The sequence below is a fragment of the Acinonyx jubatus genome, chromosome D1 (assembly GCF_027475565.1).
Source record: "Acinonyx jubatus isolate Ajub_Pintada_27869175 chromosome D1, VMU_Ajub_asm_v1.0, whole genome shotgun sequence".
Classification (NCBI taxonomy): domain Eukaryota; kingdom Metazoa; phylum Chordata; class Mammalia; order Carnivora; family Felidae; genus Acinonyx; species Acinonyx jubatus.
The window spans coordinates 67,547,744-67,619,832 of NC_069390.1; the positions used below are offsets into that span (position 1 = coordinate 67,547,744).

General features: G+C 36.9%; 1 protein-coding gene and 1 pseudogene across 3 annotated transcripts; one reads left to right on the forward strand and one right to left on the reverse strand.

Annotated features, from left to right (window-relative positions):
* The first annotated feature begins 8,136 nt into the window (after positions 1-8,136).
* On the forward strand, positions 8,137-50,492 carry HIKESHI (heat shock protein nuclear import factor hikeshi). Of its 3 annotated transcripts, XR_008290531.1 has the most exons (6): positions 8,137-8,366; positions 12,629-12,866; positions 41,299-41,450; positions 42,536-42,617; positions 49,356-49,474; positions 50,413-50,492. XR_008290531.1 is itself a non-coding variant. In XM_053203759.1 (5 exons), exons 1-5 carry the CDS (start codon positions 8,337-8,339, stop codon positions 50,013-50,015), a joined length of 615 nt encoding a protein of 204 aa, XP_053059734.1. In that variant the 5' UTR covers positions 8,138-8,336; the 3' UTR covers positions 50,016-50,492. The 3 variants fall into 3 exon arrangements, 2 of the variants coding, with proteins under 2 accessions (XP_053059734.1, XP_014930388.1); XM_053203759.1 differs by lacking the exon at positions 42,536-42,617 and having other exon boundaries at positions 8,138-8,366; positions 49,940-50,492; XM_015074902.3 differs by lacking the exon at positions 42,536-42,617 and having other exon boundaries at positions 8,139-8,366.
* A 19,667-nt stretch (positions 50,493-70,159) lies between these two features.
* Positions 70,160-72,089, reverse strand: part of LOC106977373 (G patch domain-containing protein 1-like) — a 3,252-nt pseudogene continuing 1,322 nt past the window's right edge.

Consider the following 72,089-nt stretch of genomic DNA (forward strand, 5'->3'; position numbering starts at 1 on the left):
CCTTTGAAATTCTCTTTATCATTCCCCTTAGTTGAATATCCTGTACGCTGAATCTCATGTCTTTCTTTCTCTTTGTTGGTTTTTATTGGAAGGAGCACATCCATTAACTTCCTGAGAATAAGGTACACAGGAGGTAATTTTTTTTGAGATTTGGCACATCTGAAAATATCTGTTGTATCCTTTACCTCATTGGAATTTTGACTGGATATTGAGTTTGAGACAGGAAATAACTTATGCTCAGAATTTTGAAGGCACTTTTCCTTTGTCTTCTCGCTTTCACTATTGCTACACAGAGGTCAATTTACTTTGTATGTAACTTTCAATTACTGTATGTAACTTTCTCTCTCTTTTAGCTTTATGGAACCTATTTAGTTTCAGGAGTCTGAAAATTCATGAGGATGAGCCTTGGTGTGGGTCTTGATTTGTACTACTGGGCATTCAATGAGCCTCTTTTTTTCTGGAGATCCGTGTCCTTCAGTTCAGGATATATATACATATATATATGTATATATATATATATATATATATATATATATATATATATATATATAGTTTGTTTGTTTGTTTGTTTATTGATTTATTTAGTGATCAAAACACCCAACCTAGGGCTCAAACTCAGGACCCCGAGATCAAGTGTCACATGCTCTTCTGACTGAGCCAGCCAGGCGCCCCAGGAATTTTTTTAAGTAGTACTTTTTTGGTAATTTACTGTCCAGTGTTTTCTTAATTTTCCTAGAAATTCCCATACTGACCCTCCTGGACTGATCTTCTAATTTTATTCTCTCCTGATTTCCACTTCTTTCTTTGCTTTCTTTCTGGGATAGTTCTTTGATTTTATCTTACAACCAAACCAGAAAGTGTCTCTTGATTTCTTATACTTTTAAGTTTCATGGGTTCTTTCTTCTTTGATTTTCCACTTTTATAGAATTCTATTTTTATTTTAATTCTACAATCTCTCTCTCTCTCTCTCTGGATAATACCATAGGGTTTTATTAATTTTTTTTTCCTGTTCTCTATTGTTTTTGTTTCTACTGAATTTCCCCACCTCACCCTCATTCATTTACTTTGGTCACTCTTTTTCATGATAGTGGCTTTACTCAAATGTCTGGTGATCCCTAGTGGCATATTCTATTTATAAGCAAAAAATAGGGGGAGACCTGTTAATTGGAATGTTTCACTGTACTAGGATTAGGCAGATAATCAGTTTTGTCACCAAAGATTTCAAGACCACTAACTGTATCTCTGGCCTGTTTGTTTTCTCCTGAGAAGGATCTTCCAGTCTCCTGCCTGGGGAATGTGAGCCATGAAGGCAGTATTGTGGAGCTAGGAGGAGGAAAACTTCCATATAATTCCTCTGTCCCAATCCAGGATGGCCCATTTGCTCATAGGCACTTTTGCATAATTTTTTTGATGCTATTTTAAATGGTACTGATTTTAAAAAACAGTTTTGTTGAAATATAATTCACGTACCATACAATTTACCTACTCAAAATGTATAATTCAATGATTTTTAGCATATTCAATATATAATAGCAACCATTACAATCAATTTTAGATCATCTCCTTCACCTCAAGAAGTCTAAGGAGAGGGGAATAGGAAAATTTTAACAGCCATAGAGTTTCAGTTTTGCAAGATAAAAAAAAATTCTAGAGATCCGTTGCGACAAGATGCATATAGATAATGCTACTGTCATGTATACTTAAAAAATGGTTAGGATGGAAAAAAAAGAAACACTGTATCCTTTAGCTATCTATCATCTCTATGTCCACATCCCAACATACCCCAGTTCTAAAAAATTACTAATCTACTTTGAGTCTCTATATATTTCTCTATCCCAAATATTTCATATGAATGGATCATATAATACATGGTCTGTTGTGGCTTTTTTCACTTCATATAATGCTTTCAAGGTATATCCATATTGTAGCATATATCAGTACTTCACTTTTTTATGGCCGAATAGTATTTTATTGTATGCATATACCACATTTGTTTCTCCATTCATCCATTAATGGACATTTCACTGTTTCTACATTTTGGCTATAATGAATACTGCTGCTATAAACATTTATGTACATGTTTTTGTATGAACATTTCTGTTGCTTTAAGCCACTCAGTTGTTGGCAATTTGTTATGGCAGCTCCAGGAAACTAATAAAGATCCTTTGCCCAATAAAAAATTTCTTTTTAAATTTTTGAGGTGTAAGAATCCTTTATGTACTTTGGCTATGGCTCCCTTAACAGATATATAATTTGCAAATATTTTCTCCCATTCTGTCAGTTGTCCTTTAATTTTGTTTAATGGTTTCTTTTGAAACAGTAAAGTTTCTAATTTTCATGAAGTTCAGTTGATCCTTTTTTTGTTTTATTTTATTTTTTGTTTTTGCTCATGCTTTTAGTGTCATATCTAAGACTCCTTTGCCAAATCCAAGGTCAGGAAAGAGTTTTCCTCAAAGGGTTTTATAAGTTTTGGTTCTTACATTTAGATCCATTTTGAATTAATTTTTGTATACAGCATGAGGTAAAAGTCCAACTTTATTCTTTTGCATATGGCTATAAAGTTGTCCCAGCATCTTTGTTGAAAAGACATTTCTTTCCCCCATTGAATGGTCTTGGTGCCCTTGTCAAAAATCAGTTGACCATAAATATATAGTTTATTTCTGGACTCTGAATTCTATTCCATTGATCTACATGTCTATCCTTGTGCCAAAACCACACGGTCTTGATTGTCATTACTTTGCAGTAAGTTTTGGAAGTGGGAAGCGTTAATCCTCCTAGTTCTTTTTTTCCAAGATGTTTTGGCTATTCTGGGTCTCTTGTAATTCATTATACATTTTATCTCATTTTTAATTTTTTTCAAATTTTTGTTTAAATTCTAGTTAGTTAACATATACTGTACCGTTATAAATTTTAGAATCAAGGGGTGCCTGGGTGTCTCAGTTGGTTAAATGTCCGACCCTTGGCTTCAGCTCAGGTTATGATCTCACAGTTGATGGGTTTGAGCCCCACATCTGGTTCTGTGCTGACAATGCGGAGCCTGCTTGGGATTCTCTCTCTCTCTCTCTCTGTCCCTCCCTGGCTCACATGTGCTCCCTCTCTGTCAAAGTAAATAAACTTAAAAAAATAAAATAAATTTTAGAACCAAGATATCAATTTCTGCAAAAAGTCAACCAGGATTCTGATTGAGATTGCATTGAATCTTTAGACCAATTTGGGGAATATTGCCATTTTAACAATATTAAGTCTGCTGACCCGTGAACATGGGATGCTTTTTTATTTATGTAGATCTTTAATTTCTTACAATAATGTTTTGTAGTTTTCAGAATACAAGTATTACAATTTTTAGTCAGATTTGTTCCTAGGTATTTTATCCTTTTTGATGCTATTGTAAATGAAATTGTCATCAGAATTTCATTTTTTGATTGATCATTGCAAGTGTTTAGAAATACAGCTGGATTTTGTATGTTGATCTCATATCCTCTAACCTTGCTGAATTTATTAGTTCTAATTGTATGTGTGTGTGTGTGGGTGTGGGTGTGTGTGTGTGTATTCCTTAGGACTTTCTATATACCAAGTTATGTCACAATAGAGATAGTTTCACTTTTTGATTTACAATCTGATGCCATTTATTTATTTATCTACTGATCTATCTATCTTGCCTATTTGCTTTGGCTAGAACCTGCAGTACAATGTTGAATGGAAGTGGCTAGAGCAAATATCTTTGTCTTGTTCCTGATCTCAGGAGAAAACATCTAGTCTCCCACCATTAAGTATGATTTAGCTGTGGGATTTTTGTAGATTCTGTTTATCAGGTTGAGGAAATTCCCTTCTATTCTTTGTTTGTTGAATGTTTTGTTTTTTTTTTTTTTTTTAATCATGAAAGGGTGTTGGATTTTTACATGAATTCTTAAAACATGCTCCTTCTCCCCTATGGGTGAATTAGTAAAAGATACCCCTCCCTGCCTGAATGATATAGAAAAAGTCATCCCCCATCCTCCAAGTGGATGTTTTAGAAAAAGCCATTGTCCCTCTGGGTGGACTTAGTCTCACACTGGTGTGTTTGACTTGGTGAGCCAAATGCTCATCTCTTACCTGGGTGTCCTTATTCAAGAAGTAATCTATATATGGTGGACTCGCCCCATAATCACTTTCTTCAGTAGCTACTTTCCTAATGCCTAGGGCCTCTTTGATTCTTTTTTTTTTTTAAAGAGAGTTTATGCCGGGGCGCCTGGGTGGCTCAGTTGGTTAAGCGTCTGACTTTCAGCTCAGGTCATGATCTCGTGGTTCGAGAGTTCAAGCCCTGCGTCAGTCTCTGTGCTGACAGCTCGGAGCCTGGAGCCTGCTTTGGATTCTGTGTCTCCCTCTCTCTCTGCCCCTCCCCTACCCATGCTCTGTTTCTCTCTGTCTCAAAAGTAAATTAAAAACATTAAAAAAAATAAAATAAAATAGAGTTTATGCCAATCGAAGATGTATAGATGAGAACCAGATATAAAATCTTGCATCAGTTTTAAGTAGTGTACCTGTTTCAGTCTACTGACTTACCCCTGCCTTCTGTGGTCCCTAGCAACTCCAATTCCTGAGCTTCTCTGGAATTTATTATCTTTCTCTGTAGGTACCTGAATTTGACCTTCCTCTGTTCTGCTAAGTCATTTGTCTTTCTTCACCCACTTTTGATAGGTATCTTTTTTTTCTTTCTTTCTTTCTTTCTTTCTTTCTTTCTTTCTTTCTTTCTGTTGGTATCTTTTTGACTTGGAGTTACAGATATCTTCTAGTTCAAAGAAGATGGAGTTTGTGCTTCTATTTCTTATTCTCCTTGCTGTGGAAAAGAAAATTTTTCTTAAAAAAAGAGAAAAAATATTTTTGCTCTCTTTAAGTCAGAATTCAATGCTCTCATTCTGGAAGTGTGTAAACCTAATGCCCCCAAAAAATGAAACAAATCACCTCATTCCTAGGCTAGTTAATGAAAGAGCTAAAACTAGAATTCAGAATTCCTGATTCCCTGGCCCAAACTTAACAATGAATTTATTGTTTATCCATAGAAGCATACAAGTGAGCGCTGATAGGTAACTTTGAGGTCCTAGGGCAATTTCATGAAGTTTTCCACGAAACTCATTAATAATATAACATAAATGGATTTCAGCATTGGTTCAAATGTTGGTGTGAATAGGAGAATTCACTGTCCCATGTCTGTCTATTCTTATTTCAGAAAGCTCTGATTATTAGAAAAAAAATTTCCCCTAAAATGTTTTTCTTCATTTCCATTATCCTATTCTGCTGTCTTTAGTTACAAAGAGCTATTGTATGTAAAAATAATATAGCTTGGTGAATAAAAGGCTGGTTGTTATAATTTGGAGAAAGGATACTAAAATCACTGCTTCTAATTCTTTGCCCAATGTTAGATCTGGATTATTCACCAGCAAAATGGAGAAAAGCCTGAAATTCCACATAACAAAGATTGGGATAATTAATCAACAGCAACTTTAGTTTATAAAAATAATTTCTAAGTTAGCTAGCTCTCAAACCATTAAATAAAACTTCTGTGTAAGAAAATGAATGACTAATTATCAAGGGATAAGATTCCTGAAGAAAATATTTGAGTCAAGTGGGAGGTTGTATATGAAATTGCCAAGTAAGTATTATAGGCACATAACATAAGTTGTGTAAGCACAGAAAGATTGGAAAGTGTGAATTGCTCAGAGAATCAAATGTATGGTAAGGGTATAGAAAGGAAAAAATCTGGTCTTTCCTCTGGGTTTCTCTTCACTCTCATACTACTACCATACTCACAACACTTCGGACACCAAAGGTGTGGATTTTTTTTTCCCCATACCAAATAATTCTGTTACACCAGCTGGGTGTCCTACAATTTAACCCAATCCTGACACTACTTGGAGATAGCATCAGATCACACAGGTTAAGAACTCAATCCCACAAGACTGTCCCTCACTTAAAAAATTTTTTTTAATGTTTATTTTTGAGAGAGAGAATGATAAAGCATGAGTGGGGGAGGGGCAGAGAGAGAGACACAGAATCCAAAGCAGGCTCCATTCTTTGAGCTGACAGCACAGAGCTTGATGTGGGGCTCGAACCCATGAACCCTGAGATCATGACCTGAGCCTCAGTAAGATGCTTAACCAACTGAGCCACCCCAGGCACCCTAACTGTCCCCCACTTTAGATGCCAATTACAAGTAATAGGTCTGGGTTACCCACAACTTTTGTCCAACATAGCCACAAATTGGAGGTTCCCATGATTTCCTCCCTCTTAGATTCTACTATTTACTAGAAGAGCTCACAGAAGTTGGGGAAACACTTATGTTTACCTGTTTGTTAAAAGATACGATAAAGAATAAGCAGCCAGATGAAGAGATACATAGGACAAGGTCTGGGAGGGTCCCAAGTGTAGGAGATTATATTCTCTTGGAAATGGGGTGTGGTGTGTCACCCTCCACACTATTGGGGTTTTATGGAGGTTTCCTCACATAGGCAAGATCAATTAATAACTCCATTTCCAATCCTTCTTCCTTCTCTGGAGAATGGGGCATGGGGCTGAAAATTCCAGGCTTCTAATCATGGCTTGGTCTTTCTGGGGACCCACCCGCATTCAGGAGTCTACCCAGAATCACCTCATTCGAATAAAAGATGCTCTGTAGTGCTCTTATCACTTAGGCACTTAGGAATTTACAAGCATTTTAGTGTCCTATGTCAGGAACTAGGGGTGGAGACCAACATATTTATTTTTTATTATTTCACAGAGTACATGGTGGTTATGAAGACATAGAAAATCTGTCAGGAAAGATAATAATGCTAAATGCTAACATTTTATTAAGCTATATTCTGGCTATATTTAGTACTTTTAATGCAAGAACCTTCATAACAATCTTATGATGCAGATACTATTATTATCCCATTTTATAGATGCAGAAAAGGAGGAATGAGAGTGTTAGGTTAACTAACCTAAGGTTATACAGTTAATAAATGATAAAGAAGGACTTCGAACCCAGGCAGTGTACCTACCCCTCAAGAAGTGATCTTATCACAAATGGTCTTTCTATTTTGAAGGTTCTAGGACTTTTTAGGTAGGAAGTTGGAGACATTGATAGAAACATCCTCTTCTCTCTCTTCACCTTTGGCCTGGCTATCTAAAAGGAATATCTGAAATAAGATAAGTGGTTGCAGTTTTTGGAACCAAAGCGGAGGCCAGAGGATTGTTACAAACTCTCTGATCCTCCATATGTAACCTGGGTTTGGGAGGACAGACCTGCTGATGACTGGTATTTCAAGTAGGGTAGAGACCCTTGCGAGGGGATACCCTACCTTCCTATATAAGAAGAAAGATAATTAAGCTGTGAAAGGAGAATGCGAATTGGTGTCAATCAGTACTTGATGCCAGTTCTTTTGGCTATTGTTTTTCACTTCCTATGAATCTTTTCTGCAAATGCACATAGAAAAAAATAAGACATTTAAAAACCCCATAAATTAAGCGCTGCCACCTACTGTTTTTATACATACTAACTCATTTAATCCTCTCAGCAATCCTATAAGACAGGTACAATTATTATTCTTATTTTACAAATGGGGACATAAAAGCGCTAAGTTACAAAGTTATATAGTATCTTGCTTACAGTCTTACAGAAAATAAATGGGGGAGCTAAGTGAAGCTGAAACGAACAATAAAGCTGCCAATAAGTACTAAACAGCTGATTAAAAATTAGTATTTTTGAGATACCGTGTAGCAGAAAGAGCTGATTTGGATGAGGACTTGGATTCAAGCTCCAACATTTAGTGCTGTGTAAAGATTAGGGGCTAGCTGGTCACCCTGGGCAATTTCCTGGCATACCAAAAGGGAGACAGTAATACCTACTTCATAAGGTTTTTGCCAGGATCTAGTGAAGTGATTATTGTAAAGCGCAGTGTAATCTCTAAATGTCACACAACACTGAGAAACAACTACCCGCCCGCAGTTCGGGAATTTGGGATCTGGACAATCCTGAAAAACATGCCCTAGAGACGCTCCTCCCGGAAACCGGAAACCGACGCAGGGCCCTCTGGGATTTGTAGTCTTGAACAGGCTCTGGCATGATTTTCTCCCTTAGTTGGGGAGGCTGGTTGTAAGCCCCGGAAGTACTCGTCGCCCGAGGGGCGTGCTGGCTAGGAAGTGGGGTCAGAGGCCGAGCGGGGCAGAAGGCGTTCCTGCCACTGGCCTAGTCGCTATGTAGTGGAGGGGCAGGCGTCGTCCCGCATGTTCTGGAACGTTCTTGGGCTCGACTAGGGCAGGAGCCCCAGGACTTCTAGTTGCCGGCTTCGGGTCCCTGCCGGCTGAGCGGAGTCGCCGCCATGTTTGGCTGCTTGGTGGCAGGGAGGCTGGTGAGGATGGGGCCGGGTGGTATCAGGAAGGGGGCAGGACACCCGAGGGCGAAACCCCGGGAAGGGGAGGGTGCTCCGGTGCAAGAGATGCGGGGAAACCCCCTAAGTGTTCTTTCCAGCTACATATTAGGGTGGAGAGTGGGTGTTGGGGTGTTCGTTCTTTGCCCTCAGCTCTGTTTAGTCATTTAAATAGTAGCCACGTTAGCTACCATTTATCGAGTGTGGATTATCTATATGCTTGGCAATGCACGCCTTTTGTCCCTTTCTCATAATTTCAGCCTTCTAGGTAGCGCTAATTTGGCACTTCACATTTAACCCTCGTAACTCGTGAGATAGTTATCATAATTTCTGTTTTGCAGTTGAGGAACTTAAGCTCAATCGGCAGTTTATTTAAAAAAAAATTTTTTTTTAAACGTTTAACAGGGAGAGACAGAGCATGAATGGGGGATGGTCAGAGAGAGAGGGAGACACAGAATCTGAAACAGATTCCAGGCTCTGAGCTGTCAGCACAGACCCCGACGCGGGGCTCGAACTCACGGACCGAGAGATCATGACCTGAGCTGTAGTCGGATGCCTAACCGACTGAACCGCCCAAGCGCCCCTCAATAGGCAGTTTAAATACACGCCTGAGCTCATAAAATAAGTTAGAGAAAAACCTGGCGTTTGAATCTAGTCTGTAACATACTGTTTCTCAAAGATTAAGGTACCGGGGCAGTGTATATACCTTTTCGGGCCTTTTGGAAGGACCCCAGTAAAAATATGCTTACGGTAATTGGAAGTTGGCTGATAGAAACACCTAAAACTTAAGTGTGAGTCATAGCTGAGGTACCCCAGAAGGGTATGAGCTTCGAAAATCCTTACTGGTCCAAAGAGATAATAACCTGCCTTGCCAGATGATTAGCGTTAAATGAGATCAGCACCTAGAATTGTTCAGGAATAATCTGAGAATAATCAAGAGAATGAACCTTGCTTCCCTTAGAAACCACCCAGAAATCCACTTCAGACTCGACTCCTTTCACCCAGAGTTCTTTTTCTTTCTTTTTTTCTCCCTGCTTAGTTAAATTTTGCAGCCCCTTTGTTGAATTAAAATTTTTACCAACTTTTGATAATTTGTTCTGTACATTAAGAAACCACAAAGATAAATTGGAGATGACTAGCCACAGAAAGTTTATTGTCAGTCTCTTGAATGACTGGGAGTCCACTTTTGGTGATGGTGGTAATTGGTAATATTGGTGAGATAACTTTGGATTGCTCCCTGCTGTTGGCAGGGAAAATGAAAGGACCAGCCTGGGGTGAGTGTGGGACTTGTATGAATGAGTGTCCTTAATGAATGGTATTTAAAATGTGTGTATGTGTTTTGTTTTTATTTATTTTTAAGTAACCTCTCTGTCCAACGTGGGTTTAACTCATGACCCCGAGATGAAGAGTCACATGCTTTAGCAACTAAGCCACGGAGGTGCCCCTGTGTGTGTGTGTGTGTGTGTGTGTGTGTGTGTTTTAAAGAAAAGCACATAGATCCATGTATCTCTCACGTTGTCAACTGATTGAGAAGGACATTTAATTATAGCAATACCTGTGTCTACTTAACCTAACACCTAACCTCTGTAATGGAAATACAGTAGAGGTTTCTTTCTTTCTTAACGTTTATTATTGTTATTATTATTATTTTTTTTTTTTTGAGAGAGAGAAACAGTGGGGGATGGGCAGAGACAGGGAGACAGAATCTGAAACAGGCTCCTGCCTCTGAGCTGTCAGCACAGAGCCAGATATGGGGCTCGAACTCATAAACTTGATCATGACCTGAGCTGAAGTCGGAGGCTTAACTGACTGAGCCACCCAGGTGCCCCTCCAGTAGGGGTTTTTTAAAGATAAGCTTTTTGGGAGGTGTTTGACTCTTAGTTAATCAAAGAACATGTTAATCACAATGAAGGGCAAATAGACCTAGAGACATCCAAAATTTAACTTCATTATTCTCTAACCAGAAACACCCACTTAACCTAAAATTATGAACTCAGTTTCATTCCTTGAAAATTTTTTCTTAACTAAAAGAGTTCTCTTTCCCCTAAGGTCAAGGATTAGTGTGTCATAATACAGATTTACAGAATGGTGCTTGTTAGAGTTGACATTTAACAAATACTTGTTTTGCCTGATGGCTATTTCATGCTTTGTAAATACCATAATTTCATATGTTTTTTTAAGATTATGTGCATGCCAAAAACTGGTGAAATTGAATTTAATACTAATACAGGCAGTTTGTCTTTATATTTATGTTTTTCCTTTGTTTTGTTCTCTGTGTTTAAACTCGACAGTTTTTAATAGGGTTGGAAAACTTCAGAAGAGGAAATCGGAACTTGATTTTAAGAACATTCATGCTTAAAAAAACAAAAACAAAAACAAAATAAAACCAAAACAACAAAAGAACATTCATCCTTCATCTCTTGGGACTAAATTTAGGACAATTCATATTAGATTATTGATAACATGTAACTAAAAATTTTTAAAGTTTCTTTGTAGGAGTAGCTAGGATATTGTAAAAGAAAAAAAGTAGTGGCACCTGAGTGGCTCAGTCGGTTAAGTGTCAGACTTTGGCTCAGGTCATGATCTGGTGGTTTGTGGGTTCGAGCCCTCTCAGGCTTTGTGCTGACAGCTCAGAGCCTAGAGCCTGCTGCAGGTTCTGTGTCTCCTCTCTCTCTCTCTGCCCCTCCAGCCCCCCCCCCCCCAAATAAGTTAACATCTTAAAAAATTAAAAGAAAAAATAAGCATTTTTGTAACAGCAAATACTAGCAAAGGAAAAGAAGTTACATTCTGGGTAATAAGAATTGACCATTAAGAGTCTTAAAAATACTGGTAGTGATTCAGATTTGGTGTTTTGGTCAATAGAGTCAATGGCCATAGCAATTAAAAAGAAAACGAAAAAACGTTGTATCATGTTAACTCTTGACGCCTATCGACCTGAGTGCCCTAGAATTACTACTTTTTGCTGATGGATGTGATATGGCAATTACCAATAATTTTTTTGAAGTCGATAAAAGAATTTTCTCTGTGGAAGTAGATTTCTCAAACTTCAAAATAAGATAAGATCTCATTCTAGAAACTGACATTCAATTCTAGAACAGAAAGTTAGATTATGAAATGAGTCAAGAGGAAACTTTTACAGGTTCCCACTTAGCACATTCGAGGTAGAATTTTTGCATTTTATGTACAGTTGATTTTCGTTGTTCACAATAATTAGGTTCTGTGAAGTCATTGTGAACATTGATTTGGTAAATAATGAATTGTTTCCCCTAGGGGAAATACAGGGTTAGGTTTCTTTGAGCCTCTGATGACAGTTTTTATCAACTTATCATTACATAACTTTGTTTTTTGTATGTTTCTGTTTAAAGGCATGTTATTTAATATGTGTTGTTGATTCATTAACATTGAACTTAACAGCCAGTAACACCATAACTCATTTCTGAATGAAACTTATGTAACATATTTTCTAAATAAGGCACATAACAACCTTTTTGGACTTAGGAATACCAGCCAGCATTTCAGTGTGGCCATTTTAAATATCAGAATCACCAACAAAAAGCAGAAAATACAAACATGGCAGTAAATTGATTGTGAAAAGGACACTCGTTTACAGTATGAGAGCTGAAACAAGAAGGCACAGCTAACTTTTTTCCACTTCAGCTGGGAACATGTGCATTAGGCAACTCAGAATTTTTGCTGCTCTGCCCATTAACATGTCCATGAATGACCACCATAGGGTGATGAATATTGGTTTTGTGCTTGGAAATAAATTTTAGTGAGTAGACAAATTCGCAAATATGGAATCTGCAAATAATGAGGATTAACTAATTCCTTCTGGATTGCTTACCCATTTTAATTTCCTGAAGTTCTTTACCTTTATACTAGAGGATAAGGCTTTGGTGGTGTGGTATTTTGAACAGCCTTTCATTTCTGTAACATACTGAAGCTATAGTAATTTACTTGTGTAAGTAAATTCCTTTCAGGGCACTTCAGAAAGAATTTAGTTATGTTTTTTAAAGGTTACACTCATTACATGATCATTTTAAGGCTGAATATGTATATATTTGGATTTTCTTTTTAAATTTAACACTTTGGTATATTTGGAAATTCCGTATAGACTATCAGATTAACCTGAGGTTATACTGGGTATAATGTCTATAATTCCTTGTACTTGGTAACAAGCAATACTGTAAGTGTTCTAGAAACTCCTCAAACTATTGAACTAAGATGAGTTTCTTATTTTCTAGGTGCAAACAGCTGCACAGCAAGTGGCAGAGGATAAATTTGTTTTTGACTTGCCTGATTATGAAAGTATCAACCATGTTGTGGTTTTTATGCTGGGAACAATCCCGTTTCCTGAGGGAATGGGAGGATCTGTCTACTTTTCCTACCCTGATTCAAATGGGATGCCTGTATGGCAACTCCTAGGATTTGTCACAAATGGGAAACCAAGTGCCATCTTCAAAATTTCAGGTCTTAAATCTGGTAAGAATAATATTAAAATAATTTCGTAATTAAGCTGTTTTCTTAATAGCATGACATAGGATATGGCTCTTTTTTTTTTTTTTTCATTATGTTTTTCTGGTTGCTAAAGTGGTATATTATTTTTAAAAATTCAGATGATACCCAGAACATTTGGAAAGTAAAAAGCAAAGGACCTCTTTCTTGGCTCTTCACATTTCCATCCTCTGTCCCAGGAGAGAACAACTCACTGTTGTTACCTTTGTATGGTATATACTTTTGTAAAGGGATTTTATTGGGTGTTTTAATAAATAATGACAAGGCATCTCAGAATTTGTGATATGCATCTGTGTTTTAAATAGACAAAGCAAGTAGACGTGTTTATGAAATAAAATGAGAGTTCTCTTTTTTTTAAATGAAGATTTTTGAACTTTTAGATTTGATTACCCTCCAGTGTTTTTCTCTTGGTTGTACTGACATTGCAGGTGTCAGAACTTACAGGGGCATAATCCTTGCTTTGATGCTTTGAAGTATTTTGGAGAAATGTGAGAACAAAACTAGATTAGGTGCTATTTACTGCCACTGAATCTCCGGTTCCCTTGAAAATCTAGATGAAAACAGACATGAAAATTCTTAGTACATTCTTCTGTCTATTGAGTCCAAGGAAAAATTATATTTAGGCAATATATTTATATATTTAACAAACATTTGGGTATATACTATTAAGATTTAAAGATAATGATTAAGTTCTTGGTGGAGATGACTCATATTCTTATAAAGGAAGATAGTTTTGTAGACCAGTAATTAGAAGGGTGCAGTGTAATAGTGGATGTTTTTACAACGTGCTGAGAGAGAATATACAGGGGAGCAATTAACTCTCAAGTGGATTGGGGAAGGTTTCCAGGAGGAGGTGATATTGGGACTCTTGGGAGGAGAAGAAGTTTGTTAGGCCTGTGGGAGGCCTATTGGACATTCTCTTCTAGGTGGAGATAATGTGTGTATAATGGAGAAATTTTGAAAGCGTGGTGTGCACAAAATGGTACAAGGGTAGGATAGGCAGGCATGGATCAAGAAAAGCTTTATGTATCATACTGACTCATTTGAATTTAATAGATTAGCAATTTTAAATGGACTTAGAACACAGGCCTATTTGGTAGTATTAAAAAAATATGTGTGACATAATGTAAATACTCAAAAGTTTACATGTACTCTGAAGCCTATCCATTTTCCCTCCCCATAAAGAACTGCTCCAGGGACGCCTGGGTGTCTCAGTCAGCGTCTGACTCTTGATTTTGGCTTAGGTCATGATCCCAGGGTCGTGGGATTGAGCCCCATGTTGGGCTCCATACTGAGAGTGGAGCCTGCTTAAGATATTCTCTCTCTTTCTCTCTCTTTCTCTTTCTTCCTCCCTCCTCCCTTCTTCCCCTCCACCCTGCTTGCTCTTATCTCTCTCTAAGGTAAAATGGGGGGAAAAAAAAAAGACCTGCTCCTATAGATATAGAGGAGCCGGTAAACAATTTTGGGTAGGAGAGGTGATATGATCAGGTTTTGTTTTTAGCCTGGGGGCTGTGTAAAGAATGAACTGGAGCAGGTCTGGACAGATAATGGACAGTTAAGTGCTGTTATTTTATGTAGTTGGAATTCTACAAGAAGCAGTGGGAGAAAGAGAAAGAAACAGAAGGTAACAATATTTAAAGCTAAATTCTGTTTAGAATTAATGATAAATACTTATCTCTAGATTTAAGAAGCAGGACAAAATCCCTACAGTCCTTCTCAACTGGGGTTCCATGAGATAATTATGCTAAATCCTAAGACAGTGGTTCTTAAAGCATGATTACCTGACCAGCAGAATCAGCATTAGCATTAGCATCACCTGGGAGCTTGTTAGAAATGCAGATTCATGGCAGGACCCCAGACCTACTGTGTCAGAAACTGTGGGTGAAGTCCAGTAGTTTATAGTTAAATAAGTTCCCCAGGTGTTTTGTATGCTACAGTTTGAGAACACTAATGTCTCATACATTTAGTATGGATTTAGTTCTGAATAGTCTTAGGGAGAATTAAGAAAATAGTCATTCTCAAATCACTTTTTCTCTTTTATGTGACTGTGCCTAAAAATAAATGAACAATCTGTAAGTAGAAGGAATATGAATGGACAATTCAGTACATCCTCATGAAATTTCTGGGCCTTTACTGGAAAGAGAAAGTAATAAAGGCACCAGAGAGAAAAGATAAGTTATTTGTAACTGGATGGCAGTTAGTTTAGCAGACTTATCATGAGTGAATAGAGGCCAAAACTAATAGATTAATATCTTTGAAGTGCCAAGGAAACATAAACTAATTCTCAAAACTTTAAAGTAATGAAGAAATAAATATATTGAGTTGGAAGTGGAGAGTTTACTACTCATAAACTATTACTGAAAGAACTATTGAAGTACTTGTACTTTATAGGAGAAAATTGAACCCACAATGTAGAAGAGCATGCAAGAGGCAAAGTTAAAGATTGGTAAACATGTAGACTAATCTGGCAATGTGATTGTATAAAACAACACAATAAATAACTTAAATGCACAAGAATTAAATACCGTACTAGAAAATAATGCATAAGACGGGAAGGGTAGTAATCTGAGTTAAAGCTTTCTGAGTTCTTACTGTTTAGAAGGGATAATAGTATTGATTCTACTTTCAGATAATCCTGTTAAAATTTAAGGAAAAGTTAAAAAGTAAAAGCGTACTATATTAAAAACAAAATAAGATGGATGAAAATAATTTCAATTATGTCAATTATCAAAACAAATGTAAACAGGGGCGCCTGGGTGGCTTGTCGGTTAAGTGTCAGACTTCTGCTGAGGTCATGATCTCACAGTTCGTGGGTTCGGGCCCCGCATTGGGCTCTGTGCTGACAGCTCAGAGCCTGGAGCCTGCTTCAGATTCTGTGTCTCCCTCTCTCTCTGCCCTTCCCCACTCACACTCTGTCTCTCTCTCCCTCTCAAAAGTAAATAAAACATTAAAAAAATTAAAAAAAAAAAAGAAATGTAAACAGAATACACTTGCCAGAGAAAACATGGAGGCTCCAGGATGGAATTTTTTTTTTTTTAATTTATTTTTTAAATTTACATCCAAGTTAGTTAGCATATAATTCAACAATGATTTCAGGAGTAGATTCATTAATGCCCCTTACCTATTTAGCCCATCCCCCCTCCTACAACACCTCTAGTAACCCTCTGTTTGTTCTCCATATTTAAGAGTCTCTTATGTTTTGTCCCCTTCCCTGTTTTTATATTATTTTTGCTTCCAGGATGGGATTTTTTTAAAAAAGCTGCAAACAAGTAATTATGTTGCTGCTTATGAGGAATGGATCTAAAACACCTTAACACAAGGAACCAAAAAAAAAAAGTCACAATTATATTAATTTTAAGAAAAATTAGACTAAGACAAAAGCATTATCAGGGTTTAGAAGAAGATTCATTAAGAATGAGAGACTTCATTAGGAAAACTAAAATATTTTTAGGAAAAGATAAGTCATGTATTTGTATATGTAACTTCAATATATATTTTAAAATTGACATTTATTTATTTACTTATTTTTTAAGTTTACGATTATTTTTAGTAATCTCTACACCCAATGTGGGGCCCAACTCACAACCCAGAGATCAAGAGTTGCATGCTCTTGGGCACCTGGGTGGCTCAGTTGGTTGATTGGCTGACTTCAGCTCAGGTCATGATCTTGCGGTCTGTGAGTCGAGCCCCACGTTGGGCTCTGTGCTGTCAGTTCAGAGCCTGGAGCCTGCTTCAGATTCTGTGTCTCCCTCTCTTTCTGCTCCTGCCCCACTTGTGCTGTATCTCTGTCTCTCAAAAAATGAATAAACGTTAAAAAAAAAAAAAAAAAAAGAAAAAAGAGTTGCATGCTCTTCTGACTGAGCCAACCAGGTGCCCCTAAGAAATTGACATTTAGAATGATAAATGGTATTAATATTTTATTTAACCTCTCGATAATTAATACATCAAGTAAATAAAATATTAGTAAAATGGAGGATTTGAATAAAAGATTAACAAGCTTGAGCAAATGACATTTATAGAACCCTGTACCTAATAATTAGATTATACACTTAAAAAATTTTTTTTAAGTGTTTATTAATTTTGGAGAGAGACAGAGACAGAATGCAAGTGAAGTAGGGTACAGAGAGAGAGGGAGACACAGAATCTGAGGCAGGCTCCAGGTCTGAACTGTCAGCCCATAGCTCGACCTCAGGACCTCAGGAACCATGAGATCGTGACCTGAGCCAAAGTTGGACACTTAACTGACTGAGCCACCCAGGCACCCCAGATCATGTACATTTTTAAGTACAGAGAACATTTATGACATTTGACTACATACCAAGTCATGAAGCAAGATGCAATAAATGGCAGATAATCGGTATGTAGCCTATAATGCAACGTAATTATAAATCAAAGGATAAAACATTGTTAGGTTTTGAAATCTTCCCTTTTGCATGTAGCTGTCAAGGCCCAGATGGTTTTACAAAGTTCAGTTAAACCATTATGAAACAAATTGTTCATCTTATATAAGCTTTCAGAGAATAGAAAGAGATGGTCACCCAGGTTGTATACATATTTTATTAATGTTTATTTATTTTGAGAGAAAGCAAGCTGGAGAGAGAGATTGTGAGGGAGGGGCAGAGAGAGAGGGAGGAAGAATCCTAAACAGACTACGCTGTCAGCACATAGCCCCACCCGGGGCTCGATCCCACAAACTGTGAGGTCATGACCTGAGCTGAAATCAAGAGTTGGATGCTTAACTGAGCCACCCAGGCACCCACCCAGCTTATATTTTTAAGCTGGTACAATCTTAATACCAAAAAGGACAAGGACAGTATGAAAGAGGAAATTTGGCCTCTGTCAATTTTATTTATTTAGGATTTTTATATCAATGTATATAAAATAGTTACAAAATGAATTCAACAAGATATCTTTTCTTACTTTTCATGGTAGAATATTAAAGTGTATACAAAAGTAGACCAGATGGAACACTGAACCTCTCTGTACTCATCACTCAATTTCAAAAATGACCAATTCATGGACATTGTTATTTCTTTTATATTCCCACTCACTTCTCCCTTGTATTATTTGGAAGCAGATTCCAGAATCGTAACATGTAGTCCATAAATATATTTGTATGTGTCTTTAAAAGAGGTCTTTCGGGGCGCCTGGGTGGCGCAGTCGGTTAAGCGTCCGACTTCAGCCAGGTCACGATCTCGCGGTCCGTGAGTTCGAGCCCCGCGTCAGGCTCTGGGCTGATGGCCCAGAGCCTGGAGCCTGTTTCCAATTCTGTGTCTCCCTCTCTCTCTGCCCCTCCCCCGTTCATGCTCTGTCTCTCTCTGTCCCAAAAAAAATAAATAAACGTTGAAAAAAAAAATTAAAACAAAAAAAGAGGTCTTTCTTTCTCTTGCTTTTTAAAACAGAACCATAATGTTGCTATCATGTCTAAAAACAAAGGATAATTCCTTAATATGGAATTCAGTGTCTAGTGTTAAGATTTTCAGTGATTTCAGAAGCTTTTTGTTCATATATTTTAAAGTTGTAAATACTTTCAATCAACCTTGTATATTGCAACTGGTTGATCTCTCAAGTATCTTTTATAAAAATTACAGGTTCAGTGTATTTTCTGTTCTCGATTTCCCGTAAATTAGTTGGATTTAGAGATTTGATCAGACTTCATTTGAGATTATTTAAAAAAAATTGTTGGTAGGATTATTACAGGTGATAGTATGTTCTTTGATCAGGAAGCAAGTAAAACTTTGGATTGCAAGTAACTTTTTCTATGAGTGTTCTGCAAGATGAGCAAACATTTCTAATAAATTTTAACTGAATAAAGGAGCAATGTTTTGGAATATGAGTAGTACATGATGCCGAACATCACGTGATCACAACTGAGCCAATAGTTCTTGAAATTCTCTTTGATATACAAGTGCTTTGGATTACAAGCATGTTTCCAACGAATTATCTTCACAAACCAAGGTTTTATTATACATGGTTATCTCTTTTTGTAAAATTAACATCCATAAATATGCAGTGCCTACATTTGTTAATTCAGTGGGGGTTCAAAATCATCATATTCTAATTCTGTTACTTCATTTATTAGCTATAAAGAGACTCTTGAATATCTACTGTTTGGTTACCCAGAGGTAGAGTCATTATAGGAAGGGCATAATAAATGCTTGCCTTTCCTTTTCATATATTAGTGTTCAAAAAATGAGTTGATTTCCTAACATCCTCCAAAAGTAGTAAGCTTTTTTTTAAAGATTGTAAAATCATGGAGATATGTGGTATATATTTATTTATATTGTATGTGTTCTAACCATTGGCATACCTCAGGATCCACTGAACCTAATTTTAATTTTTCTTTAAAGATTTTATTTTTTAAAAATAATCTCTACTCCCAACATGGGGCTCAAATTTGAAACCCTAAGATCAAGCATTGCATGCTCCATTGACTGAGCCACCTAAGTACCCACTAATTTTAATTTTTCATTTTCTTTTTTAGGCAGTTACTGATCTTTCATGATTTTTACCCTTTCTTAAGAAATCTTCCAAAGAAAAGGGGCACCTGCGTGGCTTAGTTGGTTAAGCGTCTGACTCTTTGGCTCAGGTCACGATCTCATGGTTCATAAGATTGAGCCCCATGTCAAGTTCTGTGCTGATAGCGCAGAGTCTGCTTGGGATTCTCTCTTTCTCTTTCTGCCCATCCCCTGCTTGCGCTCTCCCTTTCTCTCTCTAAATAAATAAATAAACATTTGAAATAAAAAATACAAACTCTGGGGCGCCTGGGTGGTTCAGTCGTTTAAGCGTCTGACTTCGGCTCAGGTCATGATCTCATGGCTTGTGACTTCGAGCCTGGCCTCGGACTCTGTGCTGACAGCTCAGAGCCTGGAGCCTCTTCAGATTCTGTGTCTTTCTCTCTCTGTCTCTCTGCCCCTCCCCTGCTCACACTCTGTCTCTCTCTGTCTCTCAAAAATAAACATTAAAAAAAAAATCTTCCCAAGAACAAAAAACTTACTTTTTATTAATAATTTTAATAATTTGTTGAGATATAATTGACATACAATAAATTGCACATTTTTAAAGGGTGCATTTTGATAAATTTTGAAGTATGTATATATACTTGTGAAACACCACACTCAAGATAATAAGCATATCACCCCCAGAAGTTACCTAGTGCTCCTTTGTAATCCCTCCTTTTATTTTGTCTCCTAGCCTAGGCAACTACTGATCTTTGTTTCACTATAAAATAGTTTGCATTTTCTAGAGTTTTATATGAATGAAAGCATACAATATGTATGCTTTTTTGCCTGGCTTCTTTGACTTATCTGAGTTATTTTTAGAACCATCCATGTTGTAGTATGTATCAACTCATTTCTTTTTATTTCTAGGTTGTATTCCATTGTATGGATGTATGACTATTTGTTCATCCTTTTACCTGTTGATGGATATTTGGATTGTTTAGGGGTTTTGACTCAAAAAATAAAACATATAAACATTTGTATACAAGGTTTTTGTATGCACACATGCTCTCCTTTCTTTTGGGTAAATATCTAGGAGAGGAATGGCTGGATTGTATGGTATTTGTATGTTTAACTTTTTGAGAATTTGCCAAACTTGGGGCACCTGGGTGTCTCAGTTGGTTAAGCATCCAACTTTGGCTCAGGTCATGATCTCAGGGTTTGTAGGTTTGAGCCTCACTTCAGGCTTTGTGCTGACAGCTCAGAGCCAGGAGCCTGCTTCAGATTCTTTGTCTTCTCTCTCTGCCTCTCCCCCCTTGCACTCTTACTTTCTCTCAAAAATAAGTAAACATTAAAAAAAATTTTTTTTTAAACTGCCAAACTATTTTCCAACATGGTTGTTCCATTTTACATTCAACCAGCAGTGTATGAAAGTTCTAGTTTCTCTACATCCTTGTCAATGTTTGGTTCGGTTCACCTATTCTAATCCGTGTGGAGTGGTATACATTGTGATTGATTGATTGATTGATTGATTAGAGAGAAGGTGAGCAGGGCAGAGGGAGATAGAGAATCTCAAGCATGTGGGACACAATCCCATGACCCTGGCATCGTGATCTGAGCCAAAATCAAGAGTTGGCCACTCAACTGACTGAGCCATCCTGGTGCCCATATTGTGTTTTATTTTTTGTTTTTATTAAAAAAATTTTTTTTAATGTTTATTTTTGAGAGAGAGAGACAGAGTGCAAGCAGGAGAGAGGCAGAGAGAGACAGGGAGACACGGAATCTGAAGCAGGCTTTGTGCTCCAAGCTATCAATCAGCACAGACCCCAACATGGGGCTTGAACTCATGGACCATGAGATCATGTCCACATTGTGTTTTAAATTTGCATTTCCCTCATGACTAATGATGCTGACATTTTTTCATATGCTTATTTGCATGTCTTTGTATGTTCCTTGTTGAAGTGTCTATTTTATTAGGTTGTTTTATTAATGAGTTTTGAGAGGTCTATATGTATTCTTGATGCAAGTTCTTTATAAGATATGTGATTTGAAAATGTTTTTTCCCAGTCTTTGGCTTGTCTTTTCTCTTAACAGTGCCTTTCATAGAGCAGAAGTTTTTAATTTTGATAAAATCAGTTTTTCAGTTTGTTCTTATATGGATTGTGCTTTTAGTATTGAACCTAAGAAATCTTTTCCTAACCTTTTTCCTAACCCAGGGCTACCAAGGTTTTCTCCTTGTTTTTTAGTTTTAGATTTTATATTTATATCTGGGATCAAATTTGAATTAATTTTGTGTTTAGGGCAAGGTATAGATTGAAGTCCATTATATATTTTTTCAGATGGATAGCCAAGTGTTCCAGCACCACTTTGTAAAAAAGACAAAGTAATGGCACATTTTTCTGCATCCATTATCAAGTATGTTCACTTTGATATTTACTTGGGAACTCCCAGAGTGCTCCATTTTAAAGTAAACTATAGACATACATAAATGATTATTTATTTATTTATTTATTTATTTATTTATTTATTTATTTATTTATTTAGAGGGAGGGCACAAGTGAGCGAGCAGCAGAGAGAGAATACCACATGTGGCAGAGAGAGAGAGACAGACAAGTGGGGCTCACCCAGGGCTCATGTTTTACCCGAAGTGGGGCTCATGCTCACTCGGAGCGTGGCTTGTGCTCATGTGAAGTGGGACATGAGTTCTCCCAAAGTGGGTCTCGAGCTTACCCAATATGGGACTCAAACTCAGGAACTGTGAGATCATGACCTGAGCTGAAGTCAGATACTTAACAACTGAGCTACCCAGGCACCCCATAAATAAATATTTGTATATTGATTTTAAAAGACAAGAGGGGTGCCTGGGTGGCTCAGTCAGTTAAATGTCCAACCCTTGATCTCAGCTCAGGTCATGATCTCCCAGTTTGTGAGCTCGAGCCCCATTAGTTTGAGCCCTCCTTTGGCCTACATGCTGACAGCATGGAGGCTGCTTGGGATTCTTTCTCCCTCTCTCTTTGCCCTTCCCCTGCTCGTGCATGCATGCTCTCACTCTCTCAAAATAAATAAACTTTAAAAAAACTAAAGAAAAAGACAAGAAATTAAATAGATACTATTACAGTTTTTCAATTTATTTTATTTTAAATGGTTATTTATTTTGAGAGAAAGCATGCATATAGAGCAGAGGAGGGACAGAGAGAGAGGGAGAGAATCCCAAGCAGGCTCTGCACAGTCAGCACAGAGCCTGACACGGAGCTCAATCTCATGAACCATGAGATCATGACCTGAGGCAAAATCAAGAGTTGGCTGCTTAGCCAACTGAGCCACCCAGGTGCTTCATATTAGAGTTAAAAAAAAAAAAAAAATTGCTAGTTTTAAACATGCTAGAAGATGAGATGGATACTGGTAAATATTTATAGTAATAAGCAGTATAAGAAGAGAAATAGCTAATTGGGGGAAAGAGTGATGATGTTTTTGGTTTGGGTTTGAGGAGCCTGTGTGACACAATAGCAGTGCCTCAAATATAAAATGGTAAGTTTTGTATAGGAATAGGCTAGTAGCCAGCTAACTGCTAACCTTTTGCATAGTTGGAAAGTGCAGGCTTATATTATATGCAGAATTGTATGCATTAAGGTGAATTTTAGCCACCAGCCAGTAGACGAGGACCCATTGTTTGTTTTTGGAGACATACACATTATATTGTCAATTTAATGCATACCTTTATCTCTCTTCTTTTTGCCTCAGCTTTGCCAGCATTTTGTGTTTCTTTTTCATTTTTGATCATCACTTATTCCTTGCAGGACATGCCTTGGGGAATAGTGAAAAATGTTTTTTGTCTATCCCTTTCTCATTGCTTTTGGCTCTCTTTTCCCTTTTCTCTTGTGATCCCCGACAGGTTGAAGGTTGGTGCGCTGGTGGCATTTTGGGGTAATAATAACCTAGACATTTTCTTATTGTGTTATTTAATCGAATTTGGAGAATATTCAGCAATTAGAAATGTGTTAATTCAATTGCTATACTTGGAACAATAATAATAAGTTAGATATATTTTCTGTTGTGGAGTTAGGTAAAATAGTCCTAAAACCTAATCCCAGAGTAAAACCTGATTCAGTAAGGGAAAATGGATTTATTTCCATTATGATAATAGGAGTAGTTCTTTTTTTCTCCTGCCTTTTTAAAAGTAAATGGTTTGTCATTATTTCCATTTTAACATGTATTGATAATTTTATCCATTAAAACAAATTTTCAAAGCAGTATTTATGATGGACAAAGCACAATATTTTATTAAAAATAAAGCAGCTTAAAATGTTTAAAAACTTAGTGCATATCAACATGAAGCAAATGATAAAATGCTGTTAAAATGTTTTGGGTTTTTTTACTAGTAAGTTGTTTGGAAAAGCATTTTTTGGATGTTTAAAGTATTAGAGTTCTTTTTACATAAAAATAAGATGTTATTCATAGTAGGGAATGGTGTATTCTTAAAATAAAAGAATAGGTTGACTTTTTTTTTTTGAAGTTTATTTATTTTGAGAGAGAGAATGAATCCCAAGCAGGCTTCCATGCTGTCAGCACAGAGCCCAATGTGGGGCTTGATTCCACAAACCATGAGATCATGACCTGAGCCGAAATCAAGAATTGGACGCTTAAATGATTGAGCCACGTACCCCAAGAATAGGTGGATTTTTAATAGATCTATATTGTTGAACCTTTGAGATGCCCTATATTCAAGGGTATAGGTTTTATTACATTGGGCATTCTTAGCTAAGTAGCATGGCAGGGTGGGAAAGAGACGTGTTGAAGTACCTCCAGGCAGTTGTGATTGAACTGAAAAGTTATGAAGCTGAATTTGTATGAAAAAAATTTCATTAAAAAAAATGTTTATTTATTTTGAGAGAGAGAAGAGCACGAGCTGGGGGTTGGTGCTGGGGGATGGGTGCAGAGAGAGAGGGAAAGAGAATCCTAAGCAGCCTCTGCACTGTCAGCACAGAGCTTGATGTGGAGCTCAAACTCATGAACTGTTAGATCATGACCTGAGCCAAAATCAAGAGTCGGAGGCTTAACTGATTGATCCACACAGGTGCCCCTCAAAAAATTTCATTTTAAGAAACTTTGGCACTGTGCAGTTTTCTGCTAGATAATGAAAGATTTCTTAACTTTTCACTGAACAGTCCTTGTTGGGGCAGGTTAAGAGAGCTCTGTTGGGAGAATTGCAGTTGATAGGGAGTCTTGAAGCCAGTTACTGTGAGTTTTATTTTGATTGAGAAAAGATTCTTTGTGACTCTTGGGGTCTGAAAGGAGTTATATGGTGAATACATTTTTCTGGAACAATCTGGGGGTGATGGTTAACAAGTAGGATAGGGCTAAACTTGAAAATACATAATGAAGGGTTTGATATTAAGAAACAGAAATAGGGGCGCCTGGGTGGCTCAGTCGGTTAAGCAACTGACTTCGGCTCAGGTCATGATCTCACGGTCTGTGAGTTCGAGCCCCGCGTCGGGCTCTGTGCTGACAGCTCAGAGCCTGGAGCCTGTTTCAGATTCTGTGTCTCCCTCTCTCTGACCCTCCCCCGTTCATGCTCTGTCTCTCTCTGTCTCAAAAATAAATAAACGTTAAAAAAAAAAATTAAAAAAAAAAGAAACAAAAATAATCTTCCCTTCCTCCCTTCATCCCCACCTACGTGGGATATAGAAATCCTAAAAAAAAAAAAAAAAAAAGGCACAAACTTAGGAGATATGATTTGGTGGTTAGAGAATTGGAGAATATGGGAAGTTTCTTTACATGAGTCTCTTGTAATTTTGTCTTTAGATGCTGTCCTTGGTCTTTATAATGTGAAAGAGATATTTAACCAAAAAATTAGTAAAAATTTTGAAATACTGAGAGTTCTATATAAAGAGATTCTTCCCTCTATAAAGAGATTCTTCTCTTTAGTAGAAGTGTATACTAACTTAAATTGGCACATACAAAGGAATATTAACAAAATTAAAACTTGTTTTATGGAACTTATATTAAAAGTATCTATAGGTACTATGGGTCTTTGGCTATACCATGATTTTCTTTTCCTATCTTCATATATTGCTTTGAGGTTCCAGTGACTATTGGCTGTATAATGTGTGATGTAAACTCAAAAGCATTTCCTAGTGTTTTTTCTTCTATTGCTCTTTTTTGGCACCTCCTTCTGTGTCTTTAATCATGCCCCTTATCCCCATTAGCAACTCTGACTGAACAAAATATTTCAGGTTGTAAACAGAAGGCCCCTGGTTAGCAGAAACCAAACACTATAAATCAAACCAAAGCAGAACATCAAATGAAGTAGACGCTGACTTATCTAGGCTGTTCACTCATGTTAGGGGTTGATTCAATATTTACTCCTTTCCCCTTCAAGCTATGTAGATGTCCAGGCTTGAGAGAGCTGCTGCTTTTTTTGATTCCCATTTCACACTGTGCCTCTAACTTCCTTTTTCAGGGACTGTCTTGTATTCTTTTTTTTTTTTATTGAATATTGTACTAATTTTAGGTGTATAAATATTGATTTGAGAGTACTACACAATACTCAGTGCTCACCAAGGTAAGTACAGTTACCATCTGTTAACCATAAAATGTTGCTACATTACTGACTATATTCCCTATGCTATACTTTTCATCTGGAAGCTTCATATGCCAGTAACCCATGTGTCCATCAGTAGATAAATGTATAAAGATGTGTATGTGTACACACACACAGCAGAATAATCAGCTATAAAAAAGAATGAGATCTTGCCATTTGCAATAATATGGATGGACCTAGAGGATGTTATGCTTAGAGAAATAAGGCTGAGAAAGACAAATACCATATGATTTCACTTATATGTGGAATCTTAAAAAAACACACAACTGAACACACACAACAGATTCTTTTTTTCTTAAAATTTTTAAATGTTTATTAATTTTTGAGAGAGAGAGACAGACAGACAGCATGAGTGGGGGAGGGGCAGAGAGAGAGGAAGACACAGAATCTGATGCAGCTCCAGGCTCTGAGCTATCAGCACAGAGCCCAACATGGGGCTTGAACTCATGAACTGTGAGATCATGACTTGAGCTGAAGTCAGGTGCTTAACCGACTGAGCCACCCAGGTGCCCCAACAGATTCTTAAACATAGAGAACAAACTGGTGGTTACAAGACGGGGGGTGGGTGGAGGGATGGACAAAATGGATAAAGGGGATTAAGAGGTACAAACTTCCAGTTATACAATAGGTCATGGAGATGAAAAGTACAGCATAAGGAATCTATTAGTCATTAATTCTATACCATTATTTTCAAGTTGTCTATTTACATTGTGAAAGCTTGGGAAATATACCAGGAATTACTTTAAGTATTTAATACTAAATTATTAATTTATTATTAATTATAATAATTATAGTTGTTTATATACTTGTTTAAATAAAAAAGTTCCTGCTTACGTAATTTAGACTTTGTTGTATTGCTCAACTAATTACTGAAAATCTTCATTCTTAGCATGTATGCGTCAAGTGATGACTGTTTTCAGTTAGGATCTGAGTGTGTGTGTGTGCATGTGTGTGTGTGTGTGTGTGTGTGTGTGTGTGTGTGTGTGAATATTAAAATCACTCCAAGACAGTTTTCAGAGGAAACAAATTAGTAAGCTGAGATAATTTAAAATGGCTTTGTGGAAGATGAGACTGAGTATGTATTTGAAGTATGAATAGGTTTGGATAGGGTGGCAGTAGGAGGATGAGAATTGCATTTGGAAATGATCAAAGTCATAAAGGTAGTAATATGCACTGCACATTCAAATGTCAGTTAGGTGGCAGACTTTGAAGCGTGTCATAATAGGCTCCTATCTGAGAAGCGTCATTGGGGTAAGGTTTTAAAGGTAAAATGGAGCTGTTGTGTGATGGTGTAGCTATATGGGGTTTCAATTTTTTTCTGGTTAGCAAGTGTTTTTAGCAAGAAAGTGATATTTTATATTTTATTGAGTTTTACTTTTACTGTTTACTTTTTTAAATGTTTATTTTTGAAAGAGAGAGCGAGCGAGAACATGAGCAGTGGAGAGGCAAAAAGGGAGGGAGACGGAGGATCTGAAGCAGGTTCTGTGCTATTAGTGGGGGTTGAACCCATGAACCATGAGATGATGACCTGAGCCGAAGTTTGACACTTAACCGACTGAGCCATCCAGGCCCCCTGGATGCACACAAGTGGGGAGACGGGCAGAGAGAGGGAGAATTTTAAGCATGCTCCACACTCAGCGTGGAGCCCAATAGGCCTCTATCTCACAACCCTGAGATCATGACCTGAGCCGAAATCAAGAGTCAGATGCTTAACTGACTGAGGCACCCAGGTGCCCTGAGATTGATACTTTTTTAAATGATGTTTTTGGAAAGTTATTGTCTGAAATGGCTTGGAAAATCTGTTGTGATTAGAGCAAGAGAAACCAGTTAGGAAGATTTTATAATGATTGAAGGATGAAGGAAAGGTAACATATATTGAATATCTGTTTGTATAGTGCATTGAGCTAGGCTTTCACGTGTATTAATTATTTAATCTTTAACAGGAGTCCCTAGAAGGAGGTATTATTAGTGTCTGGTTTTTAAGAGGCTGGATTTCAGAGAAGTTACAATATTTTGCTCAAAGAAGAGAGTCTGTTAATTTTGGGGTATTATGTATAGATCTACCTCTTCGAAACTGTTGAATGTTATATGGCAATAAATACCCTAATTTAATTAAACAATTCCCATTGATGGAAATTTGGGTTGTTTCCAGTGTTTTAAATTGTTTTACTACCAATGCTACAATAAATATTCTTACACATATCTTTGTACATATTTTCTAGCACTGTATTTCTGTAGAAGAAACTCCTAGAAGTTGGAACTGAATTCCTGGATTAAAAAGGCCTTTAAAACAAATGGTGTAGGAAGCCCGGAGAAAGGGTACTGAATGTGGATAATGGATCATGATTTTCATGGCAGTTTTTAGAAAGTCGTAATAAAGGTACAGTGTACTTGGTACTACATAAAAAAAACTAATAGAGCATATCCTTGCCAAGTATAATAACAGAGTAAGCCATGGGGTATTAGACTGACAGGCCTAAAAATAATTTAATCCACTCCTTAATTTTCCTGATGAGAATCTTGAGATTTAGAAAGATTGATTCTCATCAATCTCAGATCTCATCAAAGATGAGTTTTTTAATATTTATTTAAAGGGATGAGGGGAGCCTGGGTGGCTCAGCTGGTTCAGTGTCAACTCTTGATCTCAGCTCTGGTCTTGATCTCAGGGTTGTAAGTTAAACCTCAACTGGGGTTCTGGCCTGGTGTGAAGCCTCCTTAAAAAAATTAAAAAAAAAAGAAGAAATAAAGGGATAAGATGATGACGTGAGTTAAAAGGCTTTCAGAAACATTGATGTAGAGGATATGGTTCCTTATTTTCTACCTGTTTTAAATGATAGTATAGTATTACATTTTGTTGATAAATTATGGTTTGATTTACCTATTTCTTATTAGACATTTTGGCTTTTTTTTTTCTTAAGTCTGAACATCCTTTACATTTCAGTTGTTTTATTGCTATGTATGGAAGTACAACTGATTTTTTTTTTAAGACTTTATTCTTTTTAGAGCAGTTTTAGGTTTACAACAAAATTGAGAGAAGGTACACAGATTTCCCATATATCCTTGTCCCCACACAGACATAGCCTTCCCCATTATCAACATCATTCACCAGAATGATTGTTTTGTTTTGTTTTGACCAAGGATAAACCTCCACTGATACATCATAACCACTCAAAGTCCAGTTTATCTTAGGGTTCACTCTTGTTGTACATTCTATGTATATGGATAAATGTTTAATGATGTATATCTGTAGTTAAAATATTACACAGTATTTTCAGTGTCCTAAAAATCTACCTATTATTCATCTCGCCCATCTCACATTTCCCCTAACCCTGAGTCCTGGGCAACCACTGACTTTTTATTGTCTCTCTGATTTTGCCTTTTCCAGAATGTCATGTATTTGACATCGTACAGTATGTAGCCTTTTCAGATTGATTTTTTTCACTCGATAGCTCATTTCTTTTTAGTGTTGAAAAAGATTCCATTGTCTGGATGTACCACAGTTTATCCATTTACCTAATCAATTATGAATAAAGCTGCTCTAAACATCCATGTGTAGGTTTTTGTCTGCATAGAAATTTCCGTCTCCTGTGGGTAAATACCAAGAAGCGTGATTGCTGGGACTTAGGGTAAGAGTATGTCTAGTTTTATAAGAATCTGTCAAACTGTCTTCCAAAGTGGCTGTGTGTGTTTCCATTCCCACCAGCAAGGAATGAGAGTTTCTGTTGCTCCTCACTGAATAGCATTTCGTTATCACACAACTGATTTTTGTATATTGACTTTGTACCCTAAAGAATGAAGGAAAGAGTAGCATATATTGACCATCTTGTTAAACACCCTTATTCTAGTAGCTACCTACGATGTTTTATGTAGATGATTGTAATGTCTTTGAAAAAGTCTTTTTACATCTTTCTTTCCAAATTGGATGCTTTTTATTTCTTTTTATTGCCTTAGTGCATTGCCCCGGCCTTTGAGTACCATGTTGGATACAGGTAGTAAAGAGAGCGGTGAGGCAAGAAAAATAAAATGCATAACAGTTGTTCTCTCTTTCTGTTTTATGAATGTATAAGATTGATGAATTGTCCCTTTCATTTATATGAAATGCCCTTTATCTCTGGTAATGCTCCTGTCTGAAGTCAGCTTTGTCTAAAATTTATATAGCTTTGTTGGCTTTCTTATGGTTAGTGTTCACGTGCTATATTTTTTCTGCATTTTTACTTTTTTTTTTTTTCTTTTATTGAAGGGAGGCGTGGGGCAGAGGGAGAGAGAATCTTAAGCAGGCTCCATTCTCAGTGCGGAGCCTGACTTGGGTCTGGATCCCCTGACCCTGGGATCACGAACTGAGCTGAAATCAAGAGTTGGATATTCAACCAACTGAGCCACCCAGGCGCCTCTTTCTTGTGAACAGTATTTAGTTAAGTGCTGCTTTTTGAAAACTTGTTCTTCCAATCTCTGCCTTTTAAATGAAATGCTTAGTCCATTAATATTTAACATTATAGATATGCTAGGTTTAAATTTTTACCTTGTTCTTTGGGGTTTTTATGGCCACCTTTTGGATTATTTTAAATCCATATTTCTTTTATTGTTTTTGGTTTTTTGTTTTTTGTTTTCTTTGCAAAGGTGTATTAGATTTTTAGTGTTTCCTCTAGGGATTATAATATGCACTGTTAACTTTTCACAGTGTACTATAAATTAATATTAACAATAAACATTCTGTATTTGACAACTACAAAACTGGATCTTGTCATTTTATAAGGCCTCATCTCTAGTATTACTTTCTACGTCAGCCTACTCAGTGAAATTCTGAATATAATGATAAAAACCATGTGGCAAAAATCACATTTTGTGACTTATTTTGAATTAAAAATATTTATCTCCTATTTTTATCTTCTTCATAACACAATTCAACATTGCAGCTCTGTTTTATTTTATTTTAATTTAATTTTGTCTTACTTTTTTGAGAGAGAGAGAGCATGCAAATGGGGGAGAGGGTCAGAGGAAGAGAGACAGAGAGAAAGGGAGAGAGAATTCACGCTGAGCGTGGAGCCCGATGTGGGGCTTGCTCCCATGACCCTGTGATCATGACCCGTGTCAAAATCAAGAGTCAGATGCGCAACTGACTGAGCCATGCGGGCACCTCAGTATTGCAGGTTTTAAATAGCATGTGAGAGAGAGTCAGATCTGGATAATTGAAGCCTAAAGGTCTGTTGTAAATACTCTGCACATTTTCCTCATTCCTCAGAGTTCAGAATTTTCATAGCTTTCAGAGTTGAATACCAGAGACAAAAGGATTATTTACTCACCTTTGCTTTGGCCGAAGAAGCATTTCATGATCAAGTCCAGGTTGTACTGGGAATTTTTCAGTGGGCTGCATCTTTAATTTTTTTGAATTCTTTTGGGAGATAGGTGGTTTTTCTTTTTCTTTTTTTTTGATGTGTGTATCCTTTCATTAACATAGAAAGTATCTGTAATTTGAAATCCATTTTCCACACATACTTATTTCTTTCTAGTTTCGTATTAATATTGTCTGATCTCACAGTGCTTTTTGAGTTTTTTTTTCAATTATCTTACCTGAATTCTGTAAGTATTGTCTAGTATCATTAAACTGTAAGATGATTAAGAAAACTCAGCATTCATATAGTAGGTCAACTAAGTGCAAGTGTCCCATTTATAATAACTTAAACATCTGTTAAAACCTGTAACAACTGTGAATAATGAGGTGCTATGTAGTGTTCACTTTAAGAAGGTTTGGTTCATCATCTGTAAGGAGCATGAGTACAATATCTTTTAAATAAATGTTTAAAATTTTGATTCTAAATTTGGAAGGTGGAAGCAGTTTCTCTTACTGAAAATATAGAACTGAATATATATTATGTACATTTATGCATACTTAATATGCATATATCTGTCAAAGGTAAATCTTTGTAGAGTTCATATACTATTTGAAGAGTTTGTTTAAACCACATCCACATACTCTTTCATACACACAGAGTTCAACTTAAAACCTTCCTTTTCTCTGTAGGTTAACTATTTGTAAAGTGTTTCACGAGACAATGAGGAAATGGTTCAATGCCTCAGTCAGGGAGAATTCCAGTGACATCTGCAGTGGAGAATTATGTGGAGGATGGGAAACAGAAGAGGCCAAGATTGGAAGAGCAGGTGGGGGAGTAGGACATTAGGTCAGATGTAATAAAAATATACGTGGAACTTTACAAATATTTTTTTTTTGTTTGTAGCACTTTAACATGTGATTGTAATTAATAGAAGAATAAGAAATAGTTGTTTAAATCACCTGTGGTGTAAAGAAGAGGGATCATTTGTTTATCTGAATTAAATAATGGAGTAGAGCTTTGTAGAATGCTCTTATTATGAGAAAAGGTGATATTTTAATATTTTAGACCTTCAGGGTAAATTGGGCACCTTGTAGTGGGATTTTACCTACCTACCTACCTTTCTGTCTTTCTACCCTGGCCTTATTGTATTAGTTTGAAATGAAATTCCAAAAGTATCTGTTCCGATACTTAAAAATTCTTTTTTGCATTAGGGATTTAAAACAAATACTTAAAAATTCTTTTTTGCATTAGGGATTTAAAACAACTTTATTTTGAAATAATTTTAAAATTAGAGAAAAATGACAAGAATAGTACAAAGAATTTCTTACATTCTTCTCCCAACATTTATCAGTTTTGCTACATTTTATCATATAGATCTGGAGATCTATATACATGTGTGTGTGTATTTTCTTTTTTCTTGAAACTTTTGAGAATAAGTTGTAGATATTATGCCCCTTTACTCCTAAATACATCAGAATACAAAAGTATTCTCTTATGTAATCATAGTATAACTATCAAATTCAGAAAATTTAAGATTAATACAATACTCTTGTGTAACATACAGTATACATTAAAGTTTTAACCAATTTTCTTAATAATGCCTTTAGTAACAGGCATTATTGCCTTCATCTAGGATCCAGTTAGGATCATACATTGCATTTAATTGTCTTTAGTCTTCAAACTGGAACAGTTGCTCAGCCTTTCTTTTTCATGACCATGACATTAAAAATAACTGTGAAGAAAGGCTTAGTACCCAAGAGGAATTTTTAAGAAATGTTTTTAAAGTTTATTATAAATCATCATTTGAATTTCTTCTTTATAATTCTGTTCTTTTTGGGCTTGCCATATTTTAATGTCCTCACTTTGGCTTTCTCTGCACATGACCTATGTGGTCTCCTCTAATTTCATTTAGGTCAGTTGCCGGAAAGAAACTTTTAAACTTATTCTAGTTTTTGTTTTAAAATTGGGTTGAGCTTGTCAAGGGGATTAAAAAGGACAACACGAGTTCAAGATGATACTGTTAGTCTATTGATATGAAATAGAGCTTGTGAGCCAAAATGGGAGGGAACCTTTTACTTCCTAACATTTCTTGACTTGCTTTCTTGAATGGCTTATTGTGAAGTAAGAAATGAGTAAAAATCAGTGAAGAGTTCATGTCATGGATTGGTATAAGCAGGTGGGATAATGAACTAGAATGAGTATCAACTTTAGAGTTTGATAGACCTGTTTTGAACCCAATTACTAGCTGTGTAATCTTGACCAAGTTATTTAACTTCAGAGGGGATTTCAGGTAAAGTGGATATCATAATAGCTACAGTGCAAGTGTTTTTGTGAGCATTAAAGATAACAAATGCAAAATGCATATAGTACCTGTCATATAGTTGGTACTCAAGAAATGGTTATTACCTTTTTATAAAATCTTTCTTTTTATAGAAAGATCTAGGAAATATCTTAAAAATCGCCCAGAAAATGAAGCCTATTCAGAAAGATTAAGTATCTGTTACTGCTCCCATTAGATTGTAAGCTCCATTTGTATCTTTTACTGTATGTGCTTTAGAATGTATACAGCACAATGATGGACTTTATTAAATACTGGAATATTTACTAAGTGATGAACTTGGTAAATATTGCTTGTTTAACTACATTTCAGACATGCAAATTCTAGATGTATTATAATGTCAGATACATTATCATGTTTATCTGGTTAAAATATTTATTGTTGATAAACCTTTGATAGTCACATTGCTTTTGAATTATGCATGAGTGAAAAATGTAATTTCAGGCTTGTGAGGCTATCGATGGAAATGAAGCATAGAGGTTTTAGAAATAGATTACTGATTTCTAAATATTTACATCCAGTATCAACAAGGCTTTTATGCAGGCATAATTATGCCATTTTATGTAGTTTTTTTGCATATGTCATATTCAAATGCCACTTTACAGTGAATTACTTATTTTTAGCATAAGTGCTTTCTTTAGTCATCTCTTTGTCGCCATGCACAGCTTTCATATCTTCACCAATGGACTCATTTTTACTTTTTTAGTTTCCTTTTTAGGGTATTTAGAACTCTTAGACTGATATTTCATGAGTTTTATTCTTTTGTAGAGGTCTTCTAAAGAATAGTACATTTGCTTATATATTTTTAAAAGTCATTGTATCTTGCAATTACCATATGGATCTACCGGACCATTTTACAAATTTAAAATGAATTTGGTGTTATTAGTAACCTTATTTTTCCTCCATCATGACACAGTTTGCTCTTTCATCCAAGGAATTATTCATTACTTGTCAGTTACTCTCAACTATGCAAAAAAAAAAAAAGAAGAAGAAGAAAATGGATGATGGAATGAGTGCAGATTTTAGCAAACATTTTTGTAAAGAATAAGATAGTATATATTTTAAGCTTTGTGGGTCACATATGGTCTTTGTAGCATATTAGCTTTTAAAAATGTTTATTTATTTATTTTGAGAGAATGTGTGCGTGGGTGAGCAGGGGTGGGGCATAGAGAGGGGGAGAGAGAATCCCAAGCAGGCTCCATGCTCAGTGTGGGGCTCTGTCTCATGACTACAAGATCACACTCTGAACTGATATCAAGAGTTCGATACTTAACCGACTGAGCCACCCAGGCACCCTTGTAGCATATTCTTCTTTAAACAACCCTTTAAAAGGGTAAAAACTATTCTTAGCTCACAGGTCATATGAAAATAGGTTGTGGCCCAAATTTGGCCTGTGTACCTTAGTTGCCATTGTGTTATCCTACCGTTTTCATATTGCATCATCCAAAAGATTATTTTATCTTTCGAGAAGTGTAAAAGGAGACTGGAGACACCATCTTTATGGTCTGCTCTTTGCTTATATTGAACAGAATTAGGAATTCATATTTTGTTATATTTTGTTTATAATTGCAAAGAGAAGAAAATTGACAGGAACAAGTTTCATAATTATTGTATGAATCAGAAAATGAATATAAAGAGGCAAATAGCCACAGTCTAAACTCTAATTATGATGGTGAAGTTGATCATAAAAGGAAAGTCTCAGACTGATTCTTTGGATGATGTTGTCTTAGGTGAATTTTCTCACACTAAAAAACTGATGATTGAACAGTTTATTTCTAAGGACAAAAGAAAATATGGTACTCCTACCCATTTAGTTATTTAACAAGGAGGAGTAAATACAGTATTTGGTGACAAAATCTTGAAGATGTAGTAAAATGCTGGTATTCTTTCCTGTTATTCTTTTAAAATTGAGACACTTCAGAAGTGGACATTGCTGAAAGTGGGTGTGTATACAGGTAATTAGAAGGCAGTAGGTGTAGAAATGAAACAAATTAATTGGATTGATTATTCTAAATAATTTTATAAATCTAAAAATGACAGTGTTTTGCAAATTGTGGATCAAAGAAGATGCCCATCCTTTCTTCAACAAATTATGAGCCATTAAATATTTCAGAATTTTAAGATTTAAAGCATTGCATTTTGACAATGCAATTGTTAGAAGAAATAATGATAAGTTAGAACCTATTAGAAGATGTGTTTAAAATCAGGAGTTATTAGATTTATAAGATGGATATGTCTCACATTTACTCATGATAGTGAACAATTCAGAGAATGTGGCTCATTTTGGTTATATATAAACTTAAAAAACTGGTTAGTGGGGGATGAATATTTGGACTTGTTATATTTCAGTACTTATTAAAAATTTGAATAAAGTTGTTTTTCACTATTTTCCTGTGAAATTTTTGTAAGATGACTTTTAAAATATATATATTTAAAGACTCCATTAGACACAGATAGTAAGTGATGATTACTGCTTCTCCTTGTATACTAACAGTAAAAGTCTAGTTTCTCATAGAATTTCTTCTTCTGAGTTGTGCTTTGTGTTAGGCTCTTGACTTGCGGTGAAGAGGGACACTTTGAGAAACACCTTTGAAAGATTTTCTGCTGCTTTTACTATTAGAATGTTGAGGAATTTATCTAATTTTTTTCTTCAAGACCAGGCTGGATGTTTTACCTTCTCTGTTTTTGTGTAACTGTTTGACACTAAGACTCAGTATAATTGGTCATGTTTTTCTTTTCACTCTTGCTGTCATGAATTCAGATCCAAAATTAAACACTAAGTTTGTATATTATGTTTCAGTGTTTCTTCCCAGTATTTTATGGTTTACAAACAAGAACCTATGTACTTAACGGTTATCAACCACTGTGTCAAGCCCATTTTGAGAATAAGAGTAAATAAAAGAATGAGTTCATTGCACAGTGGATCTCTTTGAAAATATAAAGATTGCCAAAGACTTTTGGTTTTGTTTTTTTCTCTCTTAAGTTGTTTTAGTCCCAGAGAGCTTTAAATGAAGTCAGAATATTTCCTTAGTCCCCATCTCTTACAATGGATCTCAAGCCAGTTTTACTTAGTAGTTTGCCAGTAGCTTGCATGCAATAAAAGAGGAGGTTAGAGGGGCGCCTGGGTGGCGTAGTCAGTTAAGCGTCCGACTTCAGCCAGGGCACGATCTCGCAGTCCGTGAGTTCGAGCCCCGCATCAGGCTCTGGGTTGATGGCTCAGAGCCTGGAGCCTGTTTCCGATTCTGTGTCTCCCTCTCTCTCTGCCCCTCCCCCGTTCATGCTCTGTCTCTCTCTGTCCCAAAAATAAATAAATGTTGAAAAAAAAAAAAAGGAGGTTAGAGATTACAAGGCTTTCTGCTTGGGCAGATCGTCCCTGAGTAGTTAAAACTAAGGCAGTATAAGGTTTCCTTGATTGAGGTCTTTGGAACCTGTTATGCAGACAAATAACAGTACATCTTCTCAACTTAGCATAATTCTAGGTTTAAAACAGTTAAAACTTCAAAGAAACTTCAAGAGTCCATCTCTCCATAAAACCAGCAACAGCAACCAAAATTGTCAAAAACTGTCAGAATCTTTTTCAGGACTCTGGAAAAGTAACCAAAAGTTTGTAGTAACCAGGGGAGCATTAATCAAGAAAATCACTGCATCTAGGTAAGAACAGCAAGCTTTGTGGCATTTTAACTTACCCTGTACCCATCCCATGTTCCTCAGCTCAGTGGTAGCCTTGAAAATAATAGCCGTTGTTCTTGGTACTGGTACCAGAGAGAGCCAAATAGACCTCATTCACAACACATTATAATTACAGTTGACCCTTGAACATCATGGGGGTTGGGGCATGTACCTCCTGTGCAGTTGAAAATCCATGTATAACTTTTGACTCCCCAAAAATATAACTGCTAATAGACTATTGTTGACTGGAAGCCTTACTCATAAAAGTTGAGTAACATGTATTTTGTATGTTATATGTGTTACATAATACTGTATATATAAGTTAGGGAAAAAGTAAGAGAAAAGAAAATATTAAGAAAGTCATAAGGAAAGTACATTTACAATTTGTACTATAAAAAATCTATGTACAAGTGGACTCACAGTTCAAACCTGTGTTGCTCAAGGGTTGACTGTAATTTTTTTGATTTGTCTGGTGGTTCCCTTAAGATTAATTGAAAAGACCTTCCTTTATCTCACTGAAGTGACAACCTTGGGAGTGTTTGTCAAAAATATATACTTTGTTACTGCTGCCTGAGGCACTGACAACAATTGGAGCAAAAATAGACTGACTAAAAAGCTTGAGAGGAAAGGCTGGGAATAAGATACTTTGAGGAAGAAGGGCTTTGAGGACTTGGACTTGGAAATTTTTAGAAATCTCAAAGACTATTTACAGTCATGGCTGTGCACATACATGTTCAGGCTGTGCACAAGCTCAGGCTTAGGACCTTAAGAAGGTTGTAAGTTTGTTCTGGCTGACTTTGGGGCTCTGTGTAGTCTGGAAGTGAGGGCTAAGGCAGAGTTGTAAGCTGCCTGGTTAGTATTAAAGGGATGTCCCAACACACAGAGCCCATCTTCAAAGACTGGGAGAATTTTTGGGTTCTAGGCTTTTAAGGAAATGTCTGTTCAATCACTGGTTGACCACTAAGCTAATAGAACAGAGATGTCAGTGATCACACACGACAAAAAATACTTAATAGTATTGGTTCAGAAAAGTCATTAACGAAAAAGTATATATTAACAGTAAATCCTAAGGAGGGGAAACATCTGATTTCTAGATTTGCGACATTGTAATATTCAACATCCAGTTTTCCATAAAAAGTTTTATGAAGCATGCAAAGAAAGTAAGACCCTTTCAGAGAAGAAATGAACAGAAACTGTCCCTAGGAAGCATTATGACCTTGAACTTACTGAAAATTAAACAACCAGGAGAATGATGCTCCATCAAATATCAATAGAGAAGTTATCAAAAGGAGCTAAACATAAATGATGGAGCTGAAAAGTAACAGTAGGAAATGAAGAGTTCACTAGACGGTTTCAGTAGATTTGAGTAGGCCAAAGGAAGAGTCAATGAACTCAAAGAAAGGTCAGTTGAAATACCTAGTTGGAAGAGCTGAAAGAAGAAAAATGAACAGTCTTTGAGACCAATGAGATGCCATCAAGTATACCAACATATGCATAATAGGAGTTGGAGAAGGAGGAGAGAGGAGGGGAGGAAAGAATATTTGAAGAAATAATGCCCTGATAAAACTTTGTAAATTTGATGAAAAACGTAACACGCTTAAGAAGTTCAATAAACTCCAAGTGGGGTAAACTCTATACCACAGCCTATCATAATCAAACTGTCAAAGACAAAGAGAATTTTGAAAGTGGCAAGAGAATCAGCTCCTCAAATAACACCGATTCTTAGATTAACAGCTGGTTTCTTATCAGAAACAATGGAATCCAAAGGCATTGGGATGACAAAGCACTGAAAGAAAAACTGTAAATAATTCTCTATCAAAACTATCTATCCGAAATGAAGGAGAGATGACATTCTCAGGTAAAACAGAGAGTCATTGCTTAAAGACTTAGCCTACAAGAAGTACTAAAGAGAGTCCTTCAGGCTGAAAAGAGAGGGCATGAGACAGTAATTTGCATTCACATGAAAGAAAAAACACAGGTAAATGTAACTACGTAGGTAATTATAAAAGTAGTGTACATTTTGTTTGTAACTCCTTTTCCCCCTATTTGATATAAAAGACAACTGCATAAAGAAGAAACTATAAACCCATGTTTATGGGCATGCTATTTATAAAGATGTAATTTATGACAACACATAGAGAAATTATATAGGAGCAAAGTTTTTGTGTACTACTGAAATTAAATTGGTCTTAATCTAGACTGGGTTGTTATAAATGAAGATGTGCAACGACTAAGGAAATAGCAAAAATATATAGTAAAATAAATGATAAGAGAATTAATATGGTACACTAGCAAAATTAAATTTTTCAGTTAAAAGGCAGAGGTTTTCAGAATGGATAAAAAAAAATCCATCTGTTGATTCAGACACAATCATTGGTTGAAAGGAAAGGATGAAAAATGCATCAGTAACTAAACATGCAAATAGTAACTAAAAGAGCTTGAGTGGCTGGACTAAAATCAGACTAAATAAATGTATGAAAAAAATTGTTATAAGAGATAAAGAAGGACATTATATAGTGATAAAGGGGTCAATCTATCGGAAAGGTAATAACAATTATAAACTTTTTGTACCTAACAACAGAATTTCAAAATACATGAAGCAAAATGTGGCAGGATTGAAGGGAGAATATGGTTCAACAATTATAGTTGGAAACTTAACCCTACTTTCAGTAATGGGTAGAATGACTAGACAGAGGATCATCAAGGAAATAGAAAGTGTGAACACTATAAACCTCCTACACCTAACCGTCTTACAAAGAACATTCTTCCCAACAACAGCAGAATGCACATTCTTAAGTGCACATGGAGCAGTTTTTTGGATAGGCCATATATTAGGCCACAAAACAAATCTTGATATATTTAAAAGCAAATCATACAAAGTATGTTCTCTGACCACAAATATAGAAACAAATCTGGAAAATTCATAAATATATGGAAGTTTGATAAAACAGTTAATTTAAAACTACTGAAACTATCTTAAACTAGTCATATTTAGTGAGAAGTGTGTGTGTGTGTGTGTGTGTGTATTTTTAAATCACAGAAAAATACATTATAACTTTTTATTCATATGCTTGAAAATTTAAGGAGAGTTTTGGTATTTGTAATGAATGTTCTAGTTATTAGGACTGTGTGTTGTCCCAGGTTTTTGTCCTTCAGTATTTGATTAAACATTTTATAGTCCTATGAAAACAGCAGATAATCCAAAAATCTATTGTATGATTTTTTTTCCTTCAGACTCACTTTTCTGATTATGTCATATGTGGATTAAAAAAATTGGCCTATATTTTCCACATATAAGTTAGATAGCACTTACAGGCTCAGAAGTATACTTAATGATACATTGATTTATAAAGGGAAAGAGTTATTGGTTATTTTCCATTAATAAGCTTCTTTACTGCTTGTTTGATAACATTATCAGGTGTTAAGTGGGAGTGATACATGACATTTAATAAAATATACCATGTCATTTCTCAATGGTAATTTAAGATCTTTATTTAGTGGAGTGATGAGAAAATGTTAAAACTAACTTAAAAAACCTTTTTTTTAATATGAAATTTATTGTCAAATTGGTTTCCATACAACACCCAGTGCTCATCCCAACAAGGTGCCCTCCTCAATGCCCATCACCCACTTTCCCCTCCCTCCCACCCCCCCATCAACCCTCAGTAAACTAACTTAAAAAAATCTTAAAAAATATTGTTCCCTTTGAGTTAGCATTGAGAATTTTTTAATGTAATTCATGCTTATTCATTTATTTTTCTCATTGTGTTGTTACTTTTCATTTTTAGCTGCAGTAGTTTTAATAAGCTTTAAAGAAGAAGTAACATCTTTTTTCTGGTGGGGAAAATTTCAGTTTTCTTTGTTAGTTTGGTAAAAACTAGCCTTTTACATTTATGTGAAAAAAGACCAACTTTAATCGAAACTTTTTAGTGCATGTAGATCAGAGGTTTTTCACATATTTACAAAGGAATTTGGCTACAAGTTAAACTTGAAATTTGCGGTACATGTTAATTTCTTTCAGGAGAAGGAAGCCAACACCCTTTTGGAGCCATGAATATTGTCCGAACTCCATCTGTTGCTCAGATCGGAATTTCAGTGGAATTATTGGACAGTTTGGCTCAGCAGACTCCAGTAGGCAGTGCTGCTGTATCCTCAGTTGACTCATTCACTCAGGTAATGCAATGCATATTTCATTATTTTCTAAATTTTAAAATCAAATTCTGTACTTTAAAAATTACCTTCATGGTAGAAAACCTGTAAAAATGAAGGTAAATATGTATGGCATAAGTTATTGGCTTCTGTGGATAATTTAACCTTGTCTACTTCTATAGGTACTCTAAAATTGGTAAATGTTTTGATGAGACTTGTTTTTATAGTGATGAAATAGCTCAAAGCAATTTAAAAATGGGATTAAATATTAACATTTTTTCCCCTCCCACAGTATACTAGGTTGTAGGTGTATAGTTGTGAATTTTATAAGCAAGATTCTCATCCTCAAGGAGCTTAAACTGACATAATTCCATGATGATTGGCTTAAGCAAAAAATGTTTATTTTTGAGACAGCACATGTCGGGGAGGTACAGAGAGAGAGAGGGACAGAGGATCTGAAGCATACTCCTCCCTGACAGCAGCAAGCTTGATGGAGAGCTCAAACTTATGAATCAGGAGATCGTGACCTGAGCTGAGGTTGCACGCTCAACCAACTGAGTCAGCCAGACACCCGAATGATGATTGACTTTTAACCTCTGTATGACGAAAGGCTGAAGGGGAGAATGATGTAGGCAAAGGTGTAGCTAATACAAAGGCCCTGAGGTAGAAAAATAATTTTGTTGTTTGGAAAATAATATGAAGGTCTTTGTGGCTGGAGTAGAGCGAGCAAGGGTGAGAGATGGGAGATGAGATGAGAGTAATTGGGGAGGTGGACGCAGGATAAAATCATGGTACCTCACTGGCTTTTATAAGGACTTTAGCTTATATTCTATTTGGAAAAGAAGACATAAGAGAGTTTTGAGAAGAGTAAGAGGATCTAAGTTACATTTTAAAAGGATCATTTTGCATTTTTGGAGAGACACTGTAGTGGGAAGGAGGAAGATTAATTAGGAGGCTCTTATGAAAATCTAGATGAGAGATTATAATGACTTGAACTGGTGAAGTCCTGGGAGGTGGATATGAAGGTAATTAAAAGTACTGGCATATCTTGTTTTATTGCACTTCACTATATTGTACCTCACAGGTACTGTTTTTTTTATATATTGAAGGTTTGTGGCAACCCTGAATGGAGCAAATCTGTCAGCAGCATTTTTCCAACAGCATTTGCTCACTTCATGTCTCTTTGAACATGTTGGTAATTCTTGCAATATCTTAAACTTTTTTGTTATTTTATTTGTTATGGTAATCCGTGATCAATAACCTTTGATGTTACTATTATAATTGTTTTGGGGCACCATGAACTGTGCCCATATGAGATGGAGAACTTAATTGCTAAGTGTTGTGTGTTTTCTGACTCCTCCACTTACCAACTATTCCCTGATCTTTCTCTCCTCAGGCCTCCCTATTCCCTGAGACACAACAGTATTGAAATTAGGCCAGTTAATAACCCTACAATGGCCTTTAAGGGTTCAAGTGAAAAAAGAGTCAATCTATGAGGCAAACTTCATTGTTGTTTTATGTTAAGAATTTGCCACAGCCACCCCAACCTTCAGAAACCACCACCCTTGATCAGTCAGCAGCCATCAACATTGAGGCAAGACCCTCCACCAACAAAAAGATTATGACTCGCTGAAAGCTCAGATGATGTTTAGCATTTTCTAGCAATAAAGTATTTTTTTAATGAAGGTATGTACATTTTTTCAGACATAATGCTAGTGCATACTTAACAGACTATAGTGTAGTGTAAACAAAATTTTTATATGCACTAGAAAACCAAAGCATTGACTTGACTCACTTTACTGTAGTGTCTGGAACTAAATGGCAGTATGTCTGAGGCATGCCTATAGTTGATTTCTAGAGATAATTTGAAGATGGAGCCTGTAGTGTTTCATGGTGTGGATCACATGTAAGGTCTGAGATTAAAGAGAGACATCAACTGTGGCCCAAGGATGTTGGCTTGAGGAACTTGAACATGGAATATTGAACACAAGTATGGGCTGGGAGTGGAATCAGGAGTTGGATTTTGGTTGTACTATGTTTGGGATGCTTGTTAGACATCCAGCTGGAGATGACGAGTCTAGAGTTCAAGAGCGAGGTCTAGGACACAGATCAAAATGGGAGTCATCAGTGTAGAGATCTTATCTAGAGTTTTGTAGGACTGTGGTTACTAGAGAAGTAATTATAAATAGAAAATTTGATCTCAGGGCCATTTCAAATTTGAGAAGCTTAAGAAATGAAGAGAGAAAAAGAGTAGCCTAAAGTAGGAGGAGACCCCAAAAGTAGTGTTTTGGAAGCCAAGCAGAGACTGGTTTTGAAGAAGGAAGTATCAGTAGTATCATTGCTGATGGGTTGAGATGAGGCTGAGAAGTAACCACTGGATTCAGCAAGATAGAAGTCATTGAAGAGTTTGATAAGAGTTCAGGGTGGTAGAGGAAGAATTTGGAGTGAGTTGGAGAGAAGGAAGTGGAAACAGTAGTGACTATAGATGACTCTTGATGAGTATAGTTGTGGAGGACGGCAGATAAATGGTTTGGTTACTTAAGGGGGGCTATGGGTACAAGGACTTTGTTTTTACTGTTTTTAATGGGAGATATTACATCATGTTTGACTGATGTGAATGAAGCATTAAAGAAAAACTAATGATGCAGGAGAATGGGGAGAGTTGCTGAAGTGGTGTCCTTGAGTAGGAAATGAGAGTACATTAGATAGGATAATGGACAGTTCTCATAGTAATGGATATATGGATACGGATGGATGCAAGAGGTTGGTAAAGGTGGTGATGAGAACTTGTGCACATTCTCTCTTGATTCCTTCTCTTTGTTCAGTGAAATAGGAAACAAGGTCATCAGCTAAGATTGAAGAGAAAGGAGTATTGGATATTTAAAGGAAAAGGATTATTAAATAAGTCCACTAGGAGAGGAGGAGGGTGAATGAACTAGGGAATCCTTTTCTGGGCAGCATATTCTTTAGGGTTTTGGCCATGAATTTAAAGGCAGACTTGTCACATGATCTCTTGAGAATGAGCTGAATTAAAAGAATGATAGAGTCTGGGTCTTTTTTTTTTGTTTTTCCAGTAATTAAAAAAACGTACTGCTGTGCTGAGAATAGCAAGTTGTAAGGCAATAGTTACAGTATCCCAGATAGACAATATTAGAAAAATGTCTGAAAAATACATACCAAAGTGGTGTTATCCCTGGAGAGAGTTTAAGAAGACTTTTTACTCTAGATATTTATAAATTATTTGAGCTTTTTAAATAAAACATATGTATTTTTTTAATGCTTATTTATTTATTTTGAGAGAGTTCAAGAGAGTGGGGGAAGGGCAGGGAGCGAGAGGGAGAGAATCCCAAGCAGGCTCCACACTGTCAGTGCAGAGTCTAAGGCGGGGCTCAGTCCCACGAACCGTGAGATCATGACCTGAGCTGTAATCAAGAGCTGGATGCTCAACCAACTGACTGAGCCACTCAGGTGCCCCAAAGCATATGTACTTTTTATTAAATATTTTATTATGAGATATTTTAAATATATAGGAAAATACATCCTACAAATATTGTATGCCTACTGTGTACCAGGTGCTTTCTAAGCACAAATGGGTAAAAATAGGTAGACAAAATAATAGTTGTTCTTATAGAGCTCTCTTTATAGTGGATTATATAAGAAGACTTCAGAGTGTCTTCCACCTAGATTTAACATATTCGCCACTAATTAGTAGCATATTTGCTACTAATTTTAAAAAAAAAGTATTTCAGATAAGGCTTGGTGGCTTCTGCTTCTTTTCTTCCCATTTTTCTGGTAGCTACTCTTCTAACTTCATATATTTTTGCCATCCTGTGTTAGTACTTTAAAAGAAACATATATGTCCACAAAAAATGTATAGCACTACTTATTTAAACATGTTTTTAATTTATATTCTTGATTACTCTTACTTTTACTTTTTATTAATAGTACGTGTACGTGGCTTAAACATCACACAGTTTTACATGCAAGACAGTTGTCCTTGGTTATACTTCTTATATTCTTCTTTTTCTGCTCCTTAAAAGTACTCACTTTCAACCTTCAACCTCCTTCTCATTTTTTTTTCACTGATTTCTTCCTGTATTTAACTTCCATGTGTCAGAATAAACTTGCTTAATCTGTTCTTAACCAGTTTGTCTGTTGTAGGTGTTTTCCATTGACTTACCAATGCCTAATGTGATTTAGCTCTCTCATTCCTCTGTTCCCCAGCATATGGAGATATCTTTTCTCCCCACTTTTTTTTTTAATGTTCATTTTACTTATTTTGAAAAAGAGTGTGAAATCAGGGAAGGGAGAGAGAGTGAGGGAGAGAATCTGAAGCAGAGACAGAGAATCTGAAGCAGGCTCTGCCCTGCCAGTGCAAAGCCCAATGTGGAGCTCAAATTCACCAACCTAGAGATTATGACCTGAGCCAAAGTCGGTTGCTCCAACCAACTGAGCCACCCAGGTGCCCATCCCCACCTTTTTTTTTTTTTTTTTAAGATTTTATTTTATTTTTAGGTGAGAGATTGTGTGCAGATGGGGTGATGAGGGAGAACAAGAATCTCAAGCAGGCTCCATGCCCAGCATGGAGCCTGATGTGGGGCTTGATCTCCTAAGTCAAAATCAGGAGTGAGATGCTTAACTGCATCACCAAGGCGCCCCAAGATTTACACCGAATGTGGGGCTTAAACTTACAACCCCAAGATCAGGAGTCACATGCCCTACTGACTGAGCCAGCCAGGCACCACCCCCACCCCCATCCATTTTATTACTGATTTTCATTTAATTAATCAGTTTTCAGTATCATGATCACTAAATGTTTTTCAGAACTGAGCCAACATACTGTGATTTGCATTTTCTTTCTTGTATAACGTTTTATTTTTCTTGGTTAATAAATGCATTTTTCCTTTGTATGGATTTCTGTTTCCAGGTCTAATTTATGCCCAAACTCTGCCAAGTATAAATTCCCATTCAGTATATTTTTAAAAAGCAGTTTTTAAATTTTTTTGGCTAATATCCTTCTTGGAACTCTTTTTTGTTCTTCTGTGGACTGATTATTCTCTGGGTCTGTTGCATAACTATAGTCAAGGTTTTATTTTCTTTAACCATTATTGGAGAAATTCCTTTTATTTCTCTTCTGTGTTGTAGTCCTTTTTTTTTGTTTTCTCTGTTTTTCTTGTTGATTACCCCTTTGTATCTTTTTAAATTTTTTTTTAAATGTTTATTTATTTTTGAGACAGAGGCAGAGCGTGAGCGAGGGAGGGGCAGAGAGAGGGGGAGACACAGAATCTGAAACAGGCTGCAGGCTCCGAGCTGTCAGCACAGAACCCGATGTGGGGCTCGAACCCACAAACCGTGAGATCATGACCTGAACTGAAGTCGGACGCTCAACCGACTGAGCCATCCAGACGCCCCTTTATTTATTTATTAAAAAAAATTTTTTTTAATGTTTATTTTTGAGACAGAGACAGAGTGTGTCCCTTTTGTATATTTTTTAAATGAAGGTAAATGGTATACTGTGCAAATTTTTGCAGCTTGGCTATTGTTCATTCAACATTTTAAAGATTTATCTGTGTTGACACATGGAATAAATCTAGTTTATTTCAATTGTTGTATAGTATGCAATTGTATGAATGAGACAGTTTTTTTTTTTTCATTTCTATATTGATGGATATTTTCACTAATATTTTTGTTAAGACCTTAAATTTTTGCCAAACTGATGGGTGAAATTTGAATACCACTATTGTTTGGATTTGTATTTCTTGATTACTGGTGAAGTTGAACATCTTTTCTCATTTTGACCTGCATTTGTTTTGTTTTTATTTTTGAGAAAGTGCATGCGTGCAAACCGGGAAGGGGGAGAGGCAGAGAGGGAATCTTAAGCAGGTTTCATGCCCAGAGAGGAGCTTGATGTGGGGCTCCGTCTTATAACCGTGAGATCATGACCTGAGCAGAAATCAAGAGTCTAGTGCTTAACTGACTGAGCTACCCAGGTACCCTGCAGGCTGCCTGCTCAGCACGGAGCTTGTCACAAGGCTCAATCCCACAATCCTGGGATCATGACCTGAGCTGAAATGAAATCAAGAGTCAGATGCTCAACCGACTATGCCACCCAGGCACCTATATATATATATTTTAACAGCAATGATGGTTTATATATTTTGCCCAATTTTCTATTATTTGGCAGTTTTTAATTTTACCTTTTTGGGAAGTGGTCTTTATGTATTCTGGGTAATAATCCTTTGTTCTATATGTTGTAAGTTTTTGTCCTAGCATGTTGCTTGTCTTTTAGTATTGTTTTTGGTATTTTTTGCATGCAGATGTTATATTTTTGTGTTGATGATCATATCTTTTGTGATTTTGTGTGTGTGTGTGTGTGTGTGTGTGTTTGAGAAGTTTTTGCTGTCCTAATGTGTGAAGATGTTAGGTTCTCTTATGGGTATTTAAAGGTTTAACCTTTTACTTTTTGAATTATGTTTGTGTGTGGTATGGGAAGGGATCTAAATTCATGTTTCCCTTAAGGAAAGGTAGGTGTCCTAACCCCATTAATTGAAAGCTAGTCCTTCTTTTTGTTTGTCTGTTTGTTTGTTTAACTCTGAGTTAATAGCATCTTTGTTGTATATCACATTGTCACATAGGCTTAGATAGGTTTCTGGCCTCTCTCTTCTATTCCAGTTAGTTCATTTGTCCCTTTTCCAGTAAAAGTCTTAATATCTGTTAGGTCAGACCCCTCCTCCTCCTCATCAAAATAAGTTTAGATATTCTCCATAATAATTTTAGTATAAGCTTATTGAGTTTCATGAAAAATTTATTGGATTTTGTTGGAAATGACATTGGATTTATAGGTTTGATTTGGGGAACATTGCTGTTATATTAGGTCTTCCCATCTGTGCACGTGTTGTATCTTCCCACTGAACATGGTGTATAGATCTTTTCATTTGGTTTCTTTTCTGTCTCTCAAGACAGTCTTGAAGTATTTTCCACCCCAGTTTTATCAGCTTCTTAGCAGTTTTCCTAGATATGTACAGACTGTGTCTATTCTGAATTGCAGCTTTTAAAGTTACATTTTAAAATTTTGTTGCTAGTGTGGAGGTTTGCTGTTGTTTTTTTCCTCCTGATACTGATATTTTATTTTATTTTTAAAATTTTTTTAATGTTTATTTTATTATTTTTGAGAGAGAGCGCCAGAATGTGAGTCAGGGAAGGGCAGAGAGCAAGAGGGAGACACAGAATCTGAGACAGGCTCCAGGCTCTGAGCTGTTTGTTGTCAGCCCAGAGCCTGAAGTGGGGCTCGAACTCACAAATGTGAGATCATGACCTGAGTCGAAGTCGGCCGCTTAACCAACTGAGCCAATCAGGCGCCCCCTGATACTGATATTTTAGTTAGTGATTTTACTGAACTCTGGATATTAGTTCAAGTAACTTAATGGTAGCCTCTTGGATTACATTACCTTTGATACTACTAGGCAAAAAGATAAAAAACTAATAAGGTATTTCCTCATTATATTTAAGGCTTTATCTTTCTGGCAAGAAAAAGACTTCTTAGAGATGGTTGTTATTTTAGATATGAGAAAGTAGTTTGATTTGAGGCGGGTGGGATTTGAGGAGGGGGCACGGTATATGTAGAGGTAGAGATAAAAGATATTTTGAAGGAAAAACATTTTCTTCCCCTAAAATGAATATGTTAGGAAATTAAACTAGTTAAAAATCACAGAAATACTTTGAGATGCAAAGAAAGTACTAAAGGCAGGTTGTTAAGATTTTGTGCCACAATGTCATTTTATGACTTTCCTTAACTTGCAGCATTAGACTGTCTTAGAACTCACAGTCCTTAAAACCAAGTTACTGCAGAAACATTTTTAATTAAAAATACTAAGGTCTAAGTGGAATATTTAGCATGATTCATTAATCTATTCATTATTAACTTTTCAGTTCACACAAAAGATGTTGGACAACTTCTACAATTTTGCTTCATCATTTGCTGTGTCTCAGGCCCAGATGACACCAAGTCCATCTGAAATGTTCATTCCAGCAAATGTGGTTCTGAAATGGTATGGGAAGTTTTGTGTCTCTAATATTAAGGCTTTTAGTAACCATATATATTTTTTGCCTGTGAATGTATTTCTTCTTTGACATTTAAACATATTCTTTTATTGTGGACATCAGCACACATTAACATTAGCATGCCATGAAAAAGTGTACTGTGAAGTTCGTATTGAGGAATATTCTTACCCTAAATATTCTGTTATGTAGTAGCCAATTGAGTTGATACAGTCAGGAAAATACAATTGCCTGTGTTTAGGGACCACAATTAAGGATTGTAAATTTTCAAATATTTTAACTTGTAAGTAACCATATAGGAATCTTGAAATACAAAGCAAAATTTTTTCGTAAGTTTAGAAAGTCTTGGTCTAACGTAGACATTGTATAAGGTATCAGGGTGGTTTATACTGCATCCTATACTTAAATGATTAATCAAATTTATTTCTCAGCTTTCCCATATTTCTGTTTTATAGGTATACTTTTCACTTTGAATATCCCAGTGGTGGGATGCATAAGGAGAATTTGTTGAGCAGTGGTAGCATGGTGTAGCATGGATAGCCCTGAAAGGTATTAGGTTTGAGATTTGTTAAAATGTAGTTAGGTATGTGACCTTGAGTAATTCTTCCTCTCTACTCATCTATGAAATGAGGGAGGAGGAGTTAGATTTGTTTTTTTTTTCCTTAGGTCCCTTCTAGCTATCAGATTTGCAGAAGATAAAAAATTAATAAAATTTATTATGATTTGTACTCTCTGATACAAGCCAGTCATACTTAACTCACTATGCTTAGTGTCCTTTTATAAGAATAATTAAACTTTCAGATTTATATTTTAGCTTTTTTATCTCAGCTTTTTAGAAGTGACATCTAAAGTTATTTGCTTTTTAACAAGTCCTTTAGTAGATTATGAAAGATCTTAATTTTCTTGTAAATATGTTTTTCTTTTGTAGGTATGAAAACTTTCAAAGACGACTAGCACAGAACCCTCTCTTTTGGAAAACATAATTTGAATAAAATAATTTTTAATGGATTCTGAACTTTGTCATGTTTTGAAGAGAAATGCCTCCATTTAAAAGTGTGAAGTCAAAAGGATCATGCAACCTAAGTTTAAAAACTACTTATTGACTGCAGCTTAATTATAATCTTTATAAAAAATTAAACACATGGAAAAATGAAAATATGACTTCATTAATGAGTTTTTTTCCCTTAAGCTTATAATATTCAGATGCAAAACACTTTGTTTTGGCTAGGATTTATTTTTTACTTAAAAATAAGGCATATTTACAACAATAGTGTGCCAAATGCCATTGCATTTATAATTTTTCATTTATTTTTATATTGGTTTGCTAGAGTAGTTAACTTAAAATCAGCTATATCAAAGTATGGGAAAACATATCAAATTCACATTCTTACATATGGGGAAATTATTTTCAATTAGTATTTCTTAAGATTACAAGTTTTTCCATTAACACAGGTTGGTTGTCAGTTTTATATCTGCAAATTCATACATGTTTGTTTTTTTAATAAAATTACCATGGTTAATACTGATGAGGTTATATTTAATGCTGGTAATGTTGTGAGGCATTTGTGTGTAGAATATAGGATTTAATTCCTTTGCCTATTAAGGTAAAGCTCTTGTGTCTCCAGAAGGGAACCCTTGGCTCATTTATACCGGTGACATCCATTGACCAAAAACTACCAAGATCTCACCTGTAATCAAAGCTATGTTGATTAGCTAGCTGCACCAAAGGAGTCAGACACCAGAGGAACTGTGGGGTATCTCCAAAGGAAGAGTACGTACATATAGGAGTTTGGGGCCTCTAGTTAGTTTTTAAACATTTTGGCAAGGATTAGTGAAAATTTGGCAACTAGAGAGTTGCTAGTACAGTCAGTGTCGTTAGAATGCTTGACTATGCAGAGTTATCATTAGATCGGTTTGTGGTCTTATCTTGAAACGTGTATCTGATTGAGCTAGCAATCAAAGTTTGAGCTTAGGCAATTTCTTGTGTTGTCAAAGTTTGGTAGACTTGCACGTCTTGCAAGTTGTACATTTTTGCAAATTGTAGTTTCTATTTTTTATTTAGTTTTTAATTTATATCCAAGTTAGTTAACATATAGTGCAATAATGATTTCAGGAGTAGATTCCAGTGATTCATCCCCTATGTATGACACCCAGTGATCATCCCAACAAATGTCTTCCTTAATGCCCCTTGTAGTTTCTTTTTCAATTTGTAATTCTCTTCTGGTCTTTATTTGGTCTATGTTGAAGGATAGGCCATTATCTTCTGGAATTGTGATCAAGCCAGATTAATATTTCTCTTTACTGGGTTATAATTGTGTATCAAGAATCTAATGGTAGTCCTTAGTTTCAGGTCTTCATGTTAATAATGGTTGATTGTTGTTGAATCATGTGACTTGACATTGCTACACAACAGCATTTAAGACTCAGAACAGAAAGCATCTGCCAGCTGTAACAAAATTACCAGAAGCAAAATGAGTATTCTACTAGAATGCAAAGCTAGGAAGGAGCCTAGGTTACAAAATGCAAGCTACAAAAACATATCTCTAAGTCCAGCTGGGTCTATTCTATAGAGTCAGGTAGCTTCTTTCTTTAGCTTGGTCAAAGACCATTGTACCTGTCTAGTGATCTTTATAGATCTTTATATATAATATAATAAGTGCAAACTGCCCCTTGGCTTGCCAAGAGGAAATAGAAGACCATGTCATTTCCCATGACAATCCTGTAGTGAATTTAAACTGGTTTGTTGGACTTTCACAGCCTGAGTCAAGATTTGAACCACCTTTCCTAGTTGTATTCAAGAGAGTTTGCACTTTGAGAGATCTCCTAAGTAGCCAATTCCTGCTTCATTTTTAAAGGCTCTGGTTATCCTTCCCAAGGAAAATGCTACACTGGATAAAAAAGGGCTTTAAATATCTGAAAGCTTAAATATTATTCTGTACCACAACATAGGTTTGGGTTTAGGAGGTAGGCAAAAGCCTGGTGTAGACCTAAGTAATCCCTGGTGAGGTACAGAGAATATTAGGAACATAAATAATATTTTATCACAACAGAAATGAGCCAAAAATTGTTTCCTAGAGGTGGGCACATGTCAGTGGAGTTCAGTTCCTGCTTAGAAGTCTGGAAAATCTTTGGAGAAATGATTAGTGCCATGAGAATAGCTCCAGCATTTGTTCCCCTCCCTGGGAAGTCTAGTTCTGCCAACAATGCTCTTACGTAATTCTAGCAGAAGCATTTTGTTGACTTGGAGTAAACTTTTTAGTTTTTATTCAGAATGAAGGCTGGGGCTACTGATAAGAGGAAAACTCAAGAATCAAAAGAGACCTTTGGGAGGAAATTGATCTCAGGAGTTTAAAGGAACAGGTATTACCTCTTTTATAGTAGAATTTTATAACAAGAGTAGCTGTGATCTGAGAAAACTGTAACATGGAATGCAAAAAAAAGTTTTGCATTTCTTAAGGTGGCCCAAAAAGACCATAGAGGATTAAGAATAAAATGATAAAGATATCTGAGGGCATATTGAGAAAACTTTAGGATTATCTCTAGGAGGTACCAAAATATAATAAGCAAAAGAGGGAAAAAGAACAAAGGTATCAGAAAATTAATCATGTTTTTTTGCCTTGGGCAGAAGCAGTTCATTTTCTGTTGTCATGTCTTTGACCTGAGGGTTTGATTAGTAGTCTTCCTTCAAAAATCATGCTTCTGGAGAATCCCTGAGAATCAGTGGCTTAAAGTCTGGTGGAGTGGTTGTCCAGCTGTCTGGAGAAGATCTATGTCATTTAGTTGGGAAACATGAATCCAGGAATCATTGTTTTGGACTTCTACTGCCATGCTAGTTACAATATCTGATAAGCTTATTTTTCATTGAAGGCAGTTTTTCTCTGATGTCTCTTCCAGAATATTAAATTTGCTGAAGACTGAGGATGTTACAGACAGTGATGTTTTAGTAGAATGGAGAGTTGAATTCACTATTGAGGTATAGCACAATTATAAGATTATTATAAATTATTACTATGAGACAACAAAGGTATTATGGACAGTGACAATTTTCTAGGCCTGTAATTTGTTCCACAAAGTATATATTTTTTCAACACAGTTATTGTATCAGTCTTTCCATAACCATGAGTATATTTCTTTTTACCTGAAATACATACAGTCATTTGCTTTGGTGTAAATGTGTATGTTCCCATGAAATTTATATGTTGAAATTCTAATGCCCAATGTGATGGCATTAGGGCCTTTGGGAAGTGATTAGGTCCTGAGATTAATGCCCTTATAAAAAGGACCCTAAGAGAGTTCCTTTGCCCCATCCACTATATGAGGATACAAGGAAAAGTGTGAACCTGCAAGAGGGCCCTCACCTGACCACACTAGGCAACTTGATCTTGGGCTTCCAGCCTCCAGAACTGTGAGAAATAAATTTTTGTTGATTATAAGCTACCTAGTCTTTGCTATTTTGTTACAGCAGCTTGAATGGACTAAGACACACTGAAACATTTTTATTAACACGTTTTACTTATGCATATTTTAGGAATGCTAACCTCTTGATTTTTCAGGCCTTTTTTAAGTTCGATTTTTAAAAAAATTTTAATGTTTAGTTTTGAGAGAGAGACAGCAGGATAAGGGCAGAGAGAGAGGGAGACACAAGATCTGAGGCAGGCTTCAGGCTCCAAGCTGTTGGCACAGAGCCTGATGTGGGGCTGGAATCCACCAACCATGAGACCATGACTTGAGCCAAAGTTGGATGCTTAACTGAGCCACCCAGGCACCCCTAAGTTTGATTTTTAAAAAATAATTCTTAACAATAGTTTTGAATTAATTAAAATTTGAAGAATGTCAATCTTAATTTTTCCTATTATCATTTCTTCTATAAAGTGAAGGAAACCCGGAGTGCAGGCAAAAAGACATCTTAACAATTGTATTATGCCTGAATTTGGGAAAGGCAAAATCATAAAGGGATGTCAGAGGAGACAAGGTATGAATAGGAGTCAAAAATATCCAAAGGTAAGAAATGATCTTAACCAATATCTGTATTCAGTATACTAGGAAAAATACTAATACCACTTACCATCTGTGACCCATGGATCTATTTTTTAAAATGCTTCTAAGTAAGTTACTTCTTGAACAAGAAGTAAAAGAATGGTAAGGAACTTTATTAGAATTTTAAATAAGGAGAAAGTAACAAACTAGTTTTCGTATTTTCATGGTTTTGATGACACATGTACCTGATAAGGACATTGTCTTCTGAATGTAACTCAGTTGTCATGTATGAACCTGGAACATGTTCATCTTGTAAATGCTGAGTCTAGATTTCTTTTTTTTTTTTTTAATTTTTTTTTTCAACGTTTATTTATTTTTGGGACAGAGAGAGACAGAGCATGAACGGGGGAGGGGCAGAGAGAGGGAGACACAGAATCGGAAACAGGCTCCAGGCTCTGAGCCATCAGCCCAGAGCCTGACGCGGGGCTCGAACTCACGGACCGCGAGATCGTGACCTGGCTGAAGTCGGACGCTCAACCGACTGCGCCACCCAGGCGCCCTGAGATTCTAGATTTCAAATACATCTCGAATAGGTTCTGTGTTATTACTTTCTGGTTCTGGTATCCTCAAAATGTCACACTTGAAGAATTAATTGAAAACTGACAGCAAATGATTTTGTTGACAAGAGAATGACTGTCCTCTTAGCTCCATGGTTGTAAGACATTTTCATTTTAGACTTATAACTACCTGTTAGAATTGTGAAATAATTTTTTATTCTGTGTCTTCTATTTCTTTCCATAACTTTTGTGTACACATCTGCTTTCCTCACTTGCCTATTTAAAAAAAGAGCTTATTGGGGCGCCTGGGTGGCTCGGTTGAGCGTCCAACTTCAGCTCAGATCATGATCTTGCGGTCTGTGGGTTCAAGCCCCGCATCGGGCTCTGTGCTGACAGCTCAGAGCCTGGAGCCTGCTTCGGATTCTGTGTCTCCCTCTCTCTCTGCCCCTCCCCCGCTCATGCTCTCTCACTCTCTCTGTCAAAAATGAATAAACAATAAAAACAAAATAAAAATAAAAAAAGAGCTTATTGGGGCGCCTGGGTGGCTCAGTCAGTTAAGCGTCCAACTTAGGCTCAGGTCATGATCTCACGGTTCATGGGTTGGAGCCCTGGTTCCGGCTCTGTGCTGACAGCTCGGAGCCTGGAGCCTGCTTCTGATTCTGTGTCTCCCTCTCTGTCTGCCCCTCCCCTGCTCACACTGTCTCTCTCTGTCTCTCAAAAATAAATAAATAAAAATGTAAAAAAATAAAAACTGTCTAAATTCTAAAAAATAAAATAAAAATAAAAAAAGAGCTTATTGATACATAATTCACATACCATCAGATTCACTCAAAGTGTACAGTTCAGTGTTTTATAGTATGTTCATAGGTTTGTGTGACCATCATTGATCTAATTTTAGAACATTTTTATCTCCCCCTAGAAGAAGCTCCATACCCATCAGTAGTTAATCCCAGCCTCCAGCCTCCAGTCCCTTCACCAGCCCTAAGCAGCTGCTAATCTACTTTCTTTCCTATGGATTTGCATTTTCTGGGGTTTTTTTTTGTAAATGGAGTCCTAATGTATATGTCTTTTGTGACTGGCTTACTTCACTTAGCATAATGTTTTCAAGTATATCAGTACTTCATTCCTTTTTTTTTTTTAAGGAGATTTAAAAAAAAAAGAAATGTTTATTTATTTATTTTGAGAGAGAGCTGGAGCAGGGGAGGGACAGAAAGAGAGGGAGTATCCCAAGCAGCGGGCCGATGCGGGGGCTCAATATAGGGATGGAAGGGGGGCTCGAACCCAGGAACTGTGAGATCATGACCTGAGCTGAAACAAAGAGTTGCTTCTAAAAAGGCAAATGATGAAAACAGATGTGAGATTATTTCTTACCTTTGGATATTTTTGACTCCTATTCATACCTTGTCTCCTCTGACATCTCTTTGTGATTTTGCCTTTCCCAAATTCAGGCATAATAAAGTTGTTAAGATGTCTTTTTGCCTGAACTCTGGGTTTCCTTTAATATAAACCAATTAGTGCAGGAGCTTCTGTATATTAAGAAAAATGCCTTACCATCTGATTCATTTGTCTTCTTAGGGTGCCTCTCAAATGAACAATTTTTTTCATATCAAAAATTTCCCTGATTGGCCACTCATAATTCCGAATGGCCTTTGGTAATTTTGTCATTGAGAAAGGTATGTGCAAAAATGAGAAAATAGAGGTCAGAATTCTGCCAAGAGGTAGGCCAAGTGTTTTGCAGATAAACGATAAGACAACAAGGCTGACTTAGATTAAAAGGGAAAGTATTCCTGTGTGACTCGGGTCATTTATCAATAGCCTCCTGGCAAGTGGAATATGAACAGAATACCTTTCCCAAAGCCAGTTTTTCACACACAGACAAGACTAAAGAACATTTTATATGGCCTTAATTAAAAAGGTCAAATTTTTACAAGTTTGCCTAAATGCTGCCAGGTTATTAAGACCTTATGAAGTCATCAGTCCTTGAAAGGGAAGTTTGGAGGACAGATTTAATGGGTCTATTTTTTTTTTTAATGTTTATCTATTTTTGAGAGAGAGAGAGAGAGAGAGAGAAAGAGAGAGAACATGAACAGTGGAGAGGCAGAGAGAGAGGGAGACATAGAATCCGAAGCAGGCTCTAGGCTCTGAGCTGTCAGCACAAAGCCGCACGCGGGGCTAGAACCCAGGAACTGCGAGAACATGACCTGAGCTGAAGTTGGACCCTTAACTGACTGAGCCGCCCAGGTGCCTTTAATGTGTCTTTAACTGTCTTTTGTGAACTCCATTTTTGGACATGCAGCAGTAGTATAGATAATACAGGCAACCAGCAAGATGGCTAATGGTAAATTAAAGATTTGTCAGACTTTCACTAAGGGAAATGATTAAGTAATCAGATAGCCAGAGAGTCCCAGGGGAATTTCTTCCAAGGACAAAATCAAAAGCCCAACACTGAAGAACTCAGTGAAAAAATTGGAATTCAATTTCAGCACAAGGTTGACTCTGAGCAAGTGGAAATTAAAGGGATTTCAGATGTGCACACTACTATCCAGTAGAGGGTCCACACCACAATAGCAAGCATCTCAATGGACCTAAACCTATTAAGGTCTACAATATAAAGACCAGTAGGAATAAACTCTTATTCAAACAAAGTGAGGTTTATTAGGGTGCTGAAGCAAAGGAGAATGCACATGTAAGGGAACATTGGGCTTCTCAAATGGGAAGAATTAGGAAGGGTTTATGGTAGCTGGAGTTAATCTTATATTATCATGGCAGGGACACGTTGAAATAGTGGTCTTTAGGGTATTATGTGTAAGTGATGAATCGCTAAGTTCTACACCTGAAACTACTATACTGTAAGTTAACTAACGGAATTTAAATAAAAATTTTGGGGGGGAAAAACAGTGGTCTTTAGAACACATGAATCCAGGTATGGTTAATTTTCCACCAGTTTGTTTGAGGTCTTGTCCTAGAATAGATAGGTCTCTATGAGTTTAGATGGTTTGTTTTGTATGTTAAGGTTTGGTAACAGTTTATCTCTTTTGAGAATCATATGTATCTGTTTTGCAAGTTGAAGTTTCTGTTTCAGTTCTCAGTACTCCAAGAAAATACCCATCATTTAAAAAGACAACATATTTGGGGTGCCTGGTGGTTCAGTTAGTTAAGCTTCCGATTCTTGGTTTTGGCTCAGATCATGGTCTCCCAGTTAGTGAGTTCGAGCCCTGCATTGGGCTTCATGCTGACAGTGTGGTGCATATCTCAGTCCCTTTGTACCATTGCTTTTCTATCACCTTCCAGCACCTCTCAACCTGAATTCTGAATGAGTCAAATATATGTGCCTTTTTTTTTTTTTTTTTTTTTGTAAAAGGCCAGTGAATGTTGCATCAGAAAACTCTGTAACCATAATCTCTAACTTATATTTTTCAATAAACTCTTTTATTTTATTCACCACACCCATTATTTTATTCTCTAGTTGCTTTTAAGATTTTCCCTTGGTCTTTTGTTTTCAACAGTTTGAAATGATTTGCCTAAGTGGGTTTTGATTTTTTTTTTAAATCCTGCTTAGTGTTTTCTTAGCTTCTTGGATCTGTGATTTGATGTCATAATTAATTTTGGAAAATTCTTGGTCTTTATTGTCTTCCAATTTTTCTAGTTTTTTTTTTAAATCTTTCTATAATTCTGTGTGTGTTAGACCACTGCTGTTGTTCCACAGCTCTTTTCTGTTTGTTTCTAATGTTTTATTTATTTATTCTGAGAGAGAGCACACTTGAGCAGGGCGAGGGGCAGAGAGAGAGAGAGAGAGAGAGAGCGAGCGAGAGAGAGAGAATCCCAAGCAGGCTCTGTGCTGACAGTGGATGCAGGACTCGATCCCATGAACCGTGAGATCATGAGCTGAGCCAAAATCAAGAGTGGGATGCTTAATCGACTGAGCCACCCACGCGCTCCTATTTGTTTATTTTTACATTTTTCTCTCTTTGTGTTTAAGTTTGGTTATTTTCAACAGACTTATATTCAAGTTCACTAAAGTTTTCCTTGACTGTGTCAAATCTACTCATAAGCTGGTGAGGGCATTCTTCATTTCTATTACTGAATTTTTAGTTTCTAGTATTTTCATTCAGTTTTTTCTTATAGTTTCCATCTCTCTGCTGAAATTATCTATCTGGTCTTTCATGTTGGCCATCTCTTCTCTTGGAGACTTTAACATATTAATCATACTTATTTTTAATTCCCTATCAGTTCCAACATATGTGTCATATCTGACTCTGGTTCTGATGATTACTTTGTCTCTTAGGAAGGTAGTGTTTTTTTTCTGGACATTTTACATTCTTTGTCATTTTTTTAAATTGAAAGACATCTTCTGTAGGATTAGACACTGAGATAAAAGTCTGTGTGCCTGGAAATAGGCATGTCTATCCTACCAGGCCTTGAGCGTAGGGTTAGTGGTTGGGCTGTGTTTTGAGATTACTGACACAAGCTTAAAATTTCCCTAGCCATAGTTTGTGATTTGGGTAGGAGTGGTTTACCAGAGGTTTCCTTTTAATCTTTTCCATTCTCATATTTATATTTTCTCTTTGTCTTACTTATTGCTAGATGCTAGTTAACTGGCAGTGAGGATTGGTGGTTGAGGTGGAGATGTTCTTTGTTCTAATTAAGCTCAGTCTTAGGCAGTCACCATGATCCTGGGTCTTGGGGATGTAGTTTTCTTAGTGCTCCTGCCTCCACAAGCACAGTTCTGAGCCCAAGACAGTTTTCAGCCTCTGTACCTGGGATAGATTTTTTTTCTCCTGTTCTCTTCTCTTGCTGCAGTGGGTTTTCCTAAGAACCCTAAAAGTGACAGTTTTTGTCTGCTGCAAATTAAGGCTTTTGTTCCCTCACTGATAGTGCAGAGTCCTAGCAAGCTATTGTCTCCCTATAGCAAGGGCTGCTATTCCCTCTCCCAAGTTTTGCACAATAAAGAGACTTTCCCAGCATTCTCCAAATCTTTTATGCGACCGCCCAGTGTGGTTTATGGTGGAAAAGCTCGTAACATGGGGCACCTGGGTGGCTCAGTTGGTTGAGCGTCTGACTTCGGCTCAGGTCATGATCTCACAGTCTGTGAGTTTGAGCCCCGCATCGGGCTCTGTGCTGATGGCTCATAGCCTGGAGCCTCCTTCCGATTCTGTCTCTCCCTCTCTCTCTGCCCCTTCCCTGCTCATGCTCTGTCTCTCTCTGTCTCAAAAATAAATAAAAACATTAAGAAAAACAAATTAAAAAAAAAAAAAAGCTCATAACAGTGTTCAGACTCCCCATGTTTGCAGCTCCAGAGACTTCATCCTTTCTAACCAGTCAGCTTAGCTGAACTCTTATTCTTGTTCAGCTTTATCTAGATAAGCCTAGGATTTCTCTTTCTTCCCCACCCTATGCAATCATTGGTTATGCTAAGTACTATCATGTCTTCCTCCAAATAGTTCTTAAATTTGTTTACTTTAAAAAAAAATTTTGTTTTGTTTTTTATTGTTGAGAAAGAGAGACAGAGACAGAGCATGAGCAGGGAGGGGCAGAAGGAGAGGGAGACACAGAATCCAAAGCAGGCTCCAGGGTCTGTGCTGACAGCACAGAACTCACGACCCCTGAGACCTTGACCTGAGCCAAAGTCGGAAGCCTAACTGACTGAGCCACCCAGGTGCCTCAAATGTGTTTACTTCTTTATTTTTGCATTTTCAGTGCAGTTTAGGCCAGTGGCTTCTCAAACTACTCTACCCACAAATCATCTGGGATGTTATAAATGCAGATTCTGATTCAGTAGATCTGGGTTGGGGCTGCACTTGCAAGCTTCCAGGTGATGCTGTCATTGCTGCTGCTGTTCCATTGACATCATTTTGAATAGGAAGGGTTTAGTCCTTCCTTGAAAGAGTCTTCTAAAGAGTTGCTTTGCTACTTTTAATCGTTCCTTCCTCTAGTCTATTAGCTACACTGCAGTTGGAGTAATCTTTATAATATGTAAATATGATCATCTCAATCCTTAGCTTATCATCCTTCAATAATTTCTCATTGATTTAAGAATGATGTAAGGAATCATTACAGATCCTCCTTACCTCTTCAGCTTTATTTCCTAATACTCATCTCCCCACTACCCCAACTTGCTCATGTTCCACCATGTGTACGGCTTGAAGTGGTCTTTGCACATTTTCTGCATGGTTTGCTCTTCTTCTATTCCCTCTGTCCTTATAATCCCTCCATAGGTCTCAGCTTTGATTTCACTTCCTCTAAGAAGCTTTCTTTGAGTTCCCAAGACTAGATAGTCTTCTTTTCTTTTTTTTTTCTCTTATAGCATCCTATGGCATTTAATCTCACTACATTATTATTGCCTATTTGTTTGTCTAGACTAGTGCCTGGTAATTCGATTTCACCAGTACTAGAAATCAAATTATTAAGATCTACCAATTGAGGTATCAGCCAGTATCACTCATTGATGAACTGAACTACCATCACATACCAGCTTCAAAGAGCAATCAAATTGTCATATCTTTCAGGCTTCTTTTTTTTTTTTTTTAATTTTTTTAATGTTTTTATTTTTGAGAGAGAGACAGAGTGTGAGTGGGGGAGGGGCAGAGAAGAGGGAAACACAGAATCTGAAGCAGGCTTCAGTCTCTGAGCTGTCAGCACAGAGCCTGATGTGGGGCTCAAACTCACGAACCTTGAGATCATGATCTGGGCTGAAGTCGGATGCTTAATCGACTGAGCCACCCAGGTGCCCCTCTTTCAGGCTTCTTTTGACTGCTGAAATGACTGATAACTATTTGAATACTGGGTATGTGTTGTATTTTTAAAGGAAAACCACATAAATAATGAGACTGCATGGTATAACTAACATATGTGTTTCTTTTTTTAATGTTTATTTGTTTTTGAGAGAGAGAGAGAGTGAGAGAGTGTGTGTGCACAAGTGGAGGAGGGGCAGAAAGGAGGGGGAAAGAGGATCCAAAGTGGGCTCTGCTCTGACAGCAGAGAGTCTGATGTGGGGCTCGTACTCTTGAACCACAAGATCATGACCTGAGCCAAAGTTGGACACTTATCCAACTGAGCCACCCAGGTGCCCCAAAATATTTCTTGTTTGGAATTTTATTTCCTTAATGTGGTCTGTGTTCTTGGGGTTTGAAAAAAATGGAAAAGATAGTGGTAGGTTAAAATCCTTCAAAACTTGGGGGTCAATATGGAGAAAAACAGAAGGAAGAATAGATACTCTGTATAGGTCTCTATCTATTAAAGAAAGTGAATTAGTAATAACCTTCCAAAGCAGAAAATGCCAAGCCCAAATGGGTTAACTGTGAGTTTTACAAGAAAACATTTAATGAAGAAATTAATACTGAGTATCTACAGTCTCTCCCAGAAGATAGAAGCAGAGGGAATACTTCTGAACTCATTCTGAGGCCAGCATCATCCTAACACTAAAGACATTACAAGAAAAGAAACTACAGATCAATATCTCTCATGAACTGAGATGCAAAAATCCTCAATAAAGTATTAGCAAATTAATTCAACAATGCATAAAAATAATTATATGCCATGACCCAAGTTCGATTTAACCCAGTTATTCAAGGCGGGTTTAATATTTAAAAATCAATTGATAGAGCAGAAATCAATGCTATTGAAACCAAAAAAACCCGGTAGAACAAATCAATGAAACCAGAAGCTGGTTCTTTGAAAGAATTAACAAAATTGATAAACCACTAGCCAGTTTGATCAAAAAGAAAAAGGAAAGGACCCAAATCAAGAATGAAAGAGGAGAGATCACAACCAACACAGCAGAAATGCAAGCAATAATAGAATATTATGAGCAATTATACGCCAATAAAATGGGCAATCTGGAAGAAATGGAAAAATTCCTAGAAACACATAAACTACCAAAACTGAAACAAGAAATTGAAAATTCGAACAGACTCATAACCAGTAAAGAAGTTGAATTAGTAATAAAAAATCTCCCAAAAAACAAGAGTCCAGGGTGAGATGGCTTTCCAGGGGAATTCTACCAAACATTTAAGGAAAAGTTAACACCTGTTCTCTTGAAGCTGTTCCAAAAAAATAGAAATGGAAGGAAAATTTCCAAACTCTTTCTATGAAGCCAGCATTACCTTGATTCTAAAACCAGACAAAGATCCCACTAAAAAGGAGAACTATAGACCGACTTCCCTGATGAACCTGGATGCATTGTTGAGGAACAAGGTATTAGCCAACTGGATCCAACAATACATTAAAAAAATTGTTCACCACAACCAAGTGGGATTTATACCTGGGATACAGGGCTGGTTCAGTAACCGCAAAACAATCAATGTGATTCATCACATCAATAAAAGAAAGGTCAAGAACCACATCCTCTCAATAGATGCCGAGAAAGCATTTGACAAAATACAGCATTCTTTCTTGATAAAAACTCTTAAGCAATTAGGGATAGAAGGATCATACCTCGAGATCATAAAAGCCATATTTGAAAGACCCAACACTAATATCATTCTCAATGGGGAAAAACTGAGAGCTTTCCCCCTAAGGTCAGGGTCAAGACAGGGATGTCCAGTCTTACCACTGTTCTTCAACATAGTATTGTAAGTCTTAGCCACAGCACCAGACAACACAAAGAAATAAAAGGCATCCAGATCAGCCAGGAGGAGGTCAAACTTTTACTCTTTGCAGATGACATGATACTCTGTATGGAAAACCTAGAAGATTACACCCAAAAAAAAAAAATTACGGAAAACACTAGAACTGATCCATGAATTCAGTAAAGTGGCAGGATATAAAATCAATGCATAGAAAAACCTATACACTGAAAACTATAGAAAGCTTATGAAAGACATTGAAGAAGACACAAAAAAATGGGAAAATATTCCATGCTCCTGGACAGGAAGAACAAATATTGTTAAAATGTCAATACTACCCAAAGCAATCTACATATTCAATACAATACCTATCAAAATAACACCAGCATTCTTCACAGAGCTAAAACAAACAATCCTAAAATTTGTATGGAACCAGAAAAGGCCCTTAATAGCCAAAGCAATCTTGAAAAAGAAAACTAAGGCTGGAGGCATCACAATCCCGGACTTCAAGCTGTATTACAAAGTTGTGATCATCAAGACTGTATGGTACTGGCACAAAAATAGACACTCAGGTTAATGGAACAGGATAGAGAACCCATAAATGGACCCACAAACGTATGGACAGCTAATCTTTGACAAAACACCAAAGAATATCCAATGGGATAAAGACAGTCTCTTCAGCAAGTGGTGCTGGAAAAACTGGACAGTGACATGCAGAAAAATGAACCTGGACCACTTTCTTACACCATACACAAAAATAAATTCAAAATGGATGAAAGACCTCAATGTAAGACAGGAAGCCATCAGAATCCTTGAGGAGAAAGCAGGCAAAAAAACCTCTTTGACCTTGGCCACAGCAACTTCTTACTCAGCACGTCTCCAGAGGCAAGGGAAACAAAAGCAAAAATGAACTATTGGTACCTCATCAAAATAAAAAGCTTCTGCACAGCAAAGGAAACAATCAGCAAAACTAAAAGGCAATTGACAGAATGGGAGAAGATATTTGCAAATGACATCCGATAAAGGGTTAGTATCCAAAATCTATAAAGAACTTATCAAACTCAACACCCAAAAAACAAATAAACTAGTGAAGAAATGGGCAAAAGACATGAATAGACACTTCTCCAAAGAAGACATCCACATAGCCAACCAACACATAAAAAAATGCTCCACATCACTCATCATCAGGGAAATACAAATCAAAACCACAATGAGATACCACCTCACACCTGTCAGAATGGCTAACACTAACAACTCAGGCAACAACAGATGTTGGCGAGGATGCAGAGAAAGAGGATCTCTTTTGCATTGTTGGTGGCAATGCAAGCTGGTTCAGCCACTCTGGAAAACAGTGTGGAGTTTCCTCAAAAAATTAAAAATAGAACTATCCTATGACCCAGCAATTGCACTGCTAGATATTTACTGAAGGGATACAGGAATTCTGTTTTGAAGGGCCACATGCACCCCCATGTTTATAGCAGCACTATCAACAATAGCCAAAGTATGGAAATAGCCCAAATGCCCATTGGTGGATGAATGGATAAAGAAGATGTGGTGTATATATATACAATGGAGTATTACTTGGCAATCAATCAAAAAGAATGAAATCTTGCCATTTGCAACTACGTGGATGGAACTAGAGGGTATTATGCTAAGCGAAATTAGTCAGAGAAAGATAAAAATCATATGACTCCCCTCATATGAGGACTTTAAGATAAAAAGCAGATGAACATAAGGGAAGGGAAGTAAAAATAATATAAAAATAGGGAGGGGGACAAAAGAGAAGAGACTCATAAATATAGAGAACAGAGGGTTGCTGGAGGGGTTGTGGGAGGAGGGATGGGCTAAATGCGTAAGGGGCATTAAGGAATCTTTTCCTGAAATCATTGTTGCACTATGTGCTAACTAACTTGGATGTGAATTTAAAAAATAAATAAAATGAAAAAATCAATTGATGTAATCCATCATATCAGTAGGCTAAAGAAGGAAAATCACATAATCATTTAAATAGATACAGGAAAAAAATTGACAAAATCCAATACTCGTTCATGATAATAACTCTCAGCAAACTGGCAATAGAGGGGAACATCTTCAATTTGACAAAGAACACCTACAAAACACCTACAGCTAACATCATACTTAATGGTAAAACACTAGACGCTTTCCTACTAAGATTAGGAACAAGGCAAGGATGTTGCCTCTCACTACTTCTTTTCTGTTGTACTGGCAGTCCTAGTTAATGCAATAATACAAGAAAAGGTATACTGATTGGAAAGGAAGAAATAAAACTTTTTGTTTGCAGATGATACGATCATGTATGTAGAAAATCCAAACAAATTGACAAAACAAAACCCTTGGAACTACTCAGTGGTTATATCAAGGTTGCCAGATACAAGATTAATATACAAAAATCAGTCACTTTTCCATATACTAGCAATGAGCAAATGGAATTTGAAATAAAAAAACACAATGCCATTTATATTAACACCCTCAAAATTAAGTACTTAGGTATAAATCTAACAAAATAAGTAAAATATCTATATAAGGGAAAGCACAAAACTGTGATGAAAGAAATCAAGAACTAAATAAACAGATTACATGTTCATGGATAGGCTGATGCAATGTTATCATGTCAGTTCTCCTTAACTTGATCTATATGTAGATTTAATGCAATCCCATTAAAATACAAGCAATTAATTTGGTGGGTATCAACAAACTGATTCTAAAGTCCATATGAAGAGGCAAAAGACTCAGAAGAGCCCATTCAGTGTTGAAAAAGAACAAAGTGGGGCGCCTGGGTGGCTCACTCAGTTAAGCGTCCAACTTCAGCTCAGGTCATGATCTCACAGTCTGTGAGTTTGAGCTCCATGTCAGGCTCTGTGCTGACAGCTCAGAGCCTGGAGCCTGCTTCAGATTCTGTGTCTTCCTCTCTCTCTGCCCCTCCCCTGCTCATGCTCTGTCTGTCTCTGTCTCAAAAATAAATAAAAATGTTAAAAAAAAATGAAAAAGTGCAAAGTTGGGAACACCTGGATGACTCACTTGGTTGAGCATCTGACTCTTGATTTCAGCCCAGGTCATGATTCCAGGCTTGTGGGATTAAGCCCTGTATCAGGATCCACACTGAGCACTGAGCATGGAGCCTGCTTAAGATTCTCTCTCTCTCTCTCTCTCTCTCTCTCTCTCTCTCTCTCTCTCTCTCTCTCTCTCTTTCAATTCTATCTATCTCTCCCTCCCTCCCCCTTCTCCCTCTCCCCCATCCCCTGCTCATGCTTTCTCTCTTTCTAAAGAAAGAAAAAGAACAAAGTTGGACAACTGACAGTGTCTAGCTCCAAGACTTACTATAAGGCTACAGTAAGACAGTGTGGTATTGGCAAAAGACTAGACAAATAGATCAGTGACACAGAATAGAGGGCCCAGAAATAGACCCATATAAATATAGGCAACTCTTCTTTGGCAAAGGAACAAAAACAATACAATGGGGCAAAGATAGTTTCTTCCACAAATGATGCCAGAACAACTGGTCATTCACACGCAGAAAAGAATCTAGACACAGACATTATACCCATCACAAAAATTAACCTAAAATGGATAATAGACCCAAATAGAAAGTATGAAGCTATAAAATTCCTGGAGGACAACAGAGGAGAGAATCTCAATGACCTTAGGTGTGGCAATGACTTTTTTGATACAGCAAAGGCATGATCCATAAAAGACTTGATAAGTTGTCAGCAGTCATGTTGACTCTGTTTCCCTGTATCAAATATATTCTTCTCCCTATGTTCCAAGATGATAAAGAGTCCGTGGGCAGGGAGCAGGAATTTGGCTTTTGGTCTACTTAACTCTTTCCCTTGCTCTGTACAAGAGCAGAGCTAGACCTAACTGCTAAGCCACAAGGTGATAGAGTATCTCAGGAGAGATTCTCCTTGTTTCTTTGTCTTTTGGACAAGCCACTCTTCAACCCACAAAAGAAGAGTTTTAACCCCTAGTTTCTTTTTTTGTCTCATAAATTCTCTTGCATAATATCTTCATTGGAGTATACATTTGGTCCTTCTTTTCTCCTCCATTTGTCTTTGCAGAGAGAGAGGTTCTGTAAAGTGGGGGAGAACAAGGGGAGTCCATTGAGTGCCTCCCAGCTGCAGCTGGTCTCCTCTAAAATACCTCAAATTAGTATGCTACCATGAGGATTGATTTCTATTCTAGGACTCCCAATCTAATCTACATTAGAAATGTCTAATTTTCCTACTGGCATTTGCCCCTTTCTTTTTCTGATTTGCATTTAAAAGGACCCTCACCTTAACTGCACATAGCTCTGCTTAAGCTACCTGACTAACTGAAGCTAGGATTTAAGTGTTTTTCCTTAATGCTCAAGTTTATTCTCTGATGATGGAATGGGAGGATGTATAGCCTCATTTTATGCCACCACACTGGTCTTTTGGTTGTTTTACAAACTTATAAGCAGACAAGACCACAGGTAATGGTTTGAGATAAGGAGAAGGGAGTTATTGGAAGACTGTTAGGAAGCTTACGGAGTAAGGGAGCTGGGAGACTCAGACTTGGAAATGGGCAAGAATCAAGGGGCTGTGGAGGGCATTAGGAACGCTGGCACTTATTGTAAAGCAGGATAGTGAGGAGGGCATGCCATACCTGCAGTGCACATCTTCCAGAGTTTTCTGTTGTTTCTGACACTGGCTTAACAGTCTGAGCCCAAGAAAGAGCATCTGATAACTAAGTTTGGGTCACATACCTGGCCCCTGACCCTGTTGAGTTAAAGAGGGCAAGGATCTGTTTCCTTCAGCTTCAGTAATGGAATGTGGTCACTAGGAATTACTTTCCCACCAAGATTACACACAGTCTGGATGTATGCATTTCAAAAGGAAATTTGGATGCTCTCAGGGCTGTCAAAACAAAACAAATGCCAACTAGAACTGTGTTTTCAAATGGACTAGTTGAAATGTAGGAGAAAGGGCTTAAGAAGTGAGGATGAGAGGAAATAGGGAAGAGGGTAAAAACAATGGGAGTAGTTAGAAGAGCAGGAAACATTTCACTCAAGAAAAATTATTTTTTGGCAATAGGTACATCAGCGTACAAGTCACCATGGCTTTTTTTGTGTCCATAACATGATCTTTAAAGCTCTCTGAAAGCGCAGAGTATGGGAAGCACATCTTGGTGACGTAGAAGTATGGTCACCCTCTTTCACCACCAGAGGGTGCTTTCTGTGTAAATAGTATGCTGTGGATTCTGGGGATATTCCCAAACACCCACTGTTTACAAAGTGCTTTTATGTAACAGTCACTCAAGAAATACTGAGTTGCTATTGGAGATGAGAAATGTGATCCCAGATGAGAGACACCTAACCAACCCATACAGATATGGAGGCCAAGGTTTCCTAATAACATCTCTGGCTTGGGCACAAGGACCTTGTAGAAATTAGAAGGGGAATTCAACCTAAGATGGAACTACCAAAGAGGTAGAGAGGCTTGAGAAAGCACAGTGCTTTCTAGGAATCATAAGTGGTGGGATGGGAATGTAGAGAGGGAGAGCATTATAGATAAAGGAAACAGGATAAACAAAGGTGTCCAAAATGTGTGCATAAGTTTAGATTCAACTATGGCTATTTAATTGTTTAGCTTGTTATCTGACTCATCTCAATTTTGCATCCCATGACCAGAACTTGAGCAAATGAACTGTTTTGAATAATTACTCTGAATCTGTCCCTTGGAATTTCCACTGCTTTCCTTAGCCAATTCTTGTTCTCCAGCTTCCTCATTTTTCTATGCTTTATTTTTATGTGCTAGAGCTGTATTAGAAGGAACTCATTGCAAAACAAGTGTTGTATTCAAATACACAGAACCTCAAATGCTTATGGAACACCTACACTGTATATATAGAAGAATAAGAAAAAATCTATACCCTATAGTACTGATGCATTCATTCTGCTTGTATCTCATTCAGTGGTTCAAGCAATTATTATTGTGTCCATATGGTATGTCAAATACTGTGTTAACACTTTACATCTGTTCTCTCATTTAACATGGAGTTGCATGATTCCCATTTTACTGATGATGAAACTAAGACTCAGAGAAATTAAGTCTTGCCCAAGGTTTTCAGAATAGAAAATTAAAGACCTAAGACTTAATTTTCCATTAAATATTACCATGTCTATCTTCTTTATATCATGCAGTTCTCTGTTCGAATGTAATCTCAGAGAATACTTTCCAAATAGCTGCCTCACTCTGTGTTCAATTGTCCCGGCTTATTTTTCATTGTAGTACTTACTCTTACATTATTTAAATTTTGTCATTTGTATCTCCCACTAGACTCTGATTCCTGTGAGTTTGAGCTCTTGGCTATATTACTTACTGTTTATTATAACACTATGCATAATACAGCCTGGCACATAATAAGGAGCTGAGCAAATTTTTGTTGAAGGATTGACTCTCAAACCCAAACTCAGCCACTATTCTATGTGGTGTTTCTAATAGGTTAAGAAGATTTCATTTTTAAATGCCCTGATACCAAAGAGTGTGGTGCACAGAGTTTGTGAATGCAACGTGCCAAATAATATGTAAACTGCTGGTCCATACTTTTTAAAATTAGAGTTTAATTTGCACGTAGTAAGATAAATCTTAAGCATGTATGTATTTTTTTAGAAAAATTCCATTTTAATTAAACTGTACAGTCTGAATTATTTCCTCTGACACTGAGGTTAAAAATAGAAATCAATTTCTGCAACCTTCCAAAGCAGCCTTTGAAATGTCAAGGTTTTAAAAATTATTTTATAGCATGAATTTACATATAAATACAAACTGTACAATGTATTAACTTAGCAATCAACGAACTTCCATCATGGAGAATATCTGGTACTGGGACAGGCCAGGGCAGAATTCAATTGCTGCCGCCTTAGTGGAAGACTTTTCAGCCTTCTCAGCAGTTCGTGGGGTGACAGGTCTACAGTCCCTTCTTCACCACTCGGGCTGTCACTGCTGTTGGTACTCTCAGAACTACTGCTCTTCTCCGAATTTTTATTCTTTTGCTTGACTTTGTATTTGTGCTTCCAGTGTTTCTTTTTCTTCTCTTTCCTCCATCTGTGCTCTTTCTTGGTCTTCTGTTTTTCTTTTTTCTTTTTTTTTATGTTTCTCTTTCTGAGGTGCCTCAAGTTTCTGATGAACATTGGGCCAGAAGATGGGCCGTAGTTGTGGGCCGAACACTTCTCTTTCATCTATCTGCATCTTTTGTATCAGAAAGGAAGGTGCGGGCTCCTGGAGGGCTGCCAGCTCACTAGCATGTGCCATGGATTATGTTTCCATTCAGTCAGTCTCTTGGGAGCTTTTGAAGTCAGCCTCCCTGGTACCTGCCTGATCATCCTCATTGTCGCCTTGCTCATCCTCAGAGGATGAGGACTTCTCATCGGAGGAGCTGGCAAAGATGGCCTTAAATAAGTCCATGGATGGGCGGCTCCCTTCTCCTTCAGTCTGTGAATCCACACCTTTGCTTACATTCTTATTTGAGAGTGATTCCATCACATGCTCTTCCTCTTTGATTACTAAAGAGCTGGACTCTTGTTTAGGTGGACCAACTTTTGATCTAGCCAAACTTAAAAATTCACTAATGGGATCTTTTTTCTTTTCTTATTTAGATGTATCCCATCTTGATGGTTTTTGTGATTTGTCGGGACCTCAGTGTTGCGGCCCTTTTTCACTTGCTGCTTGAGTTGTAGGTGAGGAAGTGGTCTCTGGGAGTGTCAGAAAGTTGAAGACTGAGAATTTGTCACATTTCACTCTTGGTAAGCCAACCAAAGTTGAATCTGGATAAGGGTCAGGGACATGAAACCTCTTACACAGAAGCTTGTCAGGATGCCACTCAGATGTGTCTCGGGTAAGCTTCCCGAACGGCTTCAGCTTCACAGCTGACTGCTTGTCATTGACATCATTCTCTTGGTCTTGAGGGACTTCCACTTGATCTGAATCGTCCTCCTCCTTGGCATGCATGAACCTGGAGGACAAGGTCAAATGGGAAGACACATACAGCAGGGCTGCCCAAGCAAACTTATCCCGCTTGTGGCCTCGCTCCCATTCTGTCATACTGGGGTTCAGACAACGTTCCAGGGCATCTTTCTGGAAGATTCCTATTTATTAAATTAGATTCCCGTTTCCTATTTACTAAAAACTCTTCTTATAGTTTTTGTTTTTCTGGATCTTCACGAAAGGTTTGAAGTTGCTGGCTCTTGTGGTGGCTGTCCTACCACTCAATGCCATGTGCCATGAGCAGGGCCCGACGTCCAGAGAGGAGGGCTGGGGTCTGTTGCTTGAGGCCTTCTGGGCCAGACTCCTGGCCTTGAGTTGAGCTGCTTTAAGGTCAGTTACATGCTTCATTTCTTTGATTCTCTCTTTATCTTTTTGGGACAGAAACTCTAACACTGAAGTAGATGAGCCTTGAATGGGTGTTTCTCCCAGCAACTCCACCCACTTGGAGGCATTCAGTTGGTGCCTACTGTGTGTCCCTGGGTT

Excerpts from the sequence above, each read along its gene's own strand:
- HIKESHI (XM_053203759.1), top strand. The coding sequence starts at position 8,337 with ATGTTTGGCTGCTTGGTGGCAGGGAGGCTG. Across the intron at positions 41,451-49,355 it reads CAGTTGACTCATTCACTCAG|TTCACACAAAAGATGTTGGA; the intron begins GTAATGCAATGC and ends TTAACTTTTCAG. Across the intron at positions 49,475-49,939 it reads GCAAATGTGGTTCTGAAATG|GTATACTTTTCACTTTGAAT; the intron begins GTATGGGAAGTT and ends TCTGTTTTATAG.